This window comes from Lissotriton helveticus, chromosome 3_2, assembly GCF_964261635.1.
Source record: "Lissotriton helveticus chromosome 3_2, aLisHel1.1, whole genome shotgun sequence".
NCBI classification, from domain to species: Eukaryota; Metazoa; Chordata; class Amphibia; order Caudata; family Salamandridae; genus Lissotriton; species Lissotriton helveticus.
The window spans coordinates 509,199,483-509,271,571 of record NC_136062.1 but is presented as its reverse complement, the minus strand read 5'-3'; positions in this window follow the sequence as shown (position 1 = coordinate 509,271,571).

Genomic DNA, 72,089 nt, shown 5'->3' with positions numbered 1-72,089 from the left:
TATGGCCACAGCTGTAAAGAATCACCCGTCTTCAAAGGAGTTATAGTAGATCAAGGCCCACACTCGATGAGATCCGTCACAGCAGAAGCGTTGCTATTATCTGAAAACCATTCTGTATTGTGATTGGGGAGGGGACCGAGCGTGAAGCGGAAGATTCCAGGGATGACTCTTTGTACATCAAAGTTTTTACAATTATGTGTCACATTAAAAATATATAGCACTCCGACAAAGTAGTAAGATTATAAAACTTTAATAATTTATAAATATATACAAGAAAACAAAAATAGTAATAACATATAAACATTTTTAGAGAAAAACAACGAAGTAGCGGTCGGCTGTGCGAATAGTCCCAACGCAGCACAACGTCCAGATTTCCGGCGTGGGGCGTCGCGGGGGGTGGGTGATCAGTAGCAAACTGTTGTGCGAATAGTTCCAAGGCAGCAGAACGCGCCGAAATCTAGATGACACAAAAGTGATGTCTAGTAAGTTGCCACCCAGCAAATAACGGCGTGGGGCGTCGCGGGGGGTGGGTCATCAGTAGCAAACTGTTGTGCGAATAGTTCCAAGGCAGCAGAACGATGGCACCAAGGTGATGTCCAGTAAGTTGCCGCACTGGTTTTGGTATCCTACAATGCTGCTCCGAATAACGGCGTGGAGCGCCCCGGGGGAGGCGGCGTGAACGGGCCTCTCCAGGTGGAGTCTCGTCTGTTGTAGTGGGGCGCCCCTTTACCGTTTCAGTTGCCATTCCGTCCGCTTTTGGTCCACTGTGTCAAAATCCGCCATTCAGCTGAGTTGCGCCCACTCTTGCGGTGCAGCGATAGGCGGCTGTCACAGGACTCTCAAAATGGCGGCAGGCTGTTTCCTTTTTGGGCCTGGTCCACTGAAATGGCCCTGGGACACCTTGGAAATCGGACGCTTGTCTGCTAGGTCTTGGACCCCATTCTCGAAAGCGTCCCCTCCGCCTTGAGAATTCATCAAAAGTTTTGGGGGCCCCGACTCCTGCAGGCTTCTGGTGGGGAGCGGCTGCCATGATTGCTCGCGGAATGACCACGACGGAGCTACGAGATGGTGGTGCTCTCATGGTGACGCCAGCTTCAGTCTGAAACATCCAGAAACAAGGTGGGGCTTTCATCGTTTGGGGGAAAAAAAAAGTTTTCATCCAATGAAAAGTGTTGTTTTTAGGTCATATGATCAAGCCTTCCATCATTAGGAAACCAAAAGTAAAATGAACCAATGAAAAGTTTTATAAACAAGTCACATGACCTGTTATGCGGCATAGGGTATAAAATGCGGAGAAAATACGTTGGCACGTGAGGCGGCGTCAGTAGCGGACCGATGTGCGAATAGGCCGAAGGCAATACAACGCGCCAAGATCCGGATGGCATCGAGGTGGTGTCATAGTTGAGAGTTCTGAGCAGCGGTTGTAACACTGTCTGAAGCTTATTTGCAGCTGCTGCAGCTTCACTACGCGCCAAGATCCGGATGGCACCGAGGTGGTGTGTAGGAAGTTGCCGCACTGGTGTGGCCATCCTACAATGCTGAAAGTCGGCGTGGGGCGCCCCGTTGGCCTGTGAGTTTGCGTCAGTAGCGGACCGATGTGCGAATAGGCCGAAGGCAGCACAACGCGCCAAGATCCGGATGGCACCGAGGTGGTGTCTAGTAAGTTGTCGCACTTCTGTGGCCATCCTACAATGTTGAAAGTCGGCGTGGGGCGCCCCGTTGGCCTGTGAGATGGTGTCAGTAGCGGACTGATGTGTGAATGGGGCCAAAGGCAGCGCAACAATATTTTCTACTATATTTCCGGTGTAGAAGAGACCACAAGGCGCTGAGATGCCAAGATCCGGATGGCACCGAGGTGGTGTGTAGCAAGTTGCCGCACTGGTGTGGCCATCCTACAATGCTGAAAGTCGGCGTGGGGCGCCCCGTTGGCCTGTGAGATGGCGTCAGTAGCGGACCGATGTGCGAATAGGCCGAAGGCAGCACAACAATATTTTCTGACTGACACCACAAGGCGCTGAGATGCCAAGATCCGGATGGCACCGAGGTGATGTCTAAGTTGCGGACTGATGTGCGAATGGGGCCAAAGGCAGCGTAACAATATTTTTTGTATGGAAGATACCACTAGGCGTTGAGATGCCAAGATTCGGATGGCACTGAGGTGATGTCTAGCAAGTTGGTGTGGTCATCCTACAATGCTGAAACTCGGCGTGGGTCACCCCATTAGCCTGTGAGATGGCGTCAGTAGCGGACCGATGTGCGAATAGGCCGAAGGCAGCACAACGCGCCAAGATCCGGATGTCACCGTGGTGGTTTCATAGTTGAGAGGCACTTCATCTGCAGTGGGGCGCCGAGATCCGGATGGCACCGAGGTGATGTCTAGCAAGTTGCTGTACTGGTGTGGTCATCCTACAATGCTGAAACTCGGCGTGGGTCGCCCCATTAGCCTGTGAGATGGCGTCAGTAGCGGACCGATGTGCGAATAGGCCGAAGGCAGCACAACGCGCCAAGATCCGGATGTCACCGTGGTGGTTTCATAGTTGAGAGGCACTTCATCTGCAGTGGGGCGCCGAGATCCGGATGGCACCGAGGTGATGTCTAGCAAGTTGCTGTACTGGTGTGGTCATCCTACAATGCTGAAACTCGGCGTGGGTCGCCCCATTAGCCTGTGAGATGGCGTCAGTAGCGGACCGATGTGCGAATAGGCCGAAGGCAGCACAACGCGCCAAGATCCGGATGTCACCGTGGTGGTTTCATAGTTGAGAGGCACTTCATCTGCAGTGGGGCGCCGAGATCCGGATGGCACCGAGGTGATGTCTAGCAAGTTGCTGTACTTGTGTGGTCATCCTACAATGCTGAAACTCGGCGTGGGTCGCCCCATTAGCCTGTGAGATAGCAGTTCTTTGGATTTGGGCCTGGCTCGTCTGCTGTAGTGGGGCGCCCCTTTACCGTTTCAGTTGCCATTCAGCTGAGTTTCGGCTGCTCTTGATGCTACAGCGACAGGCGGCTGCAACAGGACTCTCAAAATGGCGGCCTGTTCTTTGGATTTGGGCCTGGTCCACTAAAATGGCCCTGGGACACCTTAGAACTCGGACGCTCGATTTTTTTTTCCTTTCCTGTACATGCAAAAAAAGGTAAATGCCCGGTACGTTACACGCTTCATCTGCCACGATGAACTCTCTAGAGGAACCGAAAAAAAATATAGTTGTGGTAACTATACCATGCATCGTCATATGGAGAGGTGGCACCAATTAATTATAGTGCTGCATAAAAGAGAGATTTGGAGGAGAACCCCTGACCTGCTAGTACATTCATCAAAGAAGTGGCACTGAGAGCTTCAGAGGCAAGGGAAACGGTCCCAAATATTTAGAAGAACTTTGGAAAGATTAAAATGACATGTTTAGATTGTGGCAAATTTATTTCATGTGGACATCTGAGTGTTACTCTAATAAATACAGCATATGAACATCATCATAGTCGATGGTTGGTAGAGACATTTTGACTATATCCTGGACCTGCCCGTCCTCGCCCAAAATGGCGCCAGAATAAATGGGACTCGTAACTCCTTGTTGTGTACTGGTTGCAGAACCTTGAAATCACGAGATACGTATGCAGTTTTGAAGCACATGGCGGGCGGGGACGAGAATTGATTGAATATTTCGACATCCCTATTGATATTAAGTTCTGATGTGTTATTGATTACTGTACTGTTGAAAGTTCGAATTAACGTCACCCATGGTACTTGCCCGCAAATGTATATCTAGATAATTTTATTGTAACTGGCCCTGTCGTATTTTAATTATAAAATGTACGTCCACCGATTCCGTAACTGTTAGACACCTTAGTTCTTGCAACCTAATGGCCCGCCCGTTACGTTCCTCTACAGTGTAAATGTCTATTCATCATATACGATTACAGTTTGCTCCGTGGCCGGCCCACGTGGTTATAGGCTCGTATTTGTATAATGAAATTTTCACAATAAAGGTTTTTAAAAGAAAACATGGTAGTAGTATATACATTGGTAAAGTTTTTAATAATAGTCACTGTTTTAGAATCATTAAAAGGCAAGTGAAATAAAGCAGACCAATTACATGAAGGGTAAAAGGTATAATACGAAGGAACGCAGTAAAGATAAATGGTCAAGGGCTGTTGTGTTTTCTATTCCTGCAACATAAAGTGATCGATAAGAATCTCATATTCAGGCGTATCGGCGACTAAGACAGCAGGTCGACCCTCTTTTGCTCAACGGCTCCGTCATGGGACGAAGAAACGCTCTTTTTCTCGAAAAAAGAATATATTTTACTTGCAGGACAGTTGTAAAATTTCCGGGAAAGTACATTAGCCTGGAACATTATAACATATATTTAAGAAAAAATAATGTTCGGAAGTAATGAAAAGCGTAATTTTTAGGTCATATGACCAAGCCTTTCATCATTACAATAAGAAAAGTAAAATGAACCAATGAAAAGTTTTATTAACAAGTCACATGACTTGTTATGCTTACGTTACGCGCTGCGCGCCCCGGATGACTTCCGGATGCGCTAACGCGGCGCGTCATATGACGCATTACGCGACAACGCAGGTACAGAATATAGTCAAAATGTCTCCACCAACCAGCGGTCGGAACACAACCCCTTTCAGCAGGCTAAATAGTTCTGTTAAATGACAACAGAAGGGACAGGCAACAAGAACCATCAGTCAAAGAGGGGAGGGCTAGTTCTTCTCTACCGGGTTACATTGGGGCGCTACCGGAACTGATCGAATTGGTAGTCTACAGTGTTTCTGGATGTTTCAGACTGAAGCTGGGGTTAGCATGAGAGCAGCACCATTTCGTAGCTCCGTCGTGGTCATTCCGCAACCAATCATGGCAGCCGTTCTTTATCGTTATTTTGGGCGGGGTGGGTGGCGGAGCAGAGCTGTTTTGCAGCCATCATTGTGTGGAGTTCAGTTCATCTCACTAGTTTTGTATTTGTCATGAGGGGTTGTTCCTAATGTTTCTATTTTAGCGAGGTCAAAAAGAGATCCCATTAGTGGCCTACTGATTTTGCTCGATTCCTTTTCTTTTTTTTTACACGATTTTTCGTTATCTGCAAAGACTAAACAGAGTATTGCGACTCTGTGTTTGTTTGTAAATAGAGAATGAACCAAAGAGAACTAATTCTAAAACAGTAAATACTTGGATAACAATGAATCAAATGGAGAGAGAAGCAGGCACGACGGATTACAATGGGGGCAAAGACCTGCGTTAACTACCTTTCACTATCTGCAAAGAGAGAGTACTCCTAATAGAAATGAGGGGGGGGGGCACCATTCAAAGCAGATCAGTGTGCATAAACACGAAAATGTTTTCACTTACCACGTACTTGACATTCGACAGCTTATGATATTTGCTATTAAAAAACCATTGAAATTCACTGAAAAAACCATAGGTTATAGACCATATATAGTTAGGAATTAGCATTTACAAAACCTTGAAAATTCACTGAAAAAACCATAGGTTATAGACCATATATAGTTAGGAATTAGCATTTAAAAAACCTTATTTTACTCACACAAAACCATTGAAATTCCATATATAGTTAGTTGCACTAACTATATATTGCGCACCCGCAATCCACTGCTGATCATGTCACATATTACATCATTCATGACATGGTCAGTGACATCACTGATGACATCACTGATGACAACATCCAGTGATTATGTGTTTCTGTAAAGTTTAAATATGTTTTACATATTGAAGAATGAGTGGATGTATAAGTGTCTGAATGAAGGTTTTAGTAGGTGCGTGATTGACTGTATGAGTGAGTGATTAAATGCGTCTTACTGAATGCACGGGTTAGTGACTAAACTGTCTGAAAGTGTGCATCAGTATGTCTGTTGTTGTGCAAGCTGCTTCATGTGTTGATCAGTAGCTATATAAGTAGCTATATGGGTTATTGATTGGTTGCACAAGTATTTGTATGGGAGACTGAGTGTGTGTATGGCTGGCTGGGAGGTGTGTGACTCTGTGCAGATCAATGTGTACTTGTATCAGTGATTCTATAAGAGAGTAAGTATGTGTTAGTATATGTTTAAAAAATGTAAGGTGTTCTGTGTTTAACTGTATAGATGAGAAAATGGAAGTGTGATTGATTCTTTTCAGGACTGACTAGGTGTGTGAGTAACTCCATGGATGAGTGGCAGAGTGTGAGTGTCTGTATAGGTGTATGAGTGCATATGATAGTGTTGTCAAGATGAGTGATTGTATGTATGAATGATTGTATGAGTGAATGTGTGTGTAGACATAGGAATCAGTGAGTGCGTATGTAGTAACTAGTATTGGTGTGTCAATGGTTTCAAAAATTATACTCTGTATTTAACACTGGGTGTAACGGAGGTTATATTAGAGTGTGAGGAGATGCATTGTATTATCACATGAATGATATCATCAGTGATGTGATCATTGATGTCAAGTGAGATGTCATCAGTGATGTCATTTGAGATGTCATCAGTGATGTCATCAGTGATGTCACTGACCATGTCATGAATGATGTAATATGTGACATGATCAGCAGTGGATTGCGGGTGCGCAATATATAGTTAGTGCAACTAACTATATATGGAATTTCAATGGTTTTGTGTGAGTAAAATAAGGTTTTTTAAATGCTAATTCCTAACTATATATGGTCTATAACCTATTGTTTTTTCAGTGAATATATATATATATGATCAGCAGTGGATTGCGGGTGCGCAATATATAGTTAGTGCAACTAACTATATATGGAATTTCAATGGTTTTGTGTGAGTAAAATAAGGTTTTTTAAATGCTAATTCCTAACTATATATGGTCTATAACCTATTGTTTTTTCAGTGAATATATATATATATATATATATATATTCACTGAAAAAACAATAGGTTATAGACCATATATAGTTAGGAATTAGCATTTAAAAAACCTTATTTTACTCACACAAAACCATTGAAATTCCATATATAGTTAGTTGCACTAACTATATATCGCGCACCCGCAATCCACTGCTGATGATGTCACATATTACATCATTCATGACATGGTTAGTGACATCACTGATGACATCACTGATGACATCTCAAATGACATCACTGATGACATCACTGATGACATCACTGATGACATCACTGATGACAGGCTGGACAACAACGCACACAACAGCAAGGAACTCTTCAACATCGTGAAAGAGCTCTCCAACCCCAGCGCAGGAAACAACGACATCACCCCATCGCAAGACCTCTGCAACTCCCTCGCCTCATACTTCCACAACAAGATCGCGGACATACACAACAGCTTCAACAACCAACCAACGCACACCATGACCGAACTACCACCCCCCACCACCACCCTCCACGCCTGGACCCCGATCAGCACCGAAGACACCATCCGCACGATGAACTCCATCCACTCCGGATCGCCGACCGACCCCTGCCCTCACCACGTCTTCAACAAGGCCGACGCTGTCATCGCACCCCATCTGCGAGACATCATCAACACATCCTTCGACACCACCATCTTCCCTGAGAGCTGGAAGCACGCCGAACTCAGCGCTCTACTCAAGAAACCAACAGCGGACCCCACCGACCTCAAGAACTACCGCCCCATCTCGCTCCTCCCGTTTCCAGCCAAAGTCATCGAGAAGGCCGTCAACAAGCAGATGGCCGCATTCCTCGAGACGAACGGATCCCTCGACCCCTCACAGTCCGGCTTCCGAGCCAACCACAGCACCGAGACCGCCCTCATCGCCGCCACCGATGACATCCGAGCCCTGATGGACAATGGAGAAACAGCGGCCCTCATCCTCCTAGACCTCTCCGCGGCATTCGACACGGTCTGCCACCGCACCCTAGTGCAGCGCCTCAGCAACGTCGGAATCCAGGACAAGGCGCTGGAATGGATCATCTCCTTCCTCGACGGAAGAACACAGAGAGTCCGCCTACCACCGTACAAGTCAAAGGCCTCCGAAGTCATCTGCGGCGTCCCTCAAGGATCATCTCTGAGCCCCACCCTCTTCAACGTCTACATGAGCCCCCTCGCGGCCATCGTACGCAAACACAACCTCAGCATAATCTCCTACGCCGACGACACCCAGCTGATCCTCTCCCTGACCAACAACCCCGCCGCCGCCAGAGCCAACCTGCACGAAGGGATGAAGGAGGTAGCCGAGTGGATGACGACCAGCCGCCTGAAGCTGAACTCGGACAAGACGGAGGTCCTCATCCTGGGCTCCTCACCCTCCGCCTGGGACGACTCCTGGTGGCCTCCCGCCCTGGGCACCGCACCCAAACCGACAGACCATGCACGCAACCTGGGCTTCATCCTGGACTCCTCCCTCTCCATGACCAGGCAAGTCAACGCCGTCTCCTCGGCATGCTTCAACACCCTACGCATGCTACGGAAGATCTTCTGGTGGATCCCCACCGAGACCAGGAGGACCGTCACCCAGGCCCTCGTCACCAGCCGCCTGGACTACGGCAACGCCCTCTACGCCGGTACCACCGCCAAGCTCCAGAAGAGACTCCAGCGGATCCAGAACGCCTCAGCCAGACTCATCCTCGACATCCCACGAACCAGTCACATCTCCGGACATCTCAGAGACCTGCACTGGCTCCCCGTCAGCAAAAGAATCACCTTCCGCCTCCTCACCCACGCACACAAAGCCCTACACGACCAAGGCCCGAGCTACCTCAACAGCCGAGTCAACTTCTACGCTCCCAGACGCCACCTTCGATCAGCCAACCACGCCCTCGCCGCCGTCCCCCGCATCCGAAGAGCAACTACAGGAGGAAGGTCCTTCTCCTACCTGGCCGCCAAGACCTGGAACTCCCTCCCGACCGACCTGCGCCTGACCCAAGACCACCTCTCCTTCAGGAGGAAGCTGAAGACCTGGCTGTTCGAGCAGTAGCGGCACCCCCCCCCCCCCCAGCGCCTTGAGACCCTACGGGTCGGTAGCGCGCTTTACAAGTGTCATTGATTGATTGATTGATTGATCCAGTGACTGTGTGTTTCTGTAAAGTTTAAATATGTTTGATATATTGAAGAATGAGTGGATGTATAAGTGTCTGGATGAAGGATTTAGTAGGTGCGTGACTGACTGTATGAGTGAGTGAATAAATGTGTCGTACTAAATGCATGGGTTAGTGACTAAACTGTCTGAATGTGTGCATCAGTAAGTCTGTTGTGATGTAAACTGCTGCATGTGTTGATCATTAGCTATACGAGAGGCTATATGTGTTATTGATTGGTTGCCCAAGTATTTGTTTGGGAGATTGAGTTTGTGTGGGGGTGGCTGGGAGGTGTGTGACTCTGTGCATAGATGTGTGAGCAGTTGATTCACTAGGTGTATGAGTTCAAGAGTGCATGTGGAAACAGCTACATGGGCGGTTGACTGTGTGCATGAGTGTATTGATGAGTGAATGGATATCTCAATGCTACATGTCATAGTAAGTACATATGTAAAACACAGTACATGTGAGAGTTGGCATATATAAATAACTGTGCATGAGAGCCACTGAATGTGTGAGTGGCTGTATGGATCATTGTGAACTTGTATCAGGGATTGTATAAGAGAGTAAATATGTGTTAGTATATGTTTGAATAAGTAAGGTGTGTATAACTGTATAGTTGAGGAAATGGAGGTGAGATTGTTTCTTTGCATGACTGACTAGGTGTGTGAGTAACTCCATGGATGAGTGACAGTGTGTGAGTGTCTGTATACACTGAGTGTATCTAAGGTTATATTAGAGTCTGAAGAGATTTATCGTATTAGCACAAGAATGATGTCAAATGAGATGTCATCAGTGATGTCATCAGTGATGTCATTTGAGATGTCATCAGTGATGTCATCAGTGATGTCACTGACCATGTCATGAATGATGTAATATGTGACATCATCAGCAGTGGATTGCGGGTGCGCGATATATAGTTAGTGCAACTAACTATATATGGAATTTCAATGGTTTTGTGTGAGTAAAATAAGGTTTTTTAAATGCTAATTCCTAACTATATATGGTCTATAACCTATGGTTTTTTCAGTGAATTTTCAAGGTTTTTTAAATGCTAATTCCTAACTATATTTGGTCTCTAACCTATGGTTTTTTCAGTGAATTTCAATGGTTTTTTAATAGCAAATATCATAAGCTGTCGAATGTCAAGTATGTGGTAAGTAAAAACATTTTCGTGTTTATGCACACTGATCTGCTTTGAATGCTGCCCCCCCCTCATTTCTATTAGGAGTACTCTCTCTTTGCAGATAGTGAAGGGTAGTTAACGCAGGCCTTTGCCCCCGTTGTAATCCGTCGTGCCTGCTTCTCTCTCCATTTGATTGATTGTTATCCAAGCATTTACTGTTTTAGAATTGGTTCTCTTTGGTTCATTCTCTATTTACAAACAAGCACAGAGTCGCAAAACTCTGTTTAGTCTTTGCAGATAGTGAAAAATCGTGTAAAAAAACAAAAGGAATCGAGCAAAATCAGTAGGCCACTAATGGGATCTCTTTTTGACCTCGCTAAAATAGAAACATTAGGAACAACCCCTCATGAGAAATACGAAACTAGTGAGATGAACTGAGCTCCACACCATGATGGCTGCAAGACAGCTCGGCTCCGCCACCCACCCCGCCCAAAATAACGATAAACTCTATGCAAATATTACAAATATATACAACACACCAGCAAAGTAACAGGGTAAAACATTTTATTAAATAACTATTTACATAACTATTTTATACTTTTTGTTGCCCGATCCGGCTAGCTCAATCGATCAAGCATGAAACTCATGCACTCTGATAGTTCAAAGTTTTGAGGAGTGCTTGTTAGACTGTCTGAAGCTTATTTGCACCTGCTACAGCTTCACTATTCTCAATGTAAGTGGGGGCTGTTTGAGGACGTGACTGCATTTGAAAACAATGTGATGCGGTGCCTCCCTGAACCGCTTGACGGAGGCCCCCGAGGGATGGTGTGATGGCGCGGACTCGGAGGGGGCGCTTGGCTCCGGCCCCCTCCCCAAGTCGTGTTGCCCTGGTGTGGCCTGAGATCGCCCCCGACATAGGTGGCCGGCTCCCGGGGTCAAGCGGAACTTTTTGCCTTTTGGTGACTCTTCCATTCTTGACCTTGTCCCAAATCCGTTTGACCTAAAGACACGCTGTAGTGGGGCACCCCTTTACCGTTTCACTTGCCATTCCGCCCGCTTTTGCTACACTGTGCCTCTTCCGCTATTCAGCTGTTTACCGCCCGCTCTTGCGACTACAGCGTCTCGCTCACCATGTAGTTGAGTTGCTCCCGCTCTTGCGGTGCAGCGATAGGCGGCTGCCACAGGACTCTCAAAATGGCGGCCGGCTCTTCAGATTTGGGCGTGGTTCACTAAAATGGCCCTGCGACACCTTGGAACTCGGACGCTTGTCTGCTAGGGCTTGGACTCCATTCTCGAAAGCGTCCCCTCAGCCTTGAAGATTCTACAAAAGTCTTGGGGGCCCCCGACTCCCGCAGGCTTCTGGTGAGGAGCGGCTGCCATCATTGCTCGTGGAATGGCCATGACGGAGCTACGAGATGGTGGTGCTCTCATGCTTACGCCAGCTTCAGTCTGAAACATCCAGAAACACTGTAGACTACCAATTCGATCAGTTCCGGTAGCGCCCCAACGTGACCCGGTAGAGAAGAACTTGCCCTCCCCTCTTTGACTGATGGTTCTTGTTGCCTGTCCCTTCTGTTGTCATTTAACAGAACTATTTAGCCTGCTGAAATGGGTTGTGTTCCGACCGCTGGTTGGTGGAGACATGTTGACTATATTCTGGACCTGCGTTGTCGCGTAATGCGTCATATGACGCGCCGCGTTAGCGCATCCGAAAGTGCTCCGGTGCACGAAGCGCAGCTTCCCGGAAGCGATCCGGGGCGCGGCGCACAGCGCGTAACGTAAGCATAACAGGTCATGTGACTTGTTAATAAAACTTTTCATTGGTTCATTTTACTTTTCTTATTCTAATGATGAAAGGCTTGGTCATATGACCTAAAAATTACACTTTTTATTACTTTCGAACATTATTTTTTCTTAAACATATATTTTATAATGTTCCAAGCTAATGTACTTTCCCGGAAAATGTACAACTGTCCTGCAAGTAAAATATATTCCTTTTTCGAGAAAAAGGGCGTTTCTTCGTCCCATGACGGAGCCGTTGAGCAAAAGAGGCTCGGCCTGCTGTCTTAGTCGCCGATACGCCTGAATATCAGATTCTTATCGATCACTTTATGTTGCAGGAGTAGAAAACACAACAGCCCTTGACCATTTATCTTTACTGCGTTCCTGCGTATTATACCTTTTACTCTTCATGTAATTGGACTGCTTTATTTCACTTGCCTTTTACTGATTCGAAAACAGTGACTATTATTAAAAACTTTACCAATGTAAGTACTACTACCATGTTTTCTTTTAAAAACCTTTATTGTGAAAATGTCAGTATACAAATAATAATAATAATAATAATAAATGAGTTTATAAAGCGCCTGGTGACGCCTTCCCAGCGTGTCCCCGCGCTGTGGAGAGAGTAGCTGGATGCAGAGGCCAAAATCATAGGGTGTACAGGTGGGTTTTTAAGTTTTTCAACTGGTTTCTGTTTCAGCTAATCTGATGTGCGTGGGAAGGGTATTCCAGTGTTTGGCCGCCAGAGCGCGGAAAGAGCGACCACCCATCCTGGCCTTCTTTACGCGAGGAATTTTAAGGAGACCCTTCCCCATTGAGCGGAGAGCTCTATTTGGCTCATAGGGTATGGCTAAGTCTTTGAGATAATCAGGAGCTGTCCCGGAGATGATCCTGTAGCTAATGAGCAGTGCCTTAAAGAGAATTATTTTTCTTATGGGGAGCCAATGAAGGGCATCCAAGGCGGATTTAGAAGGAGCTCTCTTGGGTAGTTTAAGGACTAGCCGTGCTGCCGTATTCTGTAGGACTTGAAGCTTTTTCTTGTTCTTTTCAGTTGTCCCTAAAAGGAGCACATTGCCGTAATCAAAACGGGAGGTGACTAGTGATTGGGTCAGGGTACGTCTGGCCTCCAGCGGGAGAAGGTCTAGAGTGCGAATTAGAGTTTCTAACACCCCGAAACATTTCCCTACCACTTTGTGGACATGACTATCAAAGGAGGGTCTGGGGTCAACCCAAACCCCTAGGTTCTTGGCTTCCACGGCAGGGGTGGGTAAAGGTCCCAGGCAGGAAGGCCACCATTCCTGAGTCCAGCTGGTATCGCTACCACCTATCACAAGAACCTCTGTTTTGGAGCCGTTAAGTTTTAGGCAGTGTTGGTTCATCCAACCTGCCAGCTCCTGCATGCAGTTTTTGAAGTTAGTTGCAGCTAAGGTCGGGGCTTGGGATAGCGAGATGAGCAGTTGGGTATCGTCGGCATACGATACTAAATTTATGCCATACGATTGTACCACATCTGCAAGAGGAGCCATATACAAATTGAACAGGGTCGGACTCAGGGCAGAGCCCTGAGGTACCCCCTGTTCAAGAGCAATGCTGTCTGAAAGGAACGCACCTCTTTGGGCCTATAACCATGTGGGCCTGCCACGGAGCAAACTGTAATCGTATATGATGATGAGACATTTACACTGTAGAAGAACGTAACGGGCGGGCCATTAGGTTGCAAGAACTAAGGTGTCTAACAGTTGCGGAATCGGTGGACGTACATTTTATAATTAAAATACGACAGGGCCAGTTACAATAAAATTATCTAGATATACATTTGCGGGCAAGTACCATGGGTGACGTTAATTCGAACTTTCAATAGTACAGTAATCAATAACACATCAGAACTTAATATCAATAGGGATGTCAAAATATTCAATCAATTCTCGTCCCCGCCCGCCATGTGCTTCAAAACTGCATACGTATCTCGTGATATCAAGGTTGTGCAACCAGTACACAACAAGGAGTTACGAGTCCCATTTATTCCGGCGCCATTTTGGGCGAGGACGGGCAGGTCCAGGATATAGTCAAAATGTCTCCACCAACCATCGACTATGATGATGTTCATATGCTGTATTTATTGGAGTAACACTCATCTGTCCACATGAAATTAATTTGCCACAATTACCATAACTATATTTTTTTTCGGTTCCTCTGGAGAGTACATCGTGGCAGATGAGGCAGGTAACGTACCGGGCATTTACCTTTTTTGCATGTAGAGGAAAGGAAAAAAAATTCGAGCGTCCGAGTTCTAAGGTGTCCCAGGGCCATTTTAGTGGACCAGGCCCAAATCCAAAGAACAGGCCGCCATTTTGAGAGTCCTGTTGCAGCCGCCTGTCGTTGTAGCAGCAAGAGCGGGCGAAACTCAGCTAGACGGCGCTCCACTGAAGGAACATAGACTTGCTGTGGACCTTTCATCTTTTCAACACACACCAGTGCGGCAACTTGCTAGACACCACCTCGGTGCCATCCGGATCTCGGCGCCCCACTGCAGATGAAGTGCCTCCACATGGAGGGAGAGACTCGTTTGCGCCGCCTCCCCCCCGCTTCTCAGAACTCTCAACTATGACACCACCTCGGTGCCATCCGGATCTTGGCGCGTTGTGCTGGCTTCGGCCTATTCGCACATCGGTCCGCTACTGACGCCGCCTCACGTGCCAACGGATTTTCTACGCTTTTTATAGCCCTATGCCGCATAACAGGTCATGTGACTTGTTTATAAAACTTTTCATTGGTTCATTTTACTTTTGGTTTCCTAATGATGGAAGGCTTGATCATATGACCTAAAAATAACACTTTTCATTGGATTAAAACATTTTTTTCCCCAAACGATGAAAGCCCCACCTTGTTTCTGGATGTTTCAGACTGAAGCTGGCGTCAGCATGAGAGCACCACCATCTCGTGGCTCCGTCGTGGCCATTCCGCGAGCAATGATGGCAGCCGCTCCCCACCGGAAGCCTGCAGGTGTCGGGGGCCCCCAAGACTTTTGTAGAATCTTCAAGGCTGAGGGGACGCTTTCGAGAATGGGGTCCAAGACCTAGCAGACAAGCGTCCGAGTTCCAAGGTGTCCCAGGGCCATTTCAGTGGACCAGGCCCAAAAAGGAAAGAGCCTGCCGCCATTTTTGAGAGTCCTGTGGCAGCCACCTATCGCTGCACCGCAAGAGTGGGCGCAACTCAGCTGAATGGCGGATTTTGGCACAGTGTACCAAAAGCGGGCGGAATGGCAACTGAAACGGTAAAGGGGCGCCCCACTACAGCAGACGAGCCTCCACCTGGGGAGGCCCGTTCACGCCGCCTCACCCCCCCCCCCCCCCCCCGGGCGCCCCACGCCGTTATTCGGAGCAGCATTGTAGGATACCAAAACCAGTGCGGCAACTTACTGGACATCACCTGGGTGCCATCCACATCTCAGCGCGTTCTGCTGCCTTGGGACTATTCGCACAACAGACCGCTACTGACGAGGCCTCCCCCCGCACCCCCCGGGACGCCCCACGCCGTTTTTCGGAGCTGCATTGTAGGATACCAAAAACCAGTGCGGCACCCAGGTAACATCACCTAGGTGCCGTCCAGAACTCAGCACGTTGTGCTGCCTTGGGACTATTCGCACAAAACACAGCTACTGACCATTGTTGCTTCTTTTTCAAAAAAATGTTTAAATGTATTTACTGTTTTTGTTGCGTTGTATATATTTATAAGTTATTAAAGTTTTATAATCCTACTACTTTGTTGGAGTGCTATATATTTTTAATGTGACACATAATTGTAAAAACTTTGATGTACAAAGAGGCATCCCTGGAATCTTCCGCTTCAGGCTCTGTCCCCTCCCCAATCACAATACAGGATGGTTTTCAGATAGTAGGAACGCGTGTGGTGTGACGGATCTCATCGGGTGGGGGCCTTGATCTACTGTAACTCCTTTGAAGAGAGGTGATTCTTTACAGCTGGGGCCATAAACTACATCTGCAGGGCTAGGTGATAGCCTGGGACCGGCCTGGACAATCGGACACAGAGGAAGAGGAGTGTCAGAGGGTGCGGTAGTGAATAGGGTGAAAGGGAGGTGTCGGGCGGGCACAGGGTGTGATTCTCAAGGAAGAGCAGCGCAGATGGGGGGAGGTTTATTGCCCATGCATAAGACAGAGAGCGGGGGTGACCAGTGCCTGGGGGAGATGCTTGCGAGGGTGGGGAGCCATGCTAAGGATCGACAGCGTGCAGAGAGTGGGTCTGGTCAAGGCATCTAAAATGGCTGCCGTGCACGACAAAAGTGTGGCATTTGAAAAAAGGCAAGATGGCGTAGACAATGTTTTTCAACACTTCCTGATTTCCTTCGAATCGAACGTTAACAGACGTTATCTCTCCCACACTACCGGTCCCCCTGGGCTTAAACGCCGAGATGGTAGGGACTGCATCCCGTGGAGATAGGCCGAGACGTCACTCAGCAGAAAAAAAATAAAAAATAAAAAAAAGTCTATAAACATACAATAAGTTAAAAGTCAATCATTCTTGTTTCCTTGTAGTACGCTCCCAAGACCGCTTCCCGGTTCGCGAACCGGGCGCACCCCACGAAAAAAAACGAAGGCAAAATTGTAGGGACTGGTAGCCCGATGTGCCTTTGCTAGGTCTCAATATATGTGCTTCAGTGCATTTTGAGAAATTAACGTTCAGAAACAAGATATATATCTGTAACAGCGCTCCGCTTCGCGGAGATAAAATTATATGTGTATTACCTAGCTGTTGCTAATACCAGTTAGCGACGGCTAGTAGAAGATAGCGACCATCTTGGGCCCCACTTTGCATGTGAGTGATATTTATCACTAATGACATGCAAAGTGGGCATGCCAAGATGTTAGCGACTGGAAACAGTCGCTAACATCGCTATCTCCTATTATCAACTTTTGGAAATATTCGAGATAAGCGCGAATATCTCCAAAAGCTACCACCTGCCCTGAGCAGTTCTTAGCCATGTTATCCAATGGGAGGTGGATAACATGGCTAAGAGCATTAGCTCGGTAATGCATGAATATCGCTGAGTTTTCAGCGATATTAATGCATTGCGGTCGTTTTTTATCGTATTTCCGATAAACCTTGATAATAGCAAGGTTTATCTGCGATAATTTCTGACGGTAAAAAAATCGTTGCTAAGCATCGTTAGGGATAAATATCGCTTAACTTTGGTAATATGCCCCAACGTCTGTTAACGTTCGATTCGAAGGAAATCAGGAAGTGTTGAAAAACATTGTCTGCGCCATCTTGTCTTTTTTCAAATGCCACACTTTTGTCGTGCACGGCAGCCATTTTAGATGCCTTGACCAGACCCACTCTGTGCACGCTGTCGATCCTTAGCATGGCTCCCCACCCTCGCAAGATTCTCCCCCAGGCAGTGGTCACCCCCGCTCTCTGTCTTATGCATGGGTAATAAACCTCCCCCCATCTGCGCTGCTCTTCCCTGAGAATCACACCCTGTGCCCGCCCGACACCTCCCTTTCGCCCTATTCACTACCGCACCCTCTGATACTCCTTTTCCTCTGTGTCCGATTGTCCAGGCTGGTCCTAGGGTATCAGCTAGCCCTGCAGATGTAGTTTATGGCCACAGCTGTAAAGAATCATCCCTCTTCAAAGGAGTTATAGTAGATCAAGGCCCACACTCGATGAGATCCGTCACAGCAGAAGCGTTGCTATTATCTGAAAACCATCCTGTATTGTGATTGGGGAGGGGACCGAGCCTGAAGCGGAAGATTCCAGGGATGACTCTTTGTACATCAAAGTTTTTACAATTATGTGTCACATTAAAAATATATAGCACTCCGACAAAGTAGTAAGATTATAAAACTTTAATAATTTATAAATATATACAAGAAAACAAAAATAGTAATAACATATAAACATTTTTAGGGAAAAACAACGAAGTAGCGGTCGGCTGTGCGAATAGTCCCAACGCAGCACAACGTCCAGATTTCCGGCGTGGGGCGTCGCGGGGGGTGGGTCATCAGTAGCAAACTGTTGTGCGAATAGTTCCAAGGCAGCAGAACGCGCTGAAATCTAGATGACACTAAAGTGATGTCTAGTAAGTTGCCACCCAGCAAATAACGGCATGGGGCGTCGCGGGGGGTGGGTCATCAGTAGCAAACTGTTGCGCGAATAGTTCCAAGGCAGCAGAACGATGGCACCAAGGTGATGTCCAGTAAGTTGCCGCACTGGTTTTGGTATCCTACAATGCTGCTCCGAATAACGGCGCGGGGCGCCCCGGGGGAGGCGGTGAACGGGCCTGTCCAGGTGGAGTGTCATCTGTTGTAGTGGGGCGCCCCTTTACCGTTTCAGTTGCCATTCCGTCCGTTTTTGGTCCACTGTGTCAAAAGCCGCAATTCAGCTGAGTTGCGCCCACTCTTGCGGTGCAGCGATAGGCGGCTGTCACAGGACTCTCAAAATGGCGGCAGGCTGTTTCCTTTTTGGGCCTGGTCCACTGAAATGGCCCTGGGACACCTTGGAAATCGGACGCTTGTCTGCTAGGTCTTGGACCCCATTCTCGAAAGCGTCCCCTCCGCCTTGAGAATTCATCAAAAGTTTTGGGGGCTCCGACTCCTGCAGGCTTCTGGTGGGGAGCGGCTGCCATGATTGCTCGCGGAATGACCACGACTGAGCTACGAGATGGTGGTGCTCTCATGCTGACGCCAGCTTCAGTCTGAAACATCCAGAAACAAGGTGGGGCTTTCATCGTTTGGGGAAAAAAAAAAGTTTTCATCCAATGAAAAGTGTTGTTTTTAGGTCACATGATCAAGCCTTCCATCATTAGGAAACCAAAAGTAAAATGAACCAATGAAAAGTTTTATAAACAAGTCACATGACCTGTTATGCGGCATAGGGTGTAAAATGCGGAGAAAATACGTTGGCACGTGAGGCGGCGTCAGTAGCGGACCGATGTGCGAATAGGCCGAAGGCAACACAACGCGCCAAGATCCGGATGGCACCGAGGTGGTGTCCAGCAAGTTGCAGCACTGGTGTGGCCATCCTACAATGCTGAAAGTCGGCGTGGGGCGCCCCGTTGGCACGTGAGGCGGCGTCAGTAGCGGACCGATGTGCGAATAGGCCGAAGGCAACACAACGCGCCAAGATCCGGATGGCACCGAGGTGGTGTCCAGCAAGTTGCAGCACTGGTGTGGCCATCCTACAATGCTGAAAGTCGGCGTGGGGTGCCCCGTTGGCACGTGAGGCGGCGTCAGTAGCGGACCGATGTGCGAATAGGCCGAAGGCAACACAACGCGCCAAGATCCGGATGGCACCGAGGTGGTGTCCAGCAAGTTGCAGCACTGGTGTGGCCATCCTACAATGCTGAAAGTCGGCGTGGGGCGCCCCGTTGGCACGTGAGGCCGCGTCAGTAGCGGACCGATGTGCGAATAGGCCGAAGGCAACACAATGCGCCAAGATCCGGATGGCACCGAGGTGGTGTCCAGCAAGTTGCAGCACTGGTGTGGCCATCCTACAATGCTGAAAGTCGGCATGGGGCGCCCCGTTGGCCTGTGAGTTTGCGTCAGTAGCGGACCGATGTGCGAATAGGCCGAAGGCAGCACAACGCGCCAAGATCCGGATGGCACCGAGGTGGTGTCTAGTAAGTTGCCGCACTGGTGTGGCCATCCAACAATGCTGAAAGTCGGCGTGGGGCGCCCCGTTGGCCTGTGAGTTTGCGTCAGTAGCGGACCGATGTGCGAATAGGCCGAAGGCAGCACAACGCGCCAAGATCCGGATGGCACCGAGGTGGTGTCTAGTAAGTTGCCGCACTGGTGTGGCCATCCTACAATGTTGAAAGTCGGCGTGGGGCGCCCCGTTGGCCTGTGAGATGGCGTCAGTAGCGGACCGATGTGCGAATGGGGCCAAAGGCAGCGCAACAATATTTTCTGAATAGAAGACACCACAAGGCGCTGAGATGCCAAGATCCGGATGGCACCGAGGTGGTGTCTATTAAGTTGTCGCACTTCTGTGGCCATCCTACAATGTTGAAAGTCGGCGTAGGGCGCCCCGTTGGCCTGTGAGATGGCGTCAGTAGCGGACCGATGTGCGAATGGGGCCAAAGGCAGCGCAACAATATTTTCTGATTTGAAGACACCACAAGGCGCTCAGATGCCAAGATCCGGATGGCACCGAGGTGGTGTCTAGCAAGTTGTGGCACTGGTGTGGCCATCGTACAATGGTAAAAGTTGGCGTGGGGCGCCCTGTTGGCCTGTGAGATGGTGTCAGTAGCGGACTGATGTGTGAATGTGGCCAAAGGCAGCGCAACAATATTTTCTACAATATTTTCGGAGTAGAAGACACCACAAGGCACTGAGATGCCAAGATCCGGATGGCACCGAGGTGATGTCTAAGTTGCGGACCGATGTGCGAATGGGGCCAAAGGTAGCGTAACAAGATTTTCTGTATGGAAGATACCACTAGGCGTTGAGATGCCAAGATTCGGATGGCACCGAGGTGATGTCTAGCAAGTTGTGCCACTGGTGTGGCCATCGTACAATGGTAAAAGTCGGCGTGGGGCGCCCTATTGGCCTGTGAGATGGTGTCAGTAGCGGACTGATGTGCGAATGGGGCCAAAGGCAGCGCAACAATATTTTCTGACTGACACCACAAGGCGCTGAGATGCCAAGATCCGGATGGCACCGAGGTGATGTCTAAGTTGCGGACTGATGTGCGAATGGGGCCAAAGGCAGCGTAACAATATTTTCTGTATGGAAGATACCACTAGGCGTTGAGATGCCAAGATTCGGATGGCACCGAGGTGATGTCTAGCAAGTTGGTGTGGTCATCCTACAATGCTGAAACTCGGCGTGGGTCACCCCATTAGCCTGTGAGATGGCGTCAGTAGCGGACCGATGTGCGAATAGGCCGAAGGCAGCACAACGCGCCAAGATCCGGATGTCACCGTGGTGGTTTCATAGTTGAGAGGCTCTTCATCTGCAGTGGGGCGCCGAGATCCGGATGGCACCGAGGTGATGTCTAGCAAGTTGCTGTACTGGTGTGGTCATCCTACAATGCTGAAATGTAGTGGGGCGCCCATTTACCGTTTCAGTTGCCATTCAGCTGAGTTTCGGCTGCTCTTGATGCTACAGCGACAGGCGGCTGCAAGAGGACTCTCAAAATGGCGGGCTGTTCTTTGGATTTGGGCCTGGTCCACTAAAATGGCCCTGGGACACCTTAGAACTTGGACGCTCGATTTTTTTTTCCTTTCCTGTACATGCAAAAAAAGGTAAATGCCCGGTACGTTACACGCTTCATCTGCCACGATGAACTCTCCAGAGGAACCAAAAAAAAATATAGTTGTGGTAACTATACCATGCATCGTCATATGGAGAGGTGGCACCAATTAATTATAGTGCTGCATAAAAGAGAGATTTGGAGGAGAACCCCTGACCTGCTAGTACATTCATCAAAGAAGTGGCACTGAGAGCTTCAGAGGCAAGGGAAACGGTCCCAAATATTTAGAAGAACTTTGGAAAGATTAAAATGACATGTTTAGATTGTGGTAAATTAATTTCATGTGGACAGATGAGTGTTACTCTAATAAATACAGCATATGAACATCATCATAGTCGATGGTTGGTAGAGACATTTTGACTATATCCTGGACCTGCCCGTCCTCGCCCAAAATGGCGCCAGAATAAATGGGACTCGTAACTCCTTGTTGTGTACTGGTTGCAGAACCTTGAAATCACGAGATACGTATGCAGTTTTGAAGCACATGGCGGGCGGGGACGAGAATTGATTGAATATTTTGACATCCCTATTGATATTAAGTTCTGATGTGTTATTGATTACTGTACTGTTGAAAGTTCGAATTAACGTCACCCATGGTACTTGCCCGCAAATGTATATCTAGATAATTTTATTGTAACTGGCCCTGTCGTATTTTAATTATAAAATGTACGTCCACCGATTCCGTAACTGTTAGACACCTTAGTTCTTGCAACCTAATGGCCCGCCCGTTACGTTCCTCTACAGTGTAAATGTCTATTCATCATATACGATTACAGTTTGCTCCGTGGCAGGCCCACGTGGTTATAGGCTCGTATTTGTATAATGAAATTTTCACAATAAAGGTTTTTAAAAGAAAACATGGTAGTAGTATATACATTGGTAAAGTTTTTAATAATAGTCACTGTTTTAGAATCATTAAAAGGCAAGTGAAATAAAGCAGACCAATTACATGAAGGGTAAAAGGTATAATACGAAGGAACGCAGTAAAGATAAATGGTCAAGGGCTGTTGTGTTTTCTATTCCTGCAACATAAAGTGATCGATAAGAATCTCATATTCAGGCGTATCGGCGACTAAGACAGCAGGTCGACCCTCTTTTGCTCAACGGCTCCGTCATGGGACGAAGAAACGCTCTTTTTCTCGAAAAAAGAATATATTTTACTTGCAGGACAGTTGTAAAATTTCCGGGAAAGTACATTAGCCTGGAACATTATAACATATATTTAAGAAAAAATAATGTTCGGAAGTAATTAAAAGCGTAATTTTTAGGTGATATGACCAAGGCTTTCATCATTAGAATAAGAAAAGTAAAATGAACCAATGAAAAGTTTTATTAACAAGTCACATGACTTGTTATGCTTACGTTACGCGCTGCGCGCCCCGGATGACTTCCGGATGCGCTAACGCGGCGCGTCATATGACGCATTACGCGACAACGCAGGTCCAGAATATAGTCAAAATGTCTCCACCAACCAGCGGTCGAAACACAACCCCTTTCAGCAGGCTAAATAGTTCTGTTAAATGACAACAGAAGGGACAGGCAACAAGAACCATCAGTCAAAGAGGGGAGGGCTAGTTCTTCTCTACCGGGTTACATTGGGGCGCTACCGGAACTGATCGAATTGGTAGTCTACAGTGTTTCTGGATGTTTCAGACTGAAGCTGGGGTTAGCATGAGAGCAGCACCATTTCGTAGCTCCGTCGTGGCCATTCCGCAACCAATCATGGCAGCCGCTCTTTATCGTTATTTTGGGCGGGGTGGGTGGCGGAGCCGAGCTGTTTTGCAGCCATCATTGTGTGGAGTACAGTTCATCTCACTAGTTTTGTATTTGTCATGAGGGGTTGTTCCTAATGTTTCTATTTTAGCGAGGTCAAAAAGAGATCCCATTAGTGGCCTACTGATTTTGCTTGATTCCTTTTCTTTTTTTTTACACGATTTTTCGTTATCTGCAAAGACTAAACAGAGTATTGCGACTCTGTGTTTGTTTGTAAATAGAGAATGAACCAAAGAGAACTAATTCTAAAATAGTAAATACTTGGATAACAATCAATCAAATGGAGAGAGAAGCAGGCACGACGGATTACAACGGGGGCAAAGGCCTGCGTTAACTACCTTTCACTATCTGCAAAGAGAGAGTACTCCTAATAGAAATGAGGGGGGGGGCACCATTCAAAGCAGATCAGTGTGCATAAACACGAAAATGTTTTCACTTACCACGTACTTGACATTCGACAGCTTATGATATTTGCTATTAAAAAACCATTGAAATTCACTGAAAAAACCATAGGTTATAGACCATATATAGTTAGGAATTAGCATTTACAAAACCTTGAAAATTCACTGAAAAAACCATAGGTTATAGACCATATATAGTTAGGAATTAGCATTTAAAAAACCTTATTTTACTCACACAAAACCATTGAAATTCCATATATAGTTAGTTGCACTAACTATATATCGCGCACCCGCAATCCACTGCTGATCATGTCACATATTACATCATTCATGACATGGTCAGTGACATCACTGATGACATCACTGATGACATCTCAAATGACATCACTGATGACATCACTGATGACATCTCATTTGACATCATTCTTGTGCTAATACGATAAACCTCTTCAGACTCTAATATAACCTTAGATACACTCAGTGTATACAGACACTCACACACTGCCACTCATCCATGGAGTTACTCACACACCCAGTCAGTCATGCAAAGAAACAATCTCACCTCCATTTCTTCAACTATATAGTTAAACACACCTTACTTATTGAAACATATACTAACACATATTTACTCTCTTATACAATCCCTGATACAAGTTCACAATGATCGATACAACCACTCACTCATTCAGTGGCTCTCATGCACAGTTATTTATATATGCCAACTCTCACATGTACTGTGTTTTACATATGTACTTACTATGACATGTAGCATTGAGATATCCATTCACTCATCAATGCACTCATGCACACAGTCAACTGCCCATGTAGCTGTTTCCACATGCACTCTTGAACTCATACACCTAGTGAATAAACTGCTCACACATCTATGCATAGAGTCACACACCTTCCAGCCACCCCCACACAAACTCAATCTCCCATAGAAATACTTGGGCAACCAATTAATAACACATATAGCCTCTCGTATAGCTAATGATCAACACATGCAGCAGTTTACAGAACAACAGACATAATGATGCACAAATTAAGACAGTTTAGTCACTAACCCATGCATTCAGTGAGACACATTTAATCACTCACTCATACAGTCAGTCACGCACCTACTAAATCCTTCATCCAGACACTTATACATCCACTCATTCTTCAATATGTAAGACATATTTTAACTTTACAGAAACATACAGTCACTGGATGTTGTCATCAGTGATGTCATCAGTGATGTCATTTGAGATGTCATCAGTGATGTCATCAGTGATGTCACTGACCATGTCATGAATGATGTAATATGTGACATGATCAGCAGTGGATTGCGGGTGCGCGATATATAGTTAGTGCAACTAACTATATATGGAATTTCAATGGTTTTGTGTGAGTAAAATAAGGTTTTTTAAATGCTAATTCCTAACTATATATGGTCTATAACCTATGGTTTTTTCAGTGAATATATATATATATATATATATATATATATATATATATATATATATATTTCCGCACTTGTACTCCTGCATAGACGCCGCACCATCAATCCTCGGCTGGCAAACAACAAGAACACGGAAGACCCAGAGTGCTGGTGAGTTTTTTATTAACAGCACACCATGGCAGGATAACGTTTCGCCCTACACAGAGGGCTTGGTCACATGGTGCACCGAAAGAGTTGCGTGAATTTAAAGTGCTAGTGCAGTAACAACAACCTCATTGATTGGTTGCTCCTGAAACCATTGGAATATGCAACACAGCTGTTAAATTAATCATTTAAAGGTACATTGGCGGGCAACCAAGGCTATCTTAAGTAAGGTCTTAAAGAATATATGTCTGTTTGAATACAGTGCTAAAAATCCGGGTACATATGTAAGATGCTAGATTTAAGATTTTTGAAAAAGAGGGTTAAATGGGAATTCCCACAGTGCATGTTCATTCATTACAATGCGTGTTGCTGTTCGAAATTTCATGTATAATACAATTCAATCAAAATTACAACCACACCTAATGCACTAGCCCCTAGTTAACACTAAGACGGCCCTCTAACTTAATTGTAAAATATATACACAAATTTCATCTATATACATCTATATACAATAAGTATCTTACAAATTATTGCCAAAACTTGGACAGTTGTCTATAAATGTACACCGGATAACAAACGACCCAAAAAAGAAAAAACCACAGTGGCACTTATCTTAGATCAATGATGCCCTTAATGCCCAATATCGTTGTTACTGCTACTATAGTAAACAAGTGACTATTTAAAAAAAGGGAAGAACACAAGTCTTCCTAGTATTGATGTTTGTAAAATGCAGCTATATACCTAGTGAGGATTATTTTTACAGTAAAAAGGCATGACTAGACATATAAGAATGATCAGACTTCCTGGCCTATAATTCAGACACAAAAGGCAAAAAACAGGCAAGCACAAAGCAGTTTAGCTAATGGGGGGTATAAGTAAAAACTGGGAAGACAGACAGAAATTTGTACTATAAACATGTATAGAAGTCCTCCGTGGAATTAAGACCATTGGGACTTTTACTGTCCATCTCCAGAATATATCTGGTCTCAAGAGCCCTCAAGATCCCTTCTCTGTTACCTCCCCTCCTGAGTGGGCCAATGGCATCTATGGCATAGTATCTAAGGAGCCCACTGTTATTATTATGGAACTCCTTAAAATGCCTGGCTACAGGATATGTGGCATCGTTCGTATTGATAGCCCGTATGTGCTGGAGCACCCTCTTGTGGACCTGCAATTTGGTACTACCAATATATTGCAGGCCACATGGGCACTCCAGGACATACACCACATACTCAGATTTACAAGTTAACTGCTTATATATATGTATGTAAAACCTACTGGTGGTCGCCAGTAGGTAGTTATAGTTAGGGCCTAGTTTCCATAGGAAATCCACAACATTCTATTTTGAATAACTTTGGCGTCGGTGTACAAATCTTCGTGAATTTCTCCAAGAAAACTCACCGAAGACTCCTCTGACACTGAGTGAGCCCTGTTCCAACTAAGAGATCACAATCTCACTGAAGACTCCTCTGACACTGAGTGAGCCATGTTCCTTCCAAGAGATCACAAACTCAATGAAAACTCCTCTGACACGGAGTGAGCCCTGCTCCTTCCAGAGATTACAAACTCACTGAAGACTTCTCTGACACTGAGTGAGCCCTGCTCCTTCCAAGAGATTACAAACTCACTGAAGACTTCTCTGACACTGAGTGAGCCCTGCTCCAACTAAGAGATCACAAACTCACTGAAGACTCCTCTGACACTGAGTGAACCCTGCTCCAGCCAAAATATCTCAACCTCATTGAAGACTTTTCTGAACACTGAGTGAGCCCTGCTCCAATTAAGAGATCACAAACTCACTAAAGACTCCTCTGACACTGAGTGAGCCCTGCTCCTTCCAAGAGATCGCAAATTCACTGAAGACTCCTCTGACAATGGGTGAGCTCTGCTCCTTCCAAGAGATCACAAATTCACTGAAGACTCCTCTGACAATGGGTGAGCTCTGCTCCTTCCAAGAGATCTTAAACTCACTGAAGACTCCTCTGAAACTGAGTGAGCCCTGCTCCAACCAAGAGATCACAAACTAACTGAAGACTCCTCTGACACTGAGTGATCCCTGCTTCAACTTAGAGATCACAAACTCACTGAAGACTCCTCTGACACTGAGTGAGCCCTGCTCCTTCCAAGAGATCACAAACTTACTGAAGACTTCTCTGACACTGAGCGAGCCCTGCTCCTTCTAAGAGATCACAAACTCACTGAAGACTCATCTGACACTGAGTGCACGCTGCTCCTTCCAAGAGATCACAACCTCACTGAAGACTCCTCTGACACTGAGTGAGCCCTGCTCGTTCCAAGAGATCACAAACTCACTAAAGACTCCTCTGACAATGGGTGATCCCTGGTCATTCCAAGAGATCACAAACTCGCTGAAGACTCCTCTGACACTGAGTGAGCCCTGCTCCTTCCAAGAGATTGCAAACTCACTGAAGACTCCTCTGACACTGCGCGAGCCCTGCTCCAACCAAGAGGTCACAAACTCACTGAAGACTCCTCTGACACTGAGTGAGCCCTGCTCCAACTAAGAGATCACAAACTATTAGAAATGGGATCCCTGGCTGGCCAGGGTTTGCCCCAAAGTCAGTCAGAGAACACCATTCCCATGTCAGGGCAAGGGAGTTTCACGCCAAGATAACCCCTGCTCACCCCCTTGGTAACATAACACGAGGAGTAAGGCTAAACTCGGAGGCAATGTGAGTTAAGTGTTTGCGCACGCACCCCCTACAACAACAACCAATGCCCACCACAAAGGAAACTCCACACAAGGTTATGTATAAAAATAGCCTTTGTATTACACCAAACACATTAGATACAAACACACACTTTACAATGTGCCAACAGGCACGGGCAGAATTTACAGGGGATATATGTACAGGACAGGGCCACCTGGACCACTGTCAGGAATAAGCACTTTTAGAAATAACACTTTTAGACCATAGAACATATAATAACTGGCGGCGGATACGGACCGTACCTTCCGTTCTGGTTGCGCGGGATAATGCGAGTGATCTCCTCAGTAGGCCAGAGAGGGCGGTGGCGACCCGCGCGCTACAAGCGTCTGGTTGGGGCAACCAAGGTGTGGGCTCAGAGGAGGAGGGGGCAGGGTGCGGGCGGCCCAGCGAAGCGGACGCGGCTCAGAAGAGAGTGGCGCGGCTCGAGGCATGAGGGCGGCCCAGGCACAAGCTGCAGAGGTGCAGGATGCAGGCGGCCCAGGCGGAGCAGAGCACAGCTTCACAAGGAGCGGTGCGGCACTTGGCTGGGGCGGCTAGGCAAGCGCTGCAGGGGAGTGAGCGAGGCACACTTCAGGCGTGGCCCCAGCAGCCCAAGGAGATCAGACAAGTCCCAGCAATTTGTCAGGGAAGCCACAATAGAGTCCACTGGTCCTGGGACTCTGGTCAGGGGGCAAGCTCAGTATCAAGCCCTTGGAGATAGTTAAACACCAAATAATTATGCAGCACACAACCAGTAATTACTGGTAAGAGGTAAGTACCACCTACGCAACCCTAACCACTTTAGGAGAATGTCACGCAGGGAACCAGGACCTCACTAGAAACACCTGTACTAGGAGAAAGCAACCACCAAAGTATCACCATTAAGCATGGGCGGATCTAGCGGATCTCGCGTACGTGAATTTGCGTATTTACAGATTCGCAATCCGCAAAATCCGCGAACTCTCGCGGATTAGCGGATTTTTAAGTTTTTTGTGTTGGCGAGCGTTCGCGAGGATTTGTGGACCATTTCGCAATTGCGAACTTACTTTTTGGCTCGCAACGGCCGCGACTATGTTGTTTCTACGTCTGGTTTATCATCACAGGTTCACAGCACCCTCTGTTTCACCACTGCCACCCTCTGGTACACCCATGCCACCCTCTGGTACATCCTCACTGCCACCCATTAGGTTTGTTTATCACTGTAGATTATGGGGGTGAAAAAAAGCAAGCACACCTGCCCTGCTTCAACTGCCATGAATTAATTTGGGGTTGATTAATGTGTCACTTATTTTTAAACTTCCAGTCTGGCTGGCACCTGCTTCCTTCCTTATCTGTAATTTGCTTTCTGTTGCAGTGCAATTTTTTTTCACAGGACCTTTATGGTCTACTTGTAGCTATTCTATGAGCCTGCTGTTTGGGTCATAGCAGGGTCATGGAATAGTTGCAAATAGGCAACTGAACTCTGGAGGGGCCCCTCAGGAAGCACTAGAGTGAATGGTTACTAATGTTAAGTTTGAACTTTTGCACCTGCTGATTGCTTTCAGTTTAGCAAAAATCGTTTTTCTGCAATTTCGCGCGATTTGCGGGGCGCAAATCCGTGCGAGATCGATTTCGAAAGCCGCGAATGCGTGCGAATACACTATTTTTTTTTTTGCGGCGTGTATGTTCGAGTGATTTTTTTTGCGTGTTCGCAAGGCGCTTGTAGCTATAGGTTTGCGAAGTTACCCTAGCAGTCGACACGGGCGCGGCCAACTTGTTTGCGTGACGTAATTCCGTTTCCAGCCGCTATGCGTAATCTCGCAAAGTGTGCTGCTCGCTAGTACAATTTCGCACGTGATCGCGAGGAAAATCTCGCGCGAACTTACCCACGCGTTCGTGAATGGGCGCGGCCATCTTGTTTCTTCATTTCTTGCTGGACGCGCTCGGCATAGAGGTCCCCGAGCTTGGTGAGTAGTAGTAGCTATTTCTAGCTATTTCATCACTAATCTGTTTAATCCGGCTCTGTTATTTGCAAATCTTTGTTCTTTACCAAGAGCAAAAATGCTGCCGATTACATTGTAGGTAAATTATATTTCAAAATCTTCTATGCATTTAAGGTGCACTGCTCTCCTTCTCAGTAGCCTTGCTTGCTACTATGCTTATTTGTTTGTATTTTGTGTTCATTTCATTGGCCTGAGAAATTATGTATGAGTGTAGTGTAAAGAACTGCGTAATGCTAGACACTAAGGGTCATATTTTCAATTACCGGCGCATCCCTGCAAAGTAGCAGGGATGCGGCAGTAATTGTGCACCATGCCACCACCACCCATTGGCCCAAAACGTCACAGAAGCCTTACGCATCTGTGCCGTAAAGGCGGCACATTGCTGGAGTTGCGTGCCAACGATGGCGCAGCTCCAGCAATGCTCTGGGGTGCCCTATCTCCCCGATGCTGCATCAAGCCGTACGTCGGCTTCAAGCAGGCGTAGGGTTTGAGTCACGCATCATTGTCCTAAAAGTGACTGATTGACATCTTGTAGATTTCCCTCAGCCACTTTTAGGATTCGTTCCTGCGCAGGAATGCCCTCCCTTGCGCCGGAACGCCCCTGATGGCGCAGGGCTTTACAACGTGATGCATCTCCCATATGCGTTTTTTTTATATATACGCCGCACCATGGCGACTCTTTTGTTCTGCCGCTGCGTCACAAAAGTCACGCAACAATGGAGAAAAATGTGCCGCAAGGGACTTCTAAATCAGCCCCAACAGACTGAAGTCCAGTCCTTCCTTTAGACACATGGCTATAAGAAGAAATAGTGGTGGTGGTCGGTGGATTGATAGTTTGAGTATTCACTGATCTGCAAGAAGGATGGACTTTGTCTGTCACTTCGCGTGCTGCGGACTGCTGCCTGCCAGGCCTAGGCAAACCTTTTTAGTAGTCTGTTTAGTGAGTTACATAGGAACTTTCAAAGTCAACGGTCCGCAAATCAGGCAATACGAATAACGTAGTATACCACATGAGATAGGTCAATATATCCCGTGGAATAGTTGTCTATCTATTTGCTATTTCTCCAAAATATTTTGTTATTGTTCTTTTGAGATGTTTGATTTGGTTGACAAATCTCATCCATGTTTTCTGGTCTTTCTTTCTTTCATGTTGTACATCAGCTCCCCCCAAAGGCAAGAGGACACAGGAGGAGGAGGAGGAGGGTGCTGTTCAGGAGGATGCAGGCCAGGATCGGGCAGGGGAGGGCTCCTTTGCTGGCCCCAGTAAGTTTTAATTTTAATATAGAGTACCTATTTTTTCCTAGCGTTCCTCATTCGATTTTTTCTAAATCGTCTTTGATCTTCTTGTAGACTGGATCTAAATTCTTATCCTGCCTCGACTATGAGTCCCTGTGGTATTACTAGATTATTCTTATTAGTCTGTCTGTGTAGCTAACTAAGATTGCACATTTGGCAATTCCATTGGACTCCCATTCTAGTCAGCAATAGCTCTATGCACTGAGTGCAGTCCTCTGGGATTGTCCATAATGTCTTTTCAAGTCTTCTAAATGTTTATGCTTTGACAATTGACAACAATAAAAAGGTGAATGACCACCAAGAAAGAATAAGATACTACTTTACTTTTGGTTTGGATAGGAGGACAATCCATTCTACTACTGTTGCAGGGACAAATCTGCACAAACCGAACTATGAACACTAAATAGTGCATTGTTTATCAATTATAATAGGCGCAAGTAGACTTTCTTTCCACATACCTCAGTGATATCAGACTTTGAGGAACCCCCAATCTCCTTACTGACTAGATAGTGTGGCAGAGTCATTTAGCTCCCAAAGTCACAGATGATTGATCCCCAATGATCATTAGATTATCCAACGCAGGACAAGAGTACGGAGTCAGAGTCAAGAAGTGCCAGAGGCACTCATGCTTGCAAAAATTCCAAAACCTTTAGCTCATCCACTCTAGTCTGGAGGACCAAAAACCACAGAGTCTATTTAAGTTTAAAAGCTTTATTAAAAGTAAACACATTTATTAAAATCAAATTTGTCATAAAAGTAAACGTTTAACTGAAAATGGAAAAGTGCTTAGTGCTAACGATTAATTGGACACATTTCTTGTGGAAAAAGGGACATTTTTACTTTAGAGTAGACAGTTACAAATTATTACATTGTATTTCGTTTTTTTAACATTTGTTTATTCCTCCTAGACCAAATATTATATAGTAGTGAGTGGTGTATTCTAACATTCTTAAATGTACTTTGTAGGTGGAACATCTGGTGGCGAGGCCAGCGCGGAGGTGGTGGTGTTGGGCGAGGACTCTGGGGAGGAGGCGGTGCAAGTGCCGGACGTTCCTGTGAGGGTTCGCACGGTGGTGGCGGGAAGAGGTAAGCTATATATTCCTTACTTATTGAGATTGAAGACTGCATAGTGTGCTTTCTGCACGGGTGTATTATAAATCAACCAGGTAGTAGCCTCCTCTAAATGTACTTCGACTTAGCTGTGAAGTTTTTGGTGAGAAGAATCCCAATAAGATCTTTGATGAACTTGATGGATGGGATGAACGAAAAGTGAAAGAAGGGTGTAAGTAAGTGTGGAAGGACGAGAAATGTTATGATGGCTGGCAAAGAAGAATGATATGTGTTTGCTTGGCCCCCGAGGTGGCTGGGAAGGAAAGAATATGGTGTGGTGCATGGCTGGGTCAATGATGAAGCAAGGATGGGTGGAAGGACAACAGCCTGGGTGGGTGAAACAGAAACTGTATGTGTGCATATACTTTGTGTAACGTCCTGAACGTCTCAGGATCGTTAAACAAACACGATAATGAGGACGCAACCACTTGTATATGCTTAGATACTTTAATGAAGGCTCAAATGATACAAAGAGTAAACAAAAGTTATAGTCACTGGAGGTCTCCAGTCCATCTACGTTACCAGCCCACAGCACGGATGATGGTCCTCACCGTCCTCTGCAAATATACCGATCCCGGCGTATGCCAACAGAGGACAGGAAACGTAATGGCCGGCAATGCCACTCGGTATGCTGTGCGGGGCTCGAAGAGTGATGGGGGAAAACGAGGAGACAGGGAAACACCCAGCCGGGGTCTCTACCTGAAGGGAGCAGCCGCTCAACCTCTTCCTCTTACTGCACCGGGACGCGGAGTCACCTCCGGGTGATGCGTCACCGATACCCAAATCACAACAATGGGACAGAACCGAGAGCAGCCGCTCGATCGATCCTATGAACGTCCAAGCCTGTAACGCGGCAAACACCTCCGGGTGTGCGTTACAGCTGGTAGTCCTGTATCTCGGGTCGGGCTGGGAGCTACGACTCCTACCAGCTCAAACACCAATGCGCCTTGACTCAGCCGAGTCAGAGCGGAGCTCAATGGTTGTCCGGTAGAGCTTCCGGGTCAGTAACAGGTTGCCGTTGGACAAGACACGGCCCAGGGAGTAACGACTCAACCTACCTCCGTTCTTGTCTGACTGGAGCACCACTCCGGAACGCTGCCCTTCACGAAGCAGGTACGTCGGTGAAATCACAATATCCGACAGCGTTGTACCTCCAGGTTCCTCCCTTTATAGGGCGTGTTTTCCCTGAGTTTTGTAACGTGTCTCCTGATTACATAAGGGCGTGGTTTCCTTGAGTTATGTAACGGCTCTCCCGTTTACATAACCTCTCAACCGCTAAGCATCCTGGGAGATGTAGTTCGTTTCCGCTGGTTACCGTTTTCCTTCTCTCGTATGTCAGGAATTCTTGACAGTACATCCTCCCTCTCAGCGGCTACCCACGGGGCCAGCGCTGGCAGGAAAACGTCGATGGAACAAGGAAACCAAGCGCGGAGCATGAACCCCTTCAGCCGGTTCCCATGATTGCTCCTCCGGGCCATAGCCTTTCCACGCAACCAGGTACCACAGCTTCCCCATGCGCCATTTGGACGCCAGTATGCCCGACACTTCATACTCCACCTCCGACTTCACGCATACCGGCCTAGGTGTCCCAGACGGCTTGGAGGGTGCTGGTTTGAGCAGTGATACATGAAAGACAGGGTGTATCCGCAACGACTGGGGCAAGCATACCTTTACGTTCACTGGACCCATACACTTGGTAATTCGATAGGGACCCATGTACTTGGGATGGAACACACTGTTCTTTCGAAACCTCATGTTCCTTGTGGATATCCAGACGTAGTCTCCAGTGCGGTACAGAGGCCCGGGCCTTCTCTTCCTGTCTGCCGCAGCCTTGTATCTTCTCTTGGCCTCAATCAGGACAGCCCTTGAGCGCATCAACGTGTCTTTAATGTGTGCCACCCTGCCCGCTGTGGCGGGAATCCTGTCCTCTCTGAACGGATGTAAAAACGGCAAGAACCTGGGATGGTGGCCATAGTTGCTATAGAACGGAGATGACTGTGTGGAGCTGTGAGTGGCGTTGTTGTAGGCTATCTCCGCAACCCATAGCAAGTCGACCCATTCTTCCCTGCCCTGGTCCACAAAACAACGCAGATACTGTTTGAGCGTTTGGTTCAGGCGCTCGGTTTGGCCGTCCGTTTGAGGGTGGTAGCTGGTGGACAGGGCGGTCTTAACGTGCAGCACAGTGCACCATGTCTTCCAGAATTGCGCAGTAAACTGCGACCCCCGGTCCGACACGATCACCCCAGGTAATCCATGCAGTCGTACCACATTCTTTAGGAGTAGTGACGCCAATTCCCCGGCCGTAGGGACTCTCTTGCAGGGAATGAAGTGCCCCATTTTCGTCAAGTAGTCCACCACCACCAGTATCGCCGTCATCCCCTGGTCTACCGGTAGGCCCACCACGAAGTCCATTGATATGCTATCCCATGGTCTATCCGGGGTTGGAAGTGGATGTAAGAGCCCTTGGGTTCGCCCATGATCGGCCTTCATGGCAGCACACGTAGAACACTCCTGTCCCCACCTCCTGACATCCACTCTCATGGTTGGGCACCAGAAATATCCGTCCCATGCTAGCCACCGTCTTTTCAAAGCCCAAATGACCTGCGCACGGAGAGTCATGGCACCAGATGAATGCTTGTTTCCTTAGCCTAGGCGTGGGTATCAACAGGCACCTGCCCTTCAGGGGTATCCCGTCCTTCAGCTGCCATTCTCTGTGACTGAGGAGCCACCTCCGCCATGCAAATGACCTGATCCCTCTCCTTATTCCCCTCAGGAACGTGTCCGGCTGGATCACCCCCAATACCATTCTCGGGGAAATGATGGAATGCTCGTTCGCAGGCAATGGTTCCTTAACTGCCGATTGACGTGACAGGGCGTCTGCCTTCCTGTTTTCCGTCCCAGGCCGATAAGTGATGCGGAAGTTGAACCCCGCAAAGAAGATCATCCTCCTCAACTGCCTGGGAGACAGGTGTCTTGCGGCCGTCATGAACTGTAGGTTCCTATGGTCCGTATACACCGAAACCACATGTCGTGCCCCCATCAACCAATGCCTCCATTCGGTGAAGGCATCCTTGATTGCGAGAAGCTCCTTCTCTGCAATGTGGTAATTGCGTTCGGCGTCGTTGAGCTTGTGGGACATGTATGCAACGGGATGAAGCACCCCGGTGTCGTGGTTGCGTTGGGACAGAATAGCCCCCAGTGCCACATCCGAAGCGTCCGCTTCCACCACGTAGGGGAGATCCGGATCGGGGTGAGCCAACACCGGTGCTTTACCGAAGGCGCTTTTCAGGGCCTCAAAGGCTGTGTTCGCTTCAGGGGACCAGACAAACTCCTTAGACTTCCTCAGTAGCTGCGTGATCGGGGCCACCAATCCCGAAAATCCATCAATAAACCGCCTGTAGAAGTTGGCGAACCCAATGAAACTTTGGACGTCTTTCACGCTTTGAGGCACCGGCCACTCATTCACCGCCTTGATCTTGCGTTCCGCCATCTCCTGACCCTCCGGACTCAGCATCACTCCGAGGAACTCCACCGATGTGACGTGGAAGTCACACTTGCTGAGTTTACAAAACAGCATATTCTCCCTGAGTTTTTGGAGCACTGCCTTGACGTGGTGTACGTGCTCTTCCACACTGGACGAATAGATGAGGATGTCGTCGATATATACGACCACGTATATATCCAACACCTCTCTAAATACCTCATTCAGGAAGTACTGAAAGGCAGCCGGGGCGTTGCACAGTCCGAACGGCATGACGGGGTACTCAAAGAGGCCGAACCTGGTCTTAAAGGCGGTCTTCCACTCGTCTCCGTCTCTCATGCGCACCAGATGGTATGCCCCTTTCAAATCCAACTTGGTGTAGATACGTGCTTTCTTGACTTGTTCCAGAAGTACACTGATGAGAGGTAAGGGGTACCTGTTTTTTATTGTTATCGCATTTAACGCCCTAAAGTCCACACAGGCCCTCAGCTCCCCATTGGCTTACGGGATGAAGAAGAGCGGCGAGGCGGCCGGAGATTTGGACGGACGGATGAATCCTAGTTTGAGGAGTTTATCCAGATACCCCCGGAGATGCACGTTTTCAGGCTCTGTCAGGGCATACAGCCTGCCACTGGGAACGCTGGCCCCCGGTACCAGGTCGATCTGGCAGTCAAACTGTCTATGTGGCGGTAGCACTTCGGCCTTCACCTCATCAAACACATCCTCAAAACTGTGATAAGCCTGGGGGAGAGTCACATCTTTCTCTGCCGCTGTAGCCACCGTCTGACTCCCGCTATTTCCTGCGTCAATGGGTTCCGGTCGTATGCCACAATGCAGGGTGCAATATGGTGACGTCATTTCGATGCGATGCGTTGGCCAATCCACAGAGGGGTTGTGTTTCTGTAGCCACGGCAATCCCAATATGACCCCGTATTGGGGTGCTCGGATGATGTTAAAATCAATGTTTTCCAAATGGCTCCTCCCATATTTCACCGGGATGGCCCCCGTGTGCTGCCCGATGGGCCCTGTCACCAATCGCCTTCCGTCTACTGCATAGACGTCTTCGGGTACTGCTTTGGGAATAAGCACTAGTCCTAGCCTGCATGCCTCGTTGTAGTCCATAAACATGCCCGTGGCCCCTGAATCCACCATGGCCACAATGGGTATCCACTGGTCATGCACTCCCACGTGCACTGTGAGAAACAGGTGTCGTTGCCCCTTGGTGACCGAGTTTGAAAGAGAAGGGATTGATGAGTGACTCCGAGATGCCCCTTCATTGGTCTGGGAGTCCTCTAGTTTTCCGCCGGTACGTCCACTACGGCTGTTACCGACCGGTTGGTCCGATAACGTGACGTCTTCGGCTTGGCAGGGCATTCACGTACGTAGTGGCTTTTTTTGCCACAATATAGGCACAATCCTTGTTTACGGCGTGATTCTTTCTCTGTGGCTGTGAGACTCGCTCGTATAGCGCCAATGTCCATGGGTTCCCCCTTGGCTGTGGTGGAAGTTTCAGGACTTCCCACCGTCACATACGATGGAAGGGCTTTCCCTTTTTTCCCATGATCCCCCTTTCTTTCGTCTAGCCTATGGTCCAACTGTAATACCAGGTTGATAAGGCCTTCACATGTCTTGGATTGAGGGTCAATATGAGCCACGGCGTCCTTGAGGTCATCGCACAGCCCTTGATGGAAGAGCGCCGTTTGTTTAGCAACAGGCCACTTGGTTTCCGCAACCAACCTACGGAACGCGTTGAGATACTGTACCAGGTCGTTGGATCCCTGTCTTAACTCAAGCATTTCCCGGTCCGCCGTGTATGAGTCAGCCCTCCGGTCGAACACCTTCAGGAATTCTTCGCGGAAAGCACCCCAATCACACAAAATGGGGTCGTCCCTGCTCACCAGAGGTACGGCCCACTGTGCCGCGTTTCCAGCCAAGTAAGAAATAAGGAAAGCCACCCGAGACTGACTCGTGGGGAACGCCTTCGGTTTGCACGACAGATGCAGTGCCACTTGAGTGAGGAATACCTGCACTGTGTTGGGGTCCCCATTGTATCTTTCTGGTGTTGCCAAGGGTATGGCGACCGGCATTTCCACTACTACCGCAGGGTTTTGGTTCGTGAGGGAGGCGCTGGGCGTGAGCGGGTCCAACTGTATAGCATCCAGTCTGGCCTTAACATCGGCTGTTTCTTGTCTAGATGCAGCCAATTCAACATGCACGGCCGCCAATGCGGCCAGCACATCATCAAGGGTTGCCATGTTTGTTTATAGACCAGGAGACAGTTAGTGTATATAAAGGTCGGATATTTTGTAACGTCCTGAACGTCTCAGGATCGTTAAACAAACACGATAATGAGGACGCAACCACTTGTATATGCTTAGATACTTTAATGAAGGCTCAAATGATACAAAGAGTAAACAAAAGTTATAGTCACTGGAGGTCTCCAGTCCATCTACGTTACCAGCCCACAGCACGGATGATGGTCCTCACCGTCCTCTGCAAATATACCGATCCCGGCGTATGCCAACAGAGGACAGGAAACGTAATGGCCGGCAATGCCACTTGGTATGCTGTGCGGGGCTCGAAGAGTGATGGGGGAAAACGAGGAGACAGGGAAACACCCAGCCGGGGTCTCTACCTGAAGGGAGCAGCCGCTCAACCTCTTCCTCTTACTGCACCGGGACGCGGAGTCACCTCCGGGTGATGCGTCACCGATACCCAAATCACAACACTGGGACAGAACCGAGAGCAGCCGCTCGATCGATCCTATGAACGTCCAAGTCTGTAACGCGGCAAACACCTCCTGGTGTGCGTTACAGCTGGTAGTCCTGTATCTCGGGTCGGGCTGGGAGCTACGACTCCTACCAGCTCAAACACCAATGCGCCTTGACTCAGCCGAGTCAGAGCGGAGCTCAATGGTTGTCCGGTAGAGCTTCCGGGTCAGTAACAGGTTGCCGTTGGACAAGACACGGCCCAGGGAGTAACGACTCAAACTACCTCCGTTCTTGTCTGACTGGAGCACCACTCCGGAACGCTGCCCTTCACGAAGCAGGTACGTCGGTGAAATCACAATATCCGACAGCGTTGTACCTCCAGGTTCCTCCCTTTATAGGGCGTGTTTTCCCTGAGTTATGTAACGTGTCTCCTGATTACATAAGGGCGTGGTTTCCTTGAGTTATGTAACAGCTCTCCCGTTTACATAACCTCTCAACCGCTAAGCATCCTGGGAGATGTAGTTCGTTTCCGCTGGTTACCGTTTTCCTCCTCTCGTATGTCAGGAATTCTTGACACTTTGAATGGATGGATGCCTGGAGCATGGTATTATCTGACTCTTAGATAGCACATGTGTATCTAGAGAGAGTAGATGGTCACTGGATGAACTAAGTGTTACCTTGAAGAGCATGTAACACCGCACCCGCACGTCCGTTCCAGTGTAGGGAAGGCAAGGAAAAGAAATTGTAAATTTGTCCAATACTACCATGAATAGTAGCAGTAGTTTGTATTACAACTGCAAGCACAGCATATATCCGGTTATTACGGTGGACACTCCGTACCTCTCTTAATAACTTTAGTTTAGTAGGAGTACGTCATTCATGTGTGGGTGTATCACTGTTCACTCAATAATAAGCAAAGCACCTAAAGTCATCCATATGTCATCAAATACATCCCATGTGAAGTGATAGATAATCAAATTATTTAGCTTCTTCATTTTCGTTTTCTAGTACTCATTTGCACTGTAGGGTGAAAGGTAAATTAATTAAGCAGTAGCCCTTGTAACAGAGTATTCTCAGTGCCACCCGTAATAGAAAAGTAATAGCTTCACCACCTGCATGTACTGGACCGGTACAGTAACGCAAGTCTGTCTCACTCATCATGGTGTGCGTCTGTTTTTCTCGTGTGCAAGTTCACTGCGCTGGCATTCTGCCGGCTTGCATAAGATAACGTACCAATTTTCCTAAACAAGAGAGAAGAAGAAGAATAAGACTGGTGTACTGTCATAGTCGACTGTAATGGAAGTCCATAGTGGTCGTAGAATTTGTTCATTAAACTACCACTAATGTTAGAGCAAGGATGCAGAAGTGGGAGGTTAGATAGATACTGTCCTCAATAGTTATGTACTGTGCTTTCAATTTGCTACTTGTACTGTGACACAACTTTCGGCTCAATCACATTGTGTTATTAATGTTAAGGAGCATTGGTTACAGACTATGTCTTTCTTTCTTCATATAGTTGCTCCTTCCAAATCGACATCACGGAGGGAGCAGGCTCGAATGGCCCGGCAACGGAGGCTGGATGCCACTGTCGCCGAATATCGGCGGCTGGTGGCCCTGGAGGAGGAGGACACGCAGTCGAGCGGTGCAACCACAACATCCTCGACTGGGACAGCTGCATCCTCCTCCGAGACCCCACGGGCTGCCAGCCAGCGCAGTGCTCCAGCGGTACGGAGCCGGGCTAACAAAGCCAACCGCCAAGCAGCAAAAAGACCAGCTGCCCCCCACAGGAGTTGCAAGGCACGCCAGCGCCGCTTAGGACTCAGAGTGTCGTACCTGGAGCAGGAGGTCCATAACTATAAGAACTTGGTGGAGGGCCTCCGCTTCGACCATGCCACCCTCCGGAAGGAGTATGATGCCCTGGCCGCAAAATTCACCAGCACCCTCCAGTAGTGGAGTGCCCCTTGCCCTTTTTTTAGAGACTTTTGGGGGGTGGGATTTGGGAGTTGGGTTCTTTTTGGGACTTTTGAAAGACAATCGTTGGGGTTAGGGAGGGTCTTGAGGGAGATTATTTTGTTAGGGCTACATAAATATACGTTTTTAAACTTTATCTGACCATACCTGTTTTTTACTGCTTTTCAGTCTGGTGGGTGGGGGTTTAACAGTAAGTTTGTTTTCCTGAAGAGTCCTAGGACTTTAGTAGTACTACCGTCAATCTCTCGTCTAGTCCTAATACTCCATTATACTACCTCCCACCAAACGCTTATCTTACCTGTAATTTGTGTTAGAAATTAGGGCTAGGCCCAGGGCTGGCTCCACGGGAAATGGGGATTAAGGTTGGCAATCCTGGGTGGATGAAATTTCCTCGTTGCGGTGGTACTAGTGGTGTAACACAGTGGCAGTTGCATGCCTATGGAAAAAAAGAAAATGAAACCTGGTTTGTCCTTACTGTAGCATTACAACGGTTATGGTACGATAGAGAATATAGCAGGTGACAGTACACTAGAACAGTGCCACAATGTAGCCTAACAAATGGTAAAGTATTGCAAGTATAACTAGTACTTGCGTTGAATTTATTTGACATTGGCTCCTACTACTACAAGAAATAGTACTGAAGCTGAGTAAGTCTAGAATATATCCTCGTATTCCTTCACCAGCCTGTTGCTATGACCTTATCCTCCCCAGCAAGTGTGTGGAATTATTGATGTCATTTAGTCAGACATCAAGCAAAACCACACAGCCCGGGGGAAGAGGGTTAGGGTTTGGAAAATGGATGGGAATGGGGGTTTCTTTTTGGGTAGGTAAAAAGCACAGCATGGACAAACAATAATTGAAGATAAAGAAATCTTTGGGTACAAATTAAAGCTAACCACATGCAGTCACACTCATAGAAGAAAACAATGGATACTGTATCTGTATTCTGTATGTTGTTGGAGTTGTCCTGTTGAATTTGGTAAGTAAGTTGCATGCAGCAAACAATTCCTCTTATTAGCGGCACTCCTCCATTCCAGCTGACGCTTCGTCCATCAATGTTGGTGACCAGTGACCACTGACAGAAGACACCCTGTCCACTGCCTGCCTGGCGGATGTTGACTGAAACCCGGCCTGTAATTATTGAACGGAAAACAGGAAGTGCTATTACAATACCACTGATAAATAAATATAAGGTATGTACGCTGCGTGGTGCAAAAAGTCACACTTTGATTTTCCTAATAGACAGTACAATATTTTTGAAATTGCGTAATCTGTCTGAGTCACCTTTTTAAGGATAAATAAGTATGGCCAAATTAATTTAGCGGATCTTTCCCCTCAAGCTAGGTGTACTGTAAACTGTGTTTTAGAACAAAATTAGACCTTCCCAGCAATGCTCCCACCAAGACCCTTACTAAAGCCAGTCGCAAAAATGTAGAAGACCCCCAATCAGATCTCAAAAAACGAGGCCTAGCAGAAAAATGGTGACAAAACGTACTTTGAAAGTACAAGTAGGCCCAAATACACCCTTACCCACCGTGGATTGTATTCAAACCACTTGCAAGCAAGCAAAAGTATCCATAGCCAGCATCGCTCCAAGAGTGCTCTAAGACCCCAGAACTCAGTTGCAAAAATCTAGAACACCCCGAAACACATGCAATCTTGCTGCTAGGGCTAACCCTAACGAACCCTAAGTTACAAAAAGTGCCAAAAGGCTTTTCCTTATGGATTTTGTCCAAACCACTTCTATCCGGTATTAGACCTTCCCAGGAATGCCCCAAGAGACCCGCCAACCCACCCGCAAAAAAGCACGCGACAACACCCCCAAACAGCCAAAAAGCAAAATCTCATACTTACAATATCTCTCGGCCTTCGTTCCAAACGCGCTGTGCAGATAAGTCATCATCATAATTCCTGTTTTCCACCACGGATTTCCTGAAAAGCAAATGCAATCAAGATTAGACTGTCGCAGCAGTGCTTCGACAGAGACCCCGCAACCCACCCACAAACACCAGGAAGCCCCCCAAACAGGCCCCCGAAAACGCTACATTGAGCAAGATGTCAGAAGAAATAGCAAAAAAAAGGCTTTTCCTTATGGATTTTGTCCAAACCACTTCTATCCGGTATTAGACCTTCCCAGGAATGCCCCAAGAGACCAGCCAACCCACCCGCAAAAAAGCACGCGACAACACCCCCTAACAGCCAAAAAGCAAAATCTCATACTTACAATATCTCTCGGCCTTCGGTCCAAACGCGCTGTGCAGCTAGGTCATCATCATAACTCCTGTTTTCCACCACGGATTTCCTGAAAAGCGAATGCAATCAAGATTAGACTGTCGCAGCAGTGCTTCGACAGAGACCCCGCAACCCACCCACAAACACCAGGAAGCCCCCCAAACAGGCCCCCGAAAATGCTACATTGAGCAAGATGTCTGAAGAAATAGCAAAAAAAAGGCTTTTCCTTATGGATTTTGTCCAAACCACTTCTATCCGGTATTAGACCTTCCCAGGAATGCCCCAAGAGACCCGCCAACCCACCCGCAAATAAGCACACGACAACACCTCCAAACAGCCAAAAAGCAAAATCTCATACTTACAATATCTCTCGGCCTTCGGTCCAAACGCGCTGTGCAGCTAGGTCATCATCATAACTCCTGTTTTCCACCACGGATTTCCTGAAAAGCGAATGCAATCAAGATTAGACTGTCACAGCAGTGCTTCGACAGAGACCCCGCAACCCACCCACAAACACCAGGAAGCCCCCCAAACAGGCCCCCGAAAACGCTACATTGAGCAAGATGTCAGAAGAAATAGCAAAAAAAAGGCTTTTCCTTATGGATTTTGTCCAAACCACTTCTATCCGGTATTAGACCTTCCCAGGAATGCCCCAAGAGACCCGCCAACCCACCCGCAAAAAAGCACGCGACAACACCCCCAAACAGCCAAAAATCAAAATCTCATACTTACAATATCTCTCGGCCTTCGGTCCAAACGCGCTGTGCAGCTAGGTCATCATCATAACTTCTGTTTTCCACCACGGATTTCCTGAAAAGCACATGCAATCAAGATTAGACTGTTGCAGCAGTGCTCCCAGACCCCAAAACTCACCCACAAACACCCGGAACCCCGCCAAAGAGCACCTCAAAGACAAGCAAGTCAGCAAAAACGGCAAGAAATTTCCGCCTCATATTTGGTCCAAAACACTTTTATCCGTTATTAGAGCTTCACAGCAATGGGCCCAGAGCCGTCAACTCACCCGCAAAGAAGTAGAACACCCCCACAAGTGCTGAGTCTTTCTTCATTGGGCATAATCCAGCCCTCTGCTTTGAGGGAAATAGGAGGAGGAGTATAGAGGAGCATGTTCTTCTGAACTTGTGAACCTGAGGAATGTAGACTGCGGCACCTTCAAATCAATAAGCAAACAAGTGAAGACCGTTCTGCTGATGGGCTTGTTTTTGGGATTAGGTGATTAAAGTTTGAATTAAATTAACTGTGCAAAACAAAGAAAGACAGACACACAGGAATAAAAGTGAATAAGGACGAAAAAGAAAGTTATTGATTCATTGTCTCATTTTCAGGGCTCGGTGTCAGGGAATAAGAAGAAGATTTCGTCATCATACTCTGCGAATTCAGTCAGGATGAGGTCAGCGTCACCGAACAGAGAACAAATCCCCTCATCTACGTTGCCGTCCTCCTCGTCTTCATGCGGCGTGCTTTCTCGTACTTTGTAATCTGGTGGTATGAGGTGCTGATTCATCTTGATCATTGTTAGCCTCTCCACATTTTTGGGCGAGAGGCGGCTCCGTTTGGGAGTTACAATGCCACCAGCAGCACTGAAAACACGTTCAGAAGACACACTTGCGAGTGGGCAAGACAAATAGTTTATAGCCAGGTTGGAGAGCTGTGGCCACAATTGTTTTTTCCCATGCCAATACTGCAATGGCTCATCATTAAGAAAGACCTCTGTTGAGTCATTCCGATAGTCCTGCACCATCGACTCAAGGTCCTCAACGGTTCCTCCACTTTGCTTACATTTTGCTGTGCCTGTGACCTTTTTTTGAGAACCATACCCAAGCAAAGTTAGCCAATCCGCTTCAGCAGCCACTTTTACTCTTGTGTGTGGTGCAGATGATCTGGTTGCCGGTGTCTTTAACGGCTGAGAGGTCACTTGTGCCACAGCCACAGGTGCAGAAGTGGATTCTTTTGACTGGGGATGGCCTGCTGATGCTGATGCTGATGTACTGCCTTCTCCTTCAATATCCTGCCGTTCTTTTTCAAACCTCTTGGCTGACCAGGCTAGCCAACGTTTGTACTTTTTAACATCTTCATCAGCAAAAGGAAAGAATGCTTGGCCTGCCAGCGCCTTTTTGTAGCGTGGATCCAGAATAGTAGCACAAATGTCATGCTGTTCTGAGTTGATCTTTTTAAGACGTTCATCACCACGTAGGCGCTCTAATAATTTCTCCGACAAAAGAAAAGGGTCTTTGTTTTTTTCATCTTTTTCTAACTCAGAAGACACCGCCTTCAGTTGGTGCTCCAGCATGCACAACAATGGGATAGCTTTTCCCAAATTACAGTCCTCCTGGCTGACTGCACGCGTGAAGAACTCAAAAGGACGAAGCATGTCTGTCAGGCTTTTAACTATGTCCCATTGCGCCGCACCCATCCGCAGGTCCTTCTGAGCTGTACCCTCTTTTAAGAAATAGTGATCGAGTACCGTATACTGCTCATACAGACGCTCAAGCATGTAGAAGGTTGAGTTCCAACGTGTTGCCACCTCCTGGATGAGTGCTTTCACTGGCATTCGACGTTCAAGTAGCAGGCTCCTCAGATGCTTCCGGGCCTTAAAAGAATGGCTGAAATGGTTGCACATTTTGCGGCAGGTGGCCATTACCTCGCACGCTGGACTATCTTTATCACTCAAGAATTTTTGAACTACCAGGTTGATACAGTGCGCCAAACACTGCACTCTGAAATAGTCACCCAGCGCAATGGCCTTAACTACATTGGCGCCATTATCCGTGGAAACATAACCAATCTTGCGTTTTTTTGGGGACAGCCAGTGAAAGACCTTTTTGTTAAACTCGTCCAAAATGTTTTGTGATGTGTGACTTTTCTCCAAGCCAAACATGGCTAGTGTTGCATGTTTACGAGCAGCTTTGAAAACTTGGTCCGGGTCAACACCTGCGTTTAGCTTTGCTTTAACACCTGAAAAAGAGACCCAGTGTGCAGTGATGCACATGTAATCAGCGCCTGTGCCACTGGTCCACATGTCTGTTATCAGATGTATTGTGTGAACAGCACTCTTCTGCAAAGCTGCCCCAATCGCCTCCAGCACATCTTCATGTAGTGCTGGAACCACAACTCTAGCAAAATAGAACCGGCTAGGAACCTTCCATTTAGGGCAGAGCGTTGCCACTAATTCTAGAAAACCTACCGCTTCTACAAAAGAAAAAGGGAGAAGGTCCACAGCTAGCATTTTAGCCAGCTTAGTGTTATACAGACGCGTCAGTGGGTGGTTGCGTTCATATGGCGCGTCTGAAGAAAACATGGTTCTAATGTTGCCCTGGACCAAGCATTTACGGGATGATAATGACTTCGTTGACCCAATTATGCTCGCTGGTGAACTTTTGCGCGTTGGTGTCTCACTCGCTCCAACACTCTTAGTGTGCCTCACATGGGGTGTGCTGCTGACAGGGGTACTGGGTGTAAGTGAAGTGTTTGACACGTCTTCTTCCTCCTCGTCATCATCAGATGCAACATCAACGTTTTCTTGACTTCCAATTCGGGCTTCCTTGATCGCCTTTAGGTGCGCAAACCATTGGGCAGTGTGCTGTCTCCTAAGATGACCTCTCTGGCCTCCGGTACCATAGTTGGTACCAAACTTACCACGACTAACTGCAACCTTACAAATGGTACAAATGGCGAACTTTTCCCTTTTTGGGCAAACAGTAAAGAAGTCCCAAACTGGGGACTTGAAGTGTCTGTGGGGGCCGGAGGAGGCGGCGATACTGGTGGTGGTGGTCATGCTGCTAATGCCAGATGAAGTGGAGGATCTGGATTCCCCAACTTTTGTTCGTTGTGCACTTTCACCGCCACTAATTAAGGTCGAGGTGGATGGAGGTCCCTTCTTGTGAGAAAGAAATATGGAAGCGGTACGAGTTGGTGTACTACTTAACTCCAATGATTGTGGTGTTTCCACTGCCTCCTTGTCGACAACATCATCATCATCACGCTCAGCAGCTTTTCGGGCTAGGGTCAAAATGTCTGTTTGCTGCATGCCCGCTGGGGCTGCAGTGACCTTTATGATGACTGGGTCGTCGTTGTCAGAGTCTTCATCAGCAGCAGTATCCGCCACATCTTGTTGAGCCTCATCATCACACTCCATAACTCTGAGACTTTGGACGAGCTTCCTTTTACGCTTATCTACCTTTGTCAGATCATGTGCCTCACTCTCAGACGGCAGTGGTGCTGGTTCCCAATTTTGATCCGTATCATCAGAAGGAGCTGTGCTTGAAGAAGATGTAGACACCACCCTTGATCTCTTCCTTGCTAGGGGTGTGGAAGACAATGAATGATCATCAGGAGGAGTGTCTTCCTCAAATGATACCTCGCCTTGATTGTCGAATTCCTGATGTGCCCCTACTTCGGGAGGAACAACTATTGTGGGCTCTTGTGACCCTCCATGCACCTCTGCTTGCGCATCTCCTTGCGCTGCCTCTCCTTCCACATGTACTTGGGCTTGTACTTGCACATGTGGTTTTTGTTGCGGCTGTGGTTGTTCAACACTCGTCAGATGAGTTACAACAACCTGTGTTGATTGAGGGACATTGCTGCTACTTTCTTGCGATGAGCCAACATCACTGGTCGATGGTGATTGAACAACTAGACTAAGTGCCTCTGCAGCACTGAAGGGCTTGGACTTAAGTTGGCGTGGTGGTGGTGGCGGCACTGAGCCCAATGGAGCGGGGGTGCTGCTCCCAGCTTGGTCCCCAGCAGATCCCGCTGCTGCTGCAGGCATACTTTTTTTTTACTCCCAAAAAAAGGGGCGGCCGGCACACCAGTCTCCTTGGTAACTTGCTTCTTCTGCTCCTTACTGGCAACTTTCTTGCTAGAGGAGCTACGGGTAACTTTTTTTGGGGCCATCTTCTTCAGAACAGCAGGCAGCAGTTGCACGAGTTGCAGAGTTGTCTGTGTCCAGACGTGACGTCGCGTGACGTTATGCTGCACACACACACCGCTGCAGGACTTCTTCCTGGCACTGGTGGTTCTCTAGAGTCTTGTGCACCTAAAAGCAATGGAAGACAGAGGAACATCAGTTCAGTTATACACCCCAAAAAATGGAAAAACACAGTAAAATAATAAGCACAATCCCATGCCATCCATGATGTTTACATTCAAGACACCACACAGAAAGACTAGGCCCATGCAACACTCACTACCCCTGGGGATAATGGATGAAAAGTAGGCTAAATAAGTGCAGGCCTCAGACACTGCCTCTCTTCAAAATGGCCCCTTGCACCCCAAGCACATGTTGCCTGTACCAGCCAGCACTCAAGATGGCCACCACCACCACCCACATGGCCAGTCCACATCAACAGTACACCCCAAAAAAACAGAAAAACACCCAAAAATCACCACAATCCAATGCCATCCAGGATGTTTACCTTAAAGAGAGTGAGACCCCACAGGCACACTCAGTCCATGCACCACTTCCCCTGGGCAAAAGGCCACACCAGAAGCCCCAAAATAATGACAAAAACACAAAAAACAGCACAATCCCAGCCCATCCATGGCCTCAATGGTGTTTAAATTCAAGAGGACACCCCACAGAAAGACTGGGCCCATGCAACACTCACCACCCCTGGGCAAAGGGCCCCACCAGCAGCCCCAAAAAACGACAAAAACCACAAAATTCAGCACAATCCTAGCCCATCCATGCCCACAATGGTGTTTAAATTCAAGAAGACACCCCACAGAAAGACTAGGCCCATGCAACACTCACTACCCCTGGGGATAATGGATGAAAAGTAGGCTAAATAAGTGCAGGCCTCAGACACTGCCTCTCTTCAAAATGGCCCCTTGCACCCCAAGCATATGTTGCCTGTACCAGCCAGCACTCAAGATGGCCACCACCACCACCCACATGGCCAGTCCACATCAACAGTACACCCCAAAAAAACAGAAAAACACCCAAAAATCACCACAATCCAATGCCATCCAGGATGTTTACCTTAAAGAGAGTGAGACCCCACAGGCACACTCAGTCCATGCACCACTACCCCTGGGCAAAAGGCCACACCAGCAGCCCCAAAAAAACAACAAAAACACAAAAAACAGCACAATCCCAGCCCATCCATGGCCTCAATGGTGTTTAAATTCAAGAGGACACCCCACAGAAAGACTGGGCCCATGCAACACTCACCACCCCTGGGCAAAGGGCCCCACCAGCAGCCCCAAAAAACGACAAAAACAACAAAAATCAGCACAATCCAAGCCCATCCATGGCCTCAATGATGTTTAAATTCAAGAAGACACCCCACAGAAAGACTAGGCCCATGCAACACTCACCACCCCTGGGCAAAGGGCCCCACCAGCAGCCCCAAAAAAACAACAAAAACAACAAAAATCAGCACAATCCCAGCCCATCCATGGCCTCAATGGTGTTTAAATTCAACAAAACAGTTGTATCATGCACCCATAACCAACCCTGGTCCTACTGGATACTGTGGCTACCCACAATATAATTTATTTAATGTTCTGAAAAAGTTCAAAAATTGTAGTTGCAGCAACTGTAATGCCCCAAACAAACTTACTTGTGAAAGTTGATTTCTAATCCAAAAGTGATCCAAAGAAAGTCAAAAAGGCCTCAAATCCAAATATCCAGCAGCACCCACAAAAAGTAATCCTTCCAGCTCCAGATCCAAATGAAAGTGAGCAGGAGATGGACAAAGCACTGGGAGGAGCCTGCTGGACAGGAACAGGAAGTTGGAGACTGTGGGGCACTTCCTTCCCTCCCCCCCCAAAAAAATGGACTCCTTGCAAAAAAAAAGGCCATGCAAATGTCAACCTGAGGAGTGATTCTGATAAAAATCATCATTTTCTGAAGGTTTATCCTGTTTGCTGGTGGATTTCTTGTGCAGAATTGCTAAATCTCTATTTCGCAAGTGCGAGATTGTTCCTTTCCCCCGCAACTACGTGTTCGCAATTGCGAACTCTCGCGAGGCGTGCTGTGCAAGGTGGCAAGCCACGATTACGTATTCGCGGGCGCCAAACTCCCGCGGGATCCCGCAGCAAGATCCAAAATGGCGCAGCACTCGCAAAATATGATCGAGAAAAACAACTCGGCAAACGCTGAATGATGGAAAGTGAACGCCGTGAACCACGCCGCGCGCCGCAATATTGTATCAGCAAGCAAAAAATCCGCCGCGAGCGAATTCACGGATTTTCGACAAATTCGCGAGAGTTCGCGGATTGCGAATTTGCCGAAATTCCGATAAATCCGCGAGCGGAGCGGATTTTACGCCCATGCTTAATCACCATACATTTAGGGGTATAGGCATGGGAACAAAACACATGATGCATAAACAAACATTCAGCGGTGTAAGAACAAGGCACATGATGCATCAAAACACATTCAGAGGTGCAGCACAGGAGAACACATGATGCATTAACAACAAATTCAGAGGTGTAAGAACAAGGCACATGACGCATCAAAACACATTCAGAGGTGCAGCACAGAAGAACTTATGATGCATAAACAACACATTCAGAGGTGTAAGAACAAGGCACATGACGCATCAAAACACATTCAGAGGTGCAGCACAGGAGAACACATGATGCATAAACAACACATTCAAATGTGTAAGAACAAGGCACATGAGACATCAAAACACATTCAGAGGCGCAGCAAAGAACAATTTGCAGAAATTACAATAGCACAGAACTTACATCAAAGTCCAGGTTGCGCCACTGCGCCAACACCTAAATATAGCAGCTGCCCACTGCTTGCTGGGCAGCTGAGGACAGGGACAGAACAGGGCCTAAACGCTGCAGCTGGCACTAAGTGCTGCGCAGCTGGGGAAGGCCAGGGTAGGGATGAAGGAAGGCGACTCACTCCTAAGTCCAGAACATGTCCCCAGGAAGGAAAAACCAAAACGGTGCAGCTGCCCACTACCTGCTGGGCAGCTGGGAAGCAAATTGCGTCAGGGGCTCTCACTAGCCCCTCAGGATCTAAAATTGCGCAAACTGGGAGCTTTCTAGGCTCTATGGACCATGCTGCTGCACAAATCACGTGGGAGCCTCGCAGGCTTTAGCAACCAAAACAACTGTGGCCCACAACGTTGGAGTCCCTCTCGGGGGACTCGAGAACAACTGGGGCGATTGGGAGCCTCTCACAGCTCGTCCACAAATATGCCCCCACGAGCCTCGCAGGCTCGTAAATAAAAATGGGTGGCTTGAACCTCTCGGGGTTCGTAGCACAATTTGGCCGCTTGGAGCCTCTCAGGCTCTAAACGCTGTGATGCCCTTGGAGCCGTCGTGGCTCTGAAAGCAAACAATTGCCGCCTTGTGGGAGCCTCTCCAGGCTCAAGAATAATGGTGTGCCCCCTGAGCCTTTCAGGTTCGAAAGAAAAATGCGGCGTCGTTGGAGCACCTCCTCTGGGGCCTCGAGGAAATGCTGCACCTGTCGGAGTCCCTCCCTGGGGGATTCTGCATCAAGCGAGGCCCCACGGGCCTTCCAACACTGCGGCCCTTGCTATGGAGAGGAGGGGCGGGCACCGGCAATGTGCCCCGACGCCCACCTCTGTTTCCCAGGTATTCACCGGTTTAGCGGCGGCTGGGGTGCTGGAGGGCTCTCGCTCCTCCTGCTGATGGCTGGCTCTTGCTGCGGGACTTGGTGCGGCGGGCGGGGCTCTTCCTTCCAGCCGGGAGCCTCGCTGGCAGCCGCCTCTCTGCTCCTGCACTCCGGGGCTCTCACTCCTTCTGGGAGCCCCGGGGGAAGCATGGTTACTTCCTGTTGTGTCTCGGTCCCGCCCCCGGCTTGCCTGACTTCCTGCTGTGGGCCAGGCAGCTGCGTGGACAATCTCGGGGTTAGCACCCGATTAATTTAAGGAATATACAATGCCGGCAATGCCCCTGGCGGGGTGGCACCCGTCAGGGGCCAAACAAAGGGGGCAGGCACACGGCAACATGCGGCGTGGGCAGCCACAAAAGTGGGATAAAAGCGCTACTAGGTGCTATAATCGAAAATAAAGCGCTTCCAGGTGCTTAGAAGGGAATACAGCGCTCCCAAGCGCTGTAGGACAATTAAGAGCGCTCCCAGGCGATAGGGATACCATAAAGCGCTAGAAAAACACCAGTCCAGCACAAAGGTCAGCAAAAGTCCTATCAGGAGTCCAGGACATCAGCAGTCCAGGGGCTGGGCAGGGACCAGGGAGGCAAGCCTTCCCCTCGGCCCCAGGAGCAGCACGCCCCTGGTAGATTTGAGTGGGAAACAAGAACATTTTGTAAGGGGACACAGCCCCTTTTTATACAGGCAAAACCTTTGTCTCAGGGTGCAGGGGGAAAAACCAGTCGCAGCTGGTTTTGGAGTACTCTGTTTTCCTCAGCCACCCTTTCCATTAAACAGGCAGGCCAGGGTCATCAGTCGCACTACAGGGGGCGGAGCCAGTATTGTGTGGGGAAAGCCCAGCCTTATTTGGGACCCAGGTGCACCACTCCCTCACATCACACATGCTAATATCAACACTCACCACTGGGGCAGACCCATGGAGCCAGGCACACCAGCCAGCTCCAGCCAATCACAAGCCAGCACATTCACTGCACAGACAGGCACACTTCTAGAAGTGGCACTTCCATATTAGACACAAACACGCTGCACACACCATTGCGCAACATTCAATCACACAAGTCCGCACACACCAGACTCGAGCCTGCACACCCCACGCATCAGGAACTACCAGGGACACATACATTCCCCATGCATTCCTATGGGAGGGCAGGTCTATCTCACCACACACACTCAGAGTGCGCACGCACTTTCCACTGGGACACAGTGAAAGTGCGCAGAAACCAAGAATCACCATCCCCAGGTCACATATAGAAAGCAAAAAGTTCAGGGTTGAACCTGCCTGAAGGGCCAAGTCCAACACAACCCCCTTCCAGCCAAAATGCAGGGTAGACCAATCAACACTGTGATGGACTTCCCTGCTTAGGGCGAGAGAACCCGGACGCGGGCCCGCACTGCAGGGACACCCTCCGGTTCTACACCACGTTGATCCATAAGACAGGCACATACTTAAAAAAAAACAGGCCCAACCAGGCTACCCCACTGGTATTCCTTAGTTGTCCAAGGCTAGGACCAGGCCCTAGGCCACCCAGATACCACTGGTACTTGACAATCCACAGAGTGGGGAATGGTAACCCCTGGCATACCATAGCCATTCTCAACTCCCTTTCTCAGGGTAGTTCTAAACTACCACTGATTCTTCAACCTAAGGTCCGCACCCTCAGGCTGACCAGAGGTCACGGGCAAGAATGCCCTACCCTACCTCTACTTCTGAAGCACCCTCCTGAACACAACTCTCCCACCTGGGATCCAAATTCACCATATGCACAGGGGTCAGATTCCCTCTGACCCCCTTCCAAAATTCTGTACCCTCCCAACTAGAGTGGTACTGCCAGACACCAGAACAACTGAAACCCTGTTTACTGATGTTCTACGTTCTTCAAACACTCTGGGAGATCCTCCTCAAATGACCTATTGGTACAGCCTAGGCCCCCGACCTGACGTTCCCTTCAGAAACATTCCAGGCCCTGAGACTGGGTTTCGGGCACCTGGAGACACGCAGTCCCACCCACTCCTTCTCCTCTGAGACAGGACGTGAGCCCCTACACCGAGACCTAGCTGGGCTACACTGAACCTCTTTCACCACACTGGGCTGCAAGACACCTCAGCCACTCCTTTTGGAATCAATCCATCCCCTATGTCTCTCTCCTCCCAGAACCTTACCAACTCCAAAATTCTGTCACTAAACAGACCACAGAAATCAAAAGCAGGCTCCACTTCAGCAGACGTTCTTGGGAAAAGTTCAACACACGGGACTTAGGTATCTGAGCAAAACAAGAGTACACAATTATTCAACAAGATCCCCATCCAGAGAACTCACACCATTCATCCACCCCCCCCCAAACTGGTAAGGCAGTTTCTACCACCCCTGATTTCTCAACCTGACCACACGTGACACAGGTACCATTACTCGAGGACAGGGACGGGGGACACATGCACTGGACACATTTATGCTGCCACCACTGGATCCCACCCTTCTGGTGAATCCAGAAAACACACTGCACTTAGAGGGATGATCTACCCTCACGAGCTAGGGACACCTAACTCACAGTGCACAAGAAACACATTTCCACAGAAATGAAATTTTTAGCAAACTTAAAACAATAATCCCCAAAATGTGATTTATCTAAAATGCAGAGTTTTGTGGTGCAGCCAGCTGCTACAGTGGTACAGCGCAAACACAAATCCGGATCCCTTCCGCTGCCAGCCAATGTTAGAAATGGGATCCCTGGTTGGCCAGGGCTTGCGCCAAAGTCAGTCAGAGACCACCATTCCCACGTCAGGGCAAAGGAGTTACACGCCAAGATAAACCCTGCTCACCCCCTTGGTAACGTGACACGTGCAGTAAGGCTAAACTCGGAGGCAATGTGAGTTAAGTGTTTGCGCAAGCACCCCCAGCAACTACATTCAAGGCCCACCACAAAGGAAACTTCACACAAGGTTATGTATAAAAATAGCCTTTGTATTACACCAAACACAATAGATACAAAAACACAATTTACAATGTGGTAACAGGCACAGGCAGAATTTATAGGGGATATATGTACAGGACAGGGCCACCTAGACCACTGTCAGGAATAAGCACTTTTAGAAATAACACTTTTAGACCATAGAGCATATAATAACTGGCAGCGGATACGGACCGTACCTTCCATTCTGGTTGCGCAGGATAATGCGAGTGATCTCCTCTGAATGCCAGAGAGGGCGGTAGCGACCCGCGCGCTACTAGCGTTTGGTTGAGGCGACCAAGGTGAGGGCTCAGAGAAGGAGGGGGCAGGGTGCGGGGGACGCGGCTCAGAAGAGAGCGGGCGGCTCGAGGCATGAGGGCGGCCCAGGCACAAGCTGCCGAGGTGCAGGATGCGGGTGGCCCAGGCGGAGCAGAGCACGGCTTCACAAGGAGCGGTACAACTCTTGGCGGGGGCGGCTAGGCACGAGCTGCAAGGAAGTGAGCAAGGCACACTTCAGGCGAGGCCCCAGCGGCCCAAGGAGATCAGAGAAATCCCAGCCATTTGTCAGGGAAGTCATAATAGAGTCCACAGGTCCTGGGACTCTGGTCAGGGGGCAAGCTCAGTATCAAGCCCTTGGAGATAGTTAAACACCAAATAATCATGTAGCACACAACCAGTAATCACTAGTAAGAGGTAAGTACCACCTACGCAACCCTAACCACCTTAAGAGAATGTCACGCAGGGAACCAGGACCTCACTAGAAACACCTGTATTAGGAGAAAACAACCAGCTTAGTATCACCATACATTTAGGGGTATAGGCATGGGAATAAAACACATGATGCATAAACATACATTCAGCGGTGTAAGAACAAGGCACATGATGCAACAAAACACATTCAGAGGTGCAGCACAGGAGAAAACATGATGCATAAACAACACATTCAGAAGTGTAAGAACAAGGCACATGATGCATCAAAACACATTCAGAGGCGCAGCACAGAACAATTCGCAGCAATCACATTAGCACAGAACTTACATCAAAGTCCAGGTTGCGCCACTGCGCCAACACCTAAACGTAGCAGCTGCCCACTACTTGCTGGGCAGCTGAGTGCAGGGACAGAACAGGGCCTAAACGCTGCAGCTGACACTAAGTGCTGCGCAGCTGGGGAAGGCCAGGGTAGGGATGAAGGAGGGCGACTCACTCTTAGGTCCAGAACATGTCCCTACGAAAGAAAAACCTAAACGGTGCAGCTGCCCACTACTTGCTGGGCAGCTGGGAAGCAAATTGCACCAGGGGCTCTCACTAGCCACTCAGGATCTAAAACTGCGCAAACTGGGAGCCTTCTAGGCTCTAGGGACCATGCTGCTGCACAAATTACGTGGGAGCCTCGCAGGCTCTAGCAACCAAAACACCTGTGGCCCACAACGTTGGAGTCCCTCTCAGGGGACTCGAGAACAACTGGAGTGATTGGGAGCCTCTCAGGGCTCGTCCACAAATATGCCCCCACGAGCCTCGCAGGCTCGTAAATAAAAATGGGCGGGTTGAGCCTCTCGGGGCTCGTAGCACAATTTGGCCACTTGGAGCCTCTCAGGCTCTAAACGCTGTGATGCCCCTGGAGCCCTCGTTGCTCTGAAAGCAAACAATTGCCTCCTTGTGGGAGCCTCTCCGGGCTCAAGAATAATGGTGTGCCCCCTGAGCCTTTCAGGCTTGAAATAAAAATGCGGCGTCGTTGGAGCCCCCCCTCTGGGGCTTGAGAAAATGCCGCATCTGTCGTAGTCCCTCCCTGGGGGACTCTGCATCAAGTGAGGCCCCACGGGCCTTCCAACACTGCGGCCCTTGCTCTGGAGGGGAGGGGCGGGCACCGGCAAAGTTCCCCGACGCCCCCCTCTCCTTCCCGGGTACTCACTGGTCTCACGGTGGCTGGGGGGCTGGAGGTCTCTCGCTCCTCCTACTAACGGCTGGCTCTTGCTGTTGGGCTCGGTGTGGCGGGCGGGACTCTCCCTTCCAGCCGGGAGCCTTGCTGGCAGCTGCCTCTCTGCTCCTGCACTTTCCGGGGCTCTCCCTCCTCCTGGGAGCCCCTGGGGAAGCACGGTCACTTCCTGTTGTCCCTCGGTCCCGCCCCCGGCCTGCCTGACTTCCTGCTGCGGGGCCGGGCGGCGGCGGGGACAGTCTCGGGGTTGGCTCCCAATTAATTAAAGGAATATACAATGCCGGCAATGCACCTGGCGGGGTGGGCACCCGTCAGGGGCCAAAAAAAGGGGGCAGGCAAACTTACTGAAGACTCCTCTGACACTGAGTGAGCCTTGCTCTTTCCAAGGGATCACACTCTCAATGAATACTCATCTGACACTGAGTGAACCCTGCTCCTTCTAAGAGATCACAAACTCACTGAAGACTTATCTGACACTGAGTGAGCCCTGATCCTTCCAAGGGATCACACACTCAATGAAACTCTTCTGTCACTGAGTGAGCCTGCTCCTTCCAAGAGATCACAAACTCAATGAAAACTGCTCTGACACTGAGTTAGCCCTGCTCCTTCCAAGAGATCACAAACTCACTGAAGACTCCTCTGACATAGAGTGAACCCTGCTCCAACTAAGAGATCACAAACTCACTGAAGACTCATCTGACACTGAGTGAGCCCTGCTCCTTCCAAGAGATCACAAACTCACTGAAGACTCCTCTGACACTGAGTGAGCCCTGCTCCTTCCAAGAGATCACAAACTCACTGAAGACTCCTCTGACAATGGGTGAGCCCTGCTGCTTCCAAGAGATCTTAAACTCACTGAAGACTCCTCTGAAACTGAGTGAGCCCTGCTCCTTCCAAGAGATCACAAACTCACTGAAGACTCCTCTGACATTGAGTGAACCATGCTCCAACCAAGAGGTCACAAACTCACTGAAGACTCATCTGACACTGAGTGAGCTCTGCTCCTTCCTAGAGATCACAAACTCACTGAAGACTCCTCTGACACTGAGTGAGCCCTGATCCTTCCAAGAGATCACACACTCACTGAGAACTTCTCTGACACTGAGTGAGCCCTGCTCCTTCCAAGCGATTACAAACTCACTGAAGACTCCTCTGACACTGAGTGAGCCCTGCTCCAACTAAGAGATCACAAACTCACTGAAGACTCCTCTGACACTGAGTGAACCCTGCTCCAGCCAAAATATCTCAAACTCATTGAATAGTTTTCTGAACACTCAGTGAGCCCTGCTCCAATGAAGAGATCACCAACTCACTGAAGACTCGTCTGACACTGAGTGAGCCCTGCTCCTTCCAAGAGATCACAAACTCAAGAAAACTTCTCTGACAATGAGTGAGCCCTGCTCCTCCCAAGAGATCACAAACTTACTGAAGACTCCTCTGACACTGAGTGAGCTCTGCTCATTCCAAGAGATCACAAACTCACTAAAATGTAAATTGATACTTGTATAGCGCACAACTCACCCGCAAGGGTCTCAAGGCACTTGTACGAATACCACTGTGGAACCCATCCTGGCTTTCCCTGTGAGGTTTCCACTCCTGGGCACCCCCAAGGTGGAGGCCAGGCATCCTTAGGGTTGTGGGGGCCGTTGTGGAGATTAAGCAAGCTATTGCCCAGAGTTTCAGAGTGGGAATCTATGATTGGAATAGGCACCGAGGCGAGATTTATAAGGTCCATGGAATTTTGAGCCCAAGACCCGCCGAGGCGGGGAATTGAACCCTGGTCCCGGGCTACACCTCTGCATCAGGGTCTGCCGCTCTAACCATTGAGCCACAATTCTCCACTGAAGACTCCTCTGACACTGAGTGAGCCCTGCTCCTTCCAAGAGATCACAAACTCACTGAAGACTCGTCTGACACTGAGTGAACTCTGGTCCAGCAAAAATATCTCAAACTCATTGAAGACTTTTCTGAACACTAAGTGAGCCCTGCTCCAACGAAGAGATCAAAAACTCGCTAAAGACTCCTCTGAACACTGAGTGCACCCTGTTCCTTCCAAGAGATCACAAACTCACTGAAGACTCCTCTGACACTGAGTGAGCCCTGCTCCTTCCAAGAGATCACAAACTCACTAAATACTCCTCTGACAATGGGTGAGACCTGCTCCTTCTAAGAGATCTTAAACTCACTGAAGACTCCTCTGACACTGAGTGAGCCCTGCTCCTTCCAAGAGATCACACACTCACTGAAGACTCCTCTGACACTGAGTGAACCCTGCACCTTCCAAGAGATCACAAACTCACTGAAGACTCCTCTGACACTGAGTGAGCCCTACTCCTTCCAAGAGATTGCAAACTCACTGAAGACTCCTCTGACACTGCGCGAGCCCTGCTCCAACAAAGAGATCACAAACTCAATGAAGACTCCTCTGACACTGAGTGAGCCCTGCTCCAACTGAGAGATCACAAACTCACTAAAGATTACTCTGACACTGAGTAAGCCCTGCTCCTTCCAAGAGATCACAAACCCACTGCAAACTCTACTGATCACTGAGCGAGCCCAGCTCCAACTAAGAGATGACAAACTCACTGCAAACTCTTCTGAACACTGAGCGAGCCCTGCTCCTAAGAGATCACAAACTCACTGAAGACTCATCTGACACTGAGTGAGCCCTGCTCCTTCCAAGGGATCACACACTCAATAAAAACTCCTCTGACACAGAGTGAGCCCTGCTCCTTCCAAGAGATCACAAACTCATTGAAGACTCCTCTGACACTGAGTGAGCCCTGCTCCTTCCAAGAGATCACACACTCACTGAGAACTTCTCTGACACTGAGTGAGCCCTGCTCCTTCCAAGAGATTACAAACTCACTGAAGACTCCTCTGACACTGAGTGAGCTCTGCTCCTTCCTAGAGATCACAAACTCACTGAAGACTCCTCTGACACTGAGTGAGCCCTGATCCTTCCATGATATCACACACTCACTGAGAACTTCTCTGATACTGAGTGAGCCCTGCTCCTTCCAAGAGATTACAAACTCACTGAAGACTCATCTGACACTGAGTGAGCCCTGCTCCAACTAAGAGATCACAAACTCACTGAAGTCTCCTCTGACACTGAGTGAACCCTGCTCCAGCCAAAAAATCTCAAACTCATTGAATAGTTTTCTGAACACTGAGTGAGCCCTGCTCCAATGAAGAGATCACAAACTCACTGAAGACTCATCTGACACTGAGTGAGCCCTGCTCCTTCCAAGAGATCACAAACTCAAAGAAAACTTCTCTGACAATGAGTGAGCCCTACTCCTTCCAAGAGATCACAAACTTACTGAAGACTCATCTGACACTGAGTGAGCCCTGCTCCTTCCAAGAGATCACAAACTCAAAGAAAACTTCTCCGACACTGAGTGAGCTCTGCTCCTTCCAAGAGATCACAAACTCACTAAAATGTAAATTGATACTTGTATAGTGCACTTCTCACCCGCAAGGGTCTCAAGGCGCTTGTACGAATACCACTGTGGAACCCATCCTGGCTTTCCCTGTGAGGTGTCCACTCCTGGGCACCCCCAAGGTGGAGGCCAGGCATCCTTAGCATTGTGGGGGCCGTTGTGGAGATTAAGCAAGCTATTGCCCAGAGTTGCAGAGTGGGACTCCATGATTGGAATAGGCACCGAGGCGAAAATTATCAGGTCCGTAGAATTTTTTAGCCCAAAACCCGCTGAGGTGGGAATTGAACCCTGGTCCCGGGCTAGAACTCTGCATCAGGGTCTGCCGCTCTAACAATTGATTACAACAAGGGGTGGTGATGGACAGAGTCTCTGAATTAAGCAGAGTACTCTCACCCAGTCAAGAGATCAGGGCTAGATCCAACACCGTTTTTTAGCTCATTGCACCATCCCAGTTTCAGAACCTGGCTGTATGCAAATTAGTCTGTCCCTGGCCCAGTGCATCATGGGAACAGGGCAGACCAGACTACAAAAGCCAATTCTTACACTGGGAAGGAAACAAGCTTCCGGGGACCGGTTTCTGGCATTTCAGCCGTCTTCGGCCCGGCTTGCTTGAATCCTGATGGTGCAATGAGCAAGAGACTCACATCTGAGTATACCCTTCCACGCTTAGGGTGGACAAAGTTATTTACAACAAGGGGTGGTGATGGACAGAGTCTCTGAATTAAGCAGAGTACTCTCACCCAGTCAAGAGATCAGGGCTAGATCCAACACCGTTTTTTTGCTCATTGCACCGTCCCTTGCTCACTGCTCCATCAGGATTCAAGCAAGCCGGGCCGACGACGCCTGGAATGGCAGAAACCGGTCCCCGGAAGCTTGTCTCCTTTCTGGTGAAGAATTGGCTTGGTAGTTTGGTCTGCCCTGTTCCCTTGATGCACTGGGCCAGGGACAGACTAATTTGCATATAGCCAGGTTCTGAGCTGGAATGGGGCAGTGAGCTAAATAACGGTGATGGATCAAGCCCTGATCTTTGGACTGGGTAAGAGTGGTCTGCTTAATTCAGACACTCTGTTCATCACCACCCCCTTTTCTGAATCGCTCTAACAATTGAGCCACACTTCTCCACTGAAGACTCCTCTGACACTGAGTGAGCCCTGATCCTTCCAAGAGATCACAAACTCACTGAAGACTCGTCTGACACTGAGTGAACTCTGGTCCAGCCAAAATATCTCAAACTCATTGAAGACTTTTCTGAACACTGAGTGAACCCTGCTCCTTCCAAGAGATCACAAACTCACTAAAGACTCCTCTGACACTGAGTGAGCCCTGTTCCTTCCAAGAGATCACAAACTCACTAAAGACTCCTCTGACAATGGGTGAGCCCTGCTCCAACAAAGAGATCACAAACTCAATGAAGACTCCTCTGACACTGAGTGAGCCCTGCTCCCACCAAGAGATCACAAACTCACTGAAGACTCCTCTGACACTGAGTGAGCCCTGCTCCAAGTAAGAGATCACAAACTCACTAAAGATTACTCTGACACTGAGTAGGCCCTGCTCCTTCGAAGAGATCACAAACTCACTAAAGACTCCTCTGACAATGGGTGAGACCTGCTCCTTCTAAGAGATCTTAAACTCACTGAAGACTCCTCTGACACTGAGTGAGCCCTGCTCCTTCCAAGAGATTGCAAACTCACTGAAGACTCCTCTGACACTGCGCGAGCCCTGCTCCAACAAAGAGATCACAAACTCAATGAAGACTCATCTGACACTGAGTGAGCCCTGCTCCAACTAAGAGATCACAAACTCACTAAAGATTACTCTGACACTGAGTAAGCCCTGCTCCTTCGAAGAGATCACAAACTTACTGAAGACTCCTCTGACACTGAGTGAGCCCTGCTCTCACCAAGAGATCACAAACTCACTAAAGATTACTCTGACACTGAGTAAGCCCTGCTCCTTCGAAGAGATCACAAACTTACTGAAGACTCCTCTGACACTGAGTGAGCCCTGCTCCTTCCAAGAGATCACAAACCCACTGCAAACTCTACTGATCACTGAGCGAGCCCAGCTCAAACTAAGAGATGACAAACTCACTGCAAACTCTTCTGAACACTGAGTGAGCCCTGCTCCTTCGTAGGGATCACACACTCAATGAAAACTCATCTGACACAGAGTGAGCCCTGCTCCTTCCAAGAGATCACACACTCACTGAAGAATCTCTGAAAACTGAGAGAGCACTGCTCCAACTAAAAGATCGCAAAGTCACTGAAGTGTCCTTTGAACACTGAATGCGCACTGCTCCTTCCAAGAGATCACAAACTCACTGAAGACTCCTCTGACACTAAGTTAGCCCTGCTCCTTCCAAGAGATCATAATACCAATGAAAACTCCTCTGACACTGAGTGAGCCCTGCTCCTTCCAAGAGATCACAAACTCACTGAAGGCTCCTCTGACACTGAGTGAGCCCTGCTCCTTCCAAGAGATCACAAACTCACTGAAGACTCCTCTGACACTGATGAGCCCTGCTCCTTCCAAGAGATAACAAACTCACTGAAAACTCCTCTGACATTGAGTGAACCCTGCTCCAACTAAGATATTACAAACTCACTGAAGACTCCTCTGACACTGAGTGAGCTGTGCTCCTTCCTAAAGATCAAAAACTCACTAAAGACTCCTCTGACACTGAGTGAACCCTGCTCCAGCCAACATATCTCAAACTCATTGAATAGTTTTCTGAACACTGAGTGAGCCCTGCTCCAATGAAGAGATCACAAACTCACTGAAGACTCATCTGACACTGAGTGAGGCCTGCTCCTTCCAAGAGATCACACACTCAAAGAAAACTTCTCTGACAATGAGTGAGGCCTGCTCCTTCCAAGAGATCACAAACTTACTGAAGACTCCTCTGACACTGAGTGAGCTCTGCTCCTTCCAAGAGATCACAAACTCACTAAAATGTAAATTGATACTTGTATAGCGCACTACTCACCCGCAAGGGTCTCAAGGCGCTTGTACGAATACCACTGTGGAACCCATCCTGGCTTTCCCTGTGAGGTGTCCACTCCTGGGCATCCCCAAGGTGGAGGCCAGGCATCCTTAGCATTGTGGGGGCCGTTGTGGAGATTAAGCAAGCTATTGCCCAGAGTTGCAGAGTGGGACTCCATGATTGGAATAGGCACCGAGGCGAGAATTATCAGGTCCGTGGAATATTTTAGCCCAAATCCCGCCAAGGCGGGAATTGAACCCTGGTCCCGGGCTAGACCTCTGCATCAGGGTCTGCCGCTCTAACAATTGAGCCACACTTCTCCACTGAAGACTCATCTGACACCGAGTGAGCCCTGCTCCTTCCAAGAGATCACAAACTCCATGTAGACTCGTCTGACACTGAGTGAACTCTGGTCCAGCCAAAATATCTCAAACTCATTGAAGACTTTTCTGAACACTTAGTGAACCCTGCTCCAACGAAGAGATCACAAACTCGCTAAAGACTCCTCTGAACACTGAGTGCACCCTGTTCTTTCCAAGAGATCACAAACTCACTGAAGACTCCTCTGACAATGGGTGAGACCTGCTCCTTCTAAGAGATCTTAAACTCACTGAAGACTCCTCTGACACTGAGTGAGCCCTGCTCCTTCCAAGAGATCACACACTCACTGAAGACTCCTCTGACACTGAGTGAACCCTGCTCTTTCCAAGAGATCACAAACTCACCGAAGACTCCTCTGACACTGAGTGAGCCCTGCTCCTTCCAAGAGATTGCAAACTCACTGAAGACTCCTCTGACACTGGGCGAGCCCTGCTCCAACAAAGAGATCACAAACTCAATGAAGACTCCTCTGACACTGAGTGAGCCCTGCTCCCACCAAGAGTTCACAAACTCACTGAAGACTCCTCTGACACTGAGTGAGCCCTGCTCCAACTAAGAGATCACAAACTCACTAAAGATTTCTCTGACACTGAGTAAGCCCTGCTCCTTCGAAGAGATCACAAACTTACTGAAGACTCCTCTGACACTGAGTGAGCCCTGCTCCTTCCAAGAGATCACAAACCCACTGCAAACTCTACTGATCACTGAGCGAGCCCAGCTCCAACTAAGAGATGACAAACTCACTGCAAACTCTTCTGAACACTGAGCGAGCCCTGCTCCTTCTAAGAGATCACAAACTCACTGAAGACACATCTGACACTGAGTAAGCCCTGCTCCTTCTGAGAGATCACAAACTCACTGAAGACACATCTGACACTGAGTGAGCCCTGCTCCTTCCAAGAGATCACACACTCACTGAAGAATCTCTGAAAACTGAGAGAGCACTGCTCCAACTAAAAGATCACAAAGTCACTGCAGAGTCCTTTGAACACTGAATGCGCACTGCTCCTTCCAAGACATCACAAACTCACTGAAGACTCCTCTGACACTAAGTTAGCCCTGCTCCTCCCAAGAGATAACAAACTCACTGAAGACTCATCTGACACTGAGTGAGCCCTGCTCCTTCCAATACACCACAATACCAATGAAAACTCCTCTGACACTGAGTGAGCCCTGCTCCTTCCAAGAGATCACAAACTCACTGAAGGCTCCTCTGACACTGAGTGAGCCCTGCTCCTTCCAAGAGATCACAAACTCACTGAAGACTCCTCTGACACTGATGAGCCCTGCTCCTTCCAAGCGATAACAAACTCACTGAAGACTCCTCTGACATTGAGTGAACCGTGCTCCAAATAAGATATTACAAACTCACTGAAGACTCCTCTGACACTGAGTGAGCTGTGCTCCTTCCTAAAGATCAAAAACTCACAGAAGACTCCTCTGACACTGAGTGAGCCCTGATCTTTCCAAAAGATCACAAACTCACTGAAGACTTCTCTGACACTGAGTGAGCCCTGCTCCTTCCAAGAGATTACAAACTCACTGAAGACTCCTTTGACACTGAGTGAGCCCTGCTCCAACTAAGAGATCACAAGCTCACTGAAGTCTCCTCCGACACTGAGTGAACCATGCTCCAGCCAAAATATCTCAAACTCATTGATGACTTTTCTGAACACTGAGTGAGCCCTGCTCTAATGAAGAGATCAAAAACTCACTGAAGACTCATCTGACACTGAGTGAGCCCTGCTCCTTCCAAGAGATCACAAACTGAAAGAAAACTTATCTGACAATGAGTGAGCCCTGCTCCTTTCAAGAGATCACAAACTTACTGACGACTCCTCTGACACTGAGTGAGCTCTGCTCCTTCCAAGAGATCACAAACTCACTAAAATGTAAATTGATCCTTGTATAGCGCACTACTCACCCGCAAGGGTCTCAAGGCGCTTGTACGAATACCACTGAGGAACCCATCCTGTGAGGTGTCCACTCCTGGGCATCCCCAAGGTGGAGGCCAGGCATCCTTAGCATTTTGGGGGCCGTTGTGGACATTAAGCAAGCTATTGCCCAGAGTTGCAGAGTGGGACTCCATGATTGGAATAGGCACCGAGGCGAGAATTATCAGGTCCGTGGAAATTTTAAGCCCAAAACCCGCCGAGGCGGGGATTGAACCCTGGTCCCGGGCTAGACCTCTGCATCAGGGTCTGCCGCTCTAACAATTGAGCCACACTTCTCCACTGATGACTCCTCTGACACTGAGTGAGCCCTGCTCCTTCCAAGAGATCACAAACTCACTGAAGACTCGTCTGACACTGAGTGAACTCTGGTCCAGCCAAAATATTTCAAACTCATTGAAGACTTTTCTGAACACTGAGTGAACCCTGCTCCAACGAAGAGATCACAAACTCACTGAAGACTCCTCTGAACACTGAGTGCACCCTGCTCCTTCCAAGAGATCACAAACTCACTGAAGACTCCTCTGACACTGCTTGAGCCCTGCTCCTTCCAAGATGTAAATGTAAATGTAAATGTGTTGGATTTGTAAAGTGAACAGCTGCCCGTAAGCGTCCCGGCACTGGAGACCGCTGGGGAACCCTTCCTGGCTTTCCCTGTGAGATGGTCCCTTCTGGGTATCTCCAAGGTGAAACCAGGTATCCCCGGCATCTGTGGGGGGCCGTTGTAGAGATGAGGCAAGCTTAATGACCAGAGTTGCCGAGTGTGATCCCTGGTTAGAGTAGGCGCCGAGGCGAGAATTGTTGAGTCCGCTGACCATGGTCCACGACCCTGCCGCGTCGGGAATTGAACCCTGGTCCCGGGCCGTTCTCTGCATTCGGGTCTGCCGCCTCTAACCAGTGAGCCACACCACTCCACTATAGATCACACACTCACTGAAGACTCCTCTGTCACTGAGTGAGCCCTGCTCTTTAAAGAGATCACAAACTCACTGAAGACTCCTCTGACACTGAGTGAGCCCTGCTCCTTCCAAGAAGTCACAAACTCACTGAAGACTCCTCTGACACTGAGTGAACCCTGCTCCAGCTAAAAGATCTCAAACTCATTGAAGACTTTTCTGAACACTGAGTGAGCCAAGCTCCAACTAAGAGATTGAAAACTCACTGAAGACTCCTCTGACACTGAGTGAGCCCTGCTCCTTTCAGAAGAACACAAACTAACTGAAGACTCCTCTGACACTGAGTGAGCCCTGCTCCTTCCAAGAGATCACAAACTCACTGAAGACTCCTCTGACACTGAGTGAGCCCTGCTCCAACTAAGAGATCACAAACTCACTGGAGACTCCTCTGACACTGAGTGAGCCCTGCTCCTTCCAAGAGATCACAAACTCACTGAAGACTCTTCTTACACTGAGTGAGCCCTGCTCCTTCCAGTAGATCACAAATTCACTGAAGACTCCTCTGACACTGAGTGAGCCCTGCTCCTTCCAAGAGATCACAAACTCACTGAAGACTCCTCTGACACTGAGTGAGCTCTGCTTCTTCTAAGAGATCACAAACTCACTTAAGACTCCTCGGACACTGAGTGAGCCCTGCTCGAACCAAGAGGTCACACACTCACTGAAGAATCTCTGAAAACCGAGATAGCACTGCTCCTTCCAAGAGATCACAAACTCACTGATGACTCCTCTGACACTGATGAGCCCTGCTTCTTCCAAGATATCACAAACTTACTGAAGACTCCTCTGACATTGAGTGACCCTGCTCCAACTAAGATATTACAAACTCACAGAAGACTTCTCTGACACTGAGTGAGCCCTGCTGCAACTAAGAGATCACAAACTCACTGAAGACTCCTCTGACACTGAGTGAACCCTGCTCCAGCCAAAATATTTCAAACTCATTGAAGACTTTTCTGAACACTGAGTGAACCCTGCTCCAACGAAGAGATCACAAACTCACTGAAGACTCCTCTGAACACTGAGTGCACCCTGCTCCTTCCAAGAGATCACAAACTCACTGAAGACTCCTCTGACAATGGGTGAGTCCTGCTGCTTCCAATAGATCTTAAACTCACTGAAGACTCCTCTGACACTGCTTGAGCCCTGCTCCTTCCAAGATGTAAATGTAAATGTAAATGTGTTGGATTTGTAAAGCGAACAGCTGCCCGTAAGTGTCCCGGCACTGGAGACCGCTGGGGAACCCTTCCTGGCTTTCCCTGTGAGATGGTCCCTTCTGGGTATCTCCAAGGTGAAACCAGGTATCCCCGGCATCTGTGGGGGGGCGTTGTAGAGATGAGGCAAGCTTAATGACCAGAGTTGCCGAGTGTGATCCCTGGTTAGAGTAGGCGCCGAGGCGAGAATTGTCGAGTCCGCTGACCATAGTCCACGACCCTGCCGCGTCGGGAATTGAACCCTGGTCTAGGGCCGTTCTCTGTATTCGGGTCTGCCGCCTCTAACCAGTGAGCCACACCACTCCACTATAGATCACACACTCACTGAAGACTCCTCTGTCACTGAGTGAGCCCTGCTCTTTAAAGAGATCACAAACTCACTGAAGACTCCTCTGACACTGAGTGAGCCCTGCTCCTTCCAAGAAGTCACAAACTCACTGAAGACTCCTCTGACACTGAGTGAACCCTGCTCCAGCTAAAAGATTTCAAACTCATTGAAGACTTTTCTGAACACTGAGTGAGCCAAGCTCCAACTAAGAGATTGAAAACTCACTGAAGACTCCTCTGACACTGAGTGAGCCCTGCTCCTTTCAGAAGAACACAAACTAACTGAAGACTCCTCTGACACTGAGTGAGCCCTGCTCCAACTAAGAGATCACAAACTCACTGGAGACTCCTCTGACACTGAGTGAGCCCTGCTCCTTCCAAGAGATCACAAACTCACTGAAGACTCCTCTTACACTGAGTGAGCCCGGCTCCTTCCAGTAGATCACAAATACACTGAAGACTCCTCTGACACTGAGTGAGCCCTGCTCCTTCCAAGAGATCACAAACTCACTGAAGACTCCTCTGACACTGAGTGAGCTCTGCTTCTTCAAAGAGATCACAAACTCACTTAAGACTCCTCGGACACTGAGTGAGCCCTGCTCGAACCAAGAGGTCACACACTCTTTGAAGAATCTCTGAAAACCCAGATAGCACTGCTCCTTCCAAGAGATCACAAACTCACTGATGACTCCTCTGACACTGATGAGCCCTGCTTCTTCCAAGATATCACAAACATACTGAAGACTCCTCTGACATTGAGTGACCCTGCTCCAACTAAGATATCACAAACTCACAGAAGACTTCTCTGACACTGAGTGAGCCCTGGTCCTTCCAAGAGATTACAAACTCACTGAAGACTCCTCTGACACTGAGTGAGCCCTGCTGCAACTAAGAGATCACAAACTCACTGAAGACTCCTCTGACACTGAGTGAACCCTGCTCCAGCCAAAATATCTCAAACTCATTGAAGACTTTTCTGAACACTGAGTAAACCCTGCTCCAACTAAGATATCACAAACTCACAGAAGACTTCTCTGACACTGAGTGAGCCCTGGTCCTTGCAAGAGATTACAAACTCACTGAAGACTCCTCTGACACTGAGTGAGCCCTGCTCCAATGAAGAGATCTTAAACTCACTGAAGACTCCTCGGACACTGAGTGAGCCCTGGTCCTTCCAAGAGATTACAAACTCACTGAAGACTCCTCTGACACTGAGTGAGCCCTGCTGCAACTAAAAGATCACAAACTCACTGAAGACTCCTCTGACACTGAGTGAACCCTGCTCCAGCCAAAATATCTCAAACTCATTGAAGACTTTTCTGAACACTGAGTGAACCCTGCTCCAACTAAGATATCACAAACTCACAGAAGACTTCTCTGACACTGAGTGAGCCCTGGTCCTTCCAAGAGATCACAAACTCACTGAACACTCATCTGACACTGAGTGAGCCCTGCTCCTTCCAAGGGATCTGTTGGACCCGGCCTCATGGCGTGGTCCTACCCCTCCCGCATGGCGGGCCCAGAACGACATCGACCCTGCACGCCCCAACACTGCCGGTCCGGTTACCACCCTGGACCACCACTACCGGCCTAACTCCATCTGGGGCCCATCACGTCACGAACCACGTCCTGGGCACGAGGCCTCGCCCGACTCCATCTTGAGCCTACCACTTCACGACCACGTGGCCTCGGCCCCGACCAAGGCCCCAGCGAAGCCCCGACATCGAGGCACCAAGATCCACCCAGGTGGCCGAGTGGCCACTCCACAGATCCAAGAGGAGGGAAGTTTCGATAGGCCTCCAGCCGTCCCTGGACGCCTGGTATCGATCACCCTGCGGCCTCCCTGGGCGCTGGCTCCATCCCCCTGCTGGGTGTCTGGGCACCACCATCCCGGCCCCTCTGACCCCCAGGCGCGAGGGTCTGGACATCAAAGGACTCCAGTACTATATCTGGGCCCGCCCCGGAATAGGACGCCAGTTGTATCCTGGACTGGAGAGCCCTGCTGACGCTGTCGCGGCCGACACCAGAAGAACTCATTTTCCGGTAACCCGAAGCTACCCTGGGAGCCTGCTGGGTCTGCCGCGGCCCATCTCCGCTGAACCATCTTGAGAGCCTGCTGGCGCTGCCGCGGCCAATCTTCGCTGAACCATCTTAAGAGCCTGCTGCCGCTGCCGCGGCCTATCCTCGCTGAACTATCTTGAGAGCCTGCTGGCGCTGCCGCGGCCCATCTCCGCTGAACCATCTTGAGAGCCTGCTGGCGCTGCCGTGGCCCATCTTCGCTGAACCATCTTGGGAGCCTGCTGGCGCTGCCGCGGCCTATCCACGCTGAACCATCTTGCGAGCCTGCTGGCGCCGCCGCGGCTCGACCTCTCGGAACCCCCGGCTCGAGGATTGAGAGCTGTGCGCAAGGTATCCCTTCCTACACCCGTACTGAGACTGTCCCGCTACCCTGTCCCTTCTTTACGAGACTTTTCACATCCCTCGATCTTCCTGTACATAACGCTGAGAACAAGCAACCTTTATTCTGGATAAAGTCTAAGAACTTATCATTTTGTGTGGTGTCCGTTTGTAGTGTTGTGGTTACTCTACTGTGCGATCCTAGGAGAGGACCCTCACCCAGGAGGTCTCTCGATAACGCTCGGCTACTTCTCAACGGAGAGGTGGGACCAGGGGTGGTCAGTCAGACATCTTCTGCCTCCCCCGGGATCACCTTTCTAACATTGGTGGCAAGCGACGGGATCCGAGCCGACGCAGATCGTACAGGGAGTGATTCACCCACTACCGAGAAAAACACGCTACGACCATGACTACGGAATTCCAGAAAGAGAAAATGGAAGATTACAGTCATAAGGAACTAAGACAATTCTGCAAAGACCTGGGCATCGCTACCACTGGCCTAAGCACCAAGGAGGACTTTAAATCAGCCCTACAAGCCTGGGTGGAAGCCGGTGGCACGCCACCCCAGAATGAAGATAACCCGGGCCCGAGCGGACGCCCGTAGACCGACGCGCCCCCAGCGGGAGAAGGACCCACAAACCCAGACACGGGCCTCTCCCACGAAGACGCCCGGGAACGAGAGAGAATCAGGCTCCATGAATGGGAGCTCGTCCGACTCCGGCTAGACGGAGAACTACAGCTGACGACAAAAAAGATAGCCCTCGAACAACTACGGCTAGAAGGAGACCTGGAGGAGAAACGAAGACAAAGAGACCTCGAGGAAAAGAGACTCATGCTCGAGCATGAGCGTGGCTGTTGGACTTTGGCCCTTAGGGCAGGTTCACCCCTAAACTTTTTGCTTTAAATGGTGACCTAGCAATGTTGATTTTTGGGATTCTGCGCACTTTCACTGTGTCCCAGTGGAAAGTGCGTGCGCACTCTGAGTGCATGTGCTGAGCTAGGCCTGCCCGCCCATAGGAATGCATGGGGAATGTATGTGTCCCTGGTAGTTCCTGATGCGTGGGGTGTACAGGCTTGAGTCTGGTATGTGTGAACTCGTGAGAGTGAATGCTGCGAGATGGTGTATGCAGCATGTATGTGTCTAGTAGCGAAGCGCCATTTCTAGACATGGCTGTACGTGTGCTGTGAGGGTGCTGGCGTGTGATTGGCTGGAGCTGGCTGGCATGCCAGGCTCCAGAAAGTCTGGATGGGTCTGCCCGGTGGTGAGTGGGAGTTTAGCATGAGTGATGTGTGGGAGGAGTGTACCTGTGTCCTGGATGGGCTGGGTTTTCCCCACACAATGCTGGCTCCGCCCCCCTGTGGTGTGTCTAATGACCCAAGCCCTGCCAGTGAATAGAGAGGGTGGTTGAGGTAAATAGAGTACTCAAGAACCAGCTGCGACTGGTTCCGCCCCCACTCTGCACCCTTGAACAAAGGAATGCACTGTATAAAAATGGGGCTGTGTCCCCACAGATGTTGTTCTGCTTTTGGATCCTGCCAGAGGGGGCTGTTGCTGCTGCTGGGGCCAGGAGGACCGCCACTTGGGGTGTCTCCCTGCCTGGAGACCCAGTGTGCTGGCTCTGGCCCAGCCTTGCCCCCCTGCCTGCCTCCAGCCCCTGCTGGAGCTTGTGCTGTGCCTGCAGCACTGAGAGCGCTGCTCTCTGCCTTTCAGCGCTGGGGAGCGCTGGAATCCCTTGCCTAGCGCTTGAGAGCGCTGCATATGGCCCGGTGGCGCTTGGGAGCGCCTTTTCTTAGAGGCTAGCGCTGCTAGCGCTTTGAGAGCCAGCCGGTGCCCACCCGGCATCAGCCCGAAATTGCGGTGCCTAGCGAGTGCCTACCTCGCTTTATATTTGCTTTGGCGGCGCGGGTGCCACCCCGCTCCTTGCCGCTTTGTTTTGCCCGTGGATTTGTGAATCACGAGGGAGCCCACTCCTCGGATCACCTGGGAGCCCGCCTGCCTGCCTAAAAGTGAGCCGCCGCGCTGCCCGCGGCGACCCGGAAGTCCCGCCTCCCTACCCCCAGGGCCGCGCTGCCATTGTCAGCCCCGGAGGAAGTCAGGCGGATGGCTGCGTGACGAGGCCAGGCGGGAGACAGAGTAAGCAGCCGTCCGCGTCATAGCCCGGCCACGCTGGGATTGGCCCAGGCGGTCGAGCCCCCCTGCCGCGTCATCGGAGGAGCGGAGGGACAGGAGACGCAGGAAGCAGCCTGCAGCATCTCGGCGAGGCTCCAGAGTGAGGGGGAGCCCCGCCCGCGGCCCCTGCAGCGCCGCCCAGAGAGGGGCAGCACGAGAGGAGCCGTCCTGCAGCAGCCAGAGCCGGTGAGTGTTGCCAGAAGCGAAGGGAGGGGCGCCGGGACACGCTGTCGGTGTCCGCCCCCCCCCCCCTGCCCCCTCAGCAGCGCGACCTCGCGCCCTTGCGTTTAGAGCCAGAGAGGCTCTTAGGGGG